The 70081-nt window shown below is 51.5% G+C and overlaps 1 protein-coding gene, 1 long non-coding RNA gene and 3 pseudogenes across 5 annotated transcripts in view; 2 read left to right on the top strand and 3 right to left on the bottom strand.

Moving 5' to 3' along the window:
* Window positions 1–11276: 11276 nt before the first annotated feature.
* LOC306798324 (interferon-induced very large GTPase 1 pseudogene) lies at window positions 11277–23077 on the top strand (annotated as a pseudogene). The gene is made up of 2 exons (XR_013777907.1): window positions 11277–12041; window positions 15134–23077. The product of XR_013777907.1 is annotated as an interferon-induced very large GTPase 1 pseudogene (transcript).
* LOC306798356 lies at window positions 22696–24736 on the bottom strand. Its single transcript, XR_013773323.1, has 2 exons — window positions 23768–24736; window positions 22696–22806 (listed from the first exon to the last, which is right to left on the bottom strand). It is a non-coding gene; the product is annotated as an uncharacterized lncRNA (long non-coding RNA).
* A 2719-nt stretch (window positions 24737–27455) lies between these two features.
* On the top strand, window positions 27456–55006 carry SELENOI (selenoprotein I). The gene is made up of 10 exons (XM_079298329.1): window positions 27456–27623; window positions 41107–41175; window positions 41442–41550; window positions 43432–43506; window positions 44311–44573; window positions 46335–46443; window positions 47870–47918; window positions 48300–48480; window positions 49237–49419; window positions 51052–55006. Exons 1-10 carry the CDS (start codon window positions 27576–27578, stop codon window positions 51166–51168), a joined length of 1203 nt encoding a protein of 400 aa, XP_079154455.1. The 5' UTR covers window positions 27456–27575; the 3' UTR covers window positions 51169–55006.
* Window positions 55007–60790: 5784 nt separating this feature from the next.
* Window positions 60791–70081, bottom strand: part of LOC306813484 (interferon-induced very large GTPase 1-like) — a 21617-nt pseudogene continuing 12326 nt past the window's right edge. The window contains exon 3 of the transcript XR_013777905.1: window positions 60791–60941. The product of XR_013777905.1 is annotated as an interferon-induced very large GTPase 1-like (transcript). The remainder of the gene's footprint in view (window positions 60942–70081) is intronic.
* LOC306812143 (interferon-induced very large GTPase 1 pseudogene) overlaps window positions 62773–70081 on the bottom strand; it is an 8916-nt pseudogene continuing 1607 nt past the window's right edge. The window contains exon 3 of the transcript XR_013777906.1: window positions 62773–68371. The product of XR_013777906.1 is annotated as an interferon-induced very large GTPase 1 pseudogene (transcript). The remainder of the gene's footprint in view (window positions 68372–70081) is intronic.

Below are 70081 nucleotides of genomic sequence, written 5' to 3'. Positions count from 1 at the left end.
AAAATTTGAGAGATCCCAGGAGAATGCCCCATGGCCTCTCCCTTTACTCGAATAAAGCAAAAAAAAACTCCTCTGTCTCCTGTTTGGACATAAACCTCTGGTGCTTGTGGTTCAATTTTCCTGATAACTCTGGGGGCTCGTCTGTGATGTTTCTACCATTCAGGGCAGTGGGAAGCAGGTGGAGCTGAAGGTGCCTCACCCAGTTTTGGTGATCTGCTCCCCTTGGTTCAGCTGGCACCAAGTGATTGATTGGGTTCCCAAGACTGTCCAGGTGACAGACGAGTGGCAGACCACAGGTCTGTGAAGAGTCGACAGGGAAAGACCACTGAAAATCACACTGGTGAGTAAAATGGGATCTTCAGGGAGCAAACCTGGGAGGGCACGCATGGAGGGCAGTGCAGGAATACTTGGGAGTGCACACATGGAGGATAGCACAGGTCAACCAGGGCACCCAGGGAGGGTTAGAAGGGTGAAGCTGGGCAGAGGCCCTGGCAAAAAGATGACTTTCACATAATACCCCTGGAGAGTTCCTTGAGGAGAATGCTGAGGTCTCGGGACAGATTGTTTATTCATGCAGTGGTAATTATGGAAATTATGGTAAAATATTGCTATTTTGTGTGGCAGGAATGTAAGTTGGAAAAAGGGTTATATGGCCACATTGTGGAACAGATAAAATTCCTTAGTGTCAAATTCAGTGGAGGTATTTAGAAGAGAACTGAAAAGGATGGATCGAAAGGGGATGTGGATAAATATGGGTTAGACAAGCAAGAGTAGAAATCTATGCATTAAGAAAAAAGGGAGAAGAGGAAAAAGGAGAGGAAGAAGAAAAGGGTGAAGATTGGGATGTTTTTCAGCATCTTCCCCCGTCTTGTCCTCCAGTGTTGCCAGCTGACCCAGGGCCAGCTGCAGGTCCCCTGGATCCTCCACATCCAGAGCAAAGGGGTCAGGAAAATAGTATTCCTGAGGCTCTGCCTGAGAATAATGATGGTGCAGGGGGAGGAGAGCAGCATGTTGTATCACCTCCTAGAACTAGAAGAGGAACTCTGCAAGAGTCTTTGGTCAGGGTGGATGGTCATCAGGGACAAATCAGGCATTCTCTATATGCTGGTCTTAAAGTTGCAGTTTATTGTAAGGGCATGGGTATACAGAGTTGTTGGGTGTTAAGTGTTTTTTTCTATTACTGTGTCAATTTAAATATTTTTTCCCATTATCATGCCAATGGAGCTGGCCAGATTATACCCAGGATTTTTGATGACTCCAGACAAAAGGGGTAGGTGGCAGCTGGGCTTCCAGAGGGGACTCGTGTTTCCAGGGAGCTCAGAGGAGGACGCCCTGTGTGCTGCCACATGGCTGAACGCAGGAGAGCCAGACCCTCTGTGATCACCTGCCCTGCATCTGCCCCGTTCCAGCCTCCTGTCTCTGCAGACACAGCTGATCACCCGGACACACACGGTGAGCGAGGAGCCGCCGCTCCAGCCTGTTCCCACCCGAGACCGGCGTGGCCGCTGCCGCCTCTCCCGCCTGCGCTCCTGCCTGCCCTCGGCAGCTCCGGGCTGGGACTAAGCACAGAGACAGTGTGCTTGCATCTAAAGGGACTGACACCGAGTTATCTATTCTGTTCTGTTAGCAATTTTAACAATTGCTGTTGTTTTCTGCTTGTATGGTTAGATATATTAGTAAAAGAGCTGTTATTCCTACCCCCTTATCTCTGCCTCAGAGTCCTTGATTCAAACACTTATAATACTTGGGGGGAGTGGAATTAAAGTCTTTATTTCAAAGGAAAACTTCTGCTTTTATCGGCAAACACCTGTCCTTCAAACCAGGACAAGAGTCCTGCTGAGAGCTGCCAGACACAGGCTGATTTTTGACGGGGTGGGGATGATTGTTTTTAAACAAGAATGGGAGGACAATTGTGTAAAGCAGCTAGCCTTAGTAACAGGGGCAGACCATCCACTGCACGGCTCCAGCATACAGAGGCTAATGGGCACAGACCCAACTATGATCAACCCACAAGCACAGGCACAAGTCCTGCGGGCCCATGAGGTCATGACAACAACCCGTGCTGCCCAAGAAGCCATCCGTGCTGCTTCTAAAGTAACAGCCAAACCTTTGCCATGGTCCACCATAAAGCAAAATGAGAGTGAGAGATTCACTCAGTTTGTGGACCGTCTTCAGGCAGCATTAGATTCCTCTGCATTACCTTCAGAGGTGAAGGGTCCTGTGCTGGCAGACTGCCTATGCCAGCAATGCAATTCAGCCACCAAGGACATTTTAAGATCACTGCCACCTGGGTCCAATCTCGCAACTATGATCAGGCATGTTGCAAAGGAAGAACACCTAACTCCCATGCAAGCAGCAGTTTGCACTGCAATAACCAGTGTAATGGCATGCTTCAGGTGTGGCCAAGCAGGCCACGTAGCAGGTAAACTGCCCCCAGTCAGGACGCCCACCAGCAGCTGCTCCGCCACGCCAGGGGAAGCTTAGGGGACCATGCTGAGCATGCGGAAAGAAGGGGCATTTAGCTAAGGAATGCACATCCAAGCCTCAGGGAAACGGGAAGGGGAGGGGGCAGTCGGGCTGTACCCAGCCCCCTCCCTCCTGGAACATGCAACGGCCCAGCTACAGCAACCCTCAATGGGGCATGGGACTTCCACACCCATTACCCCCTCAAGATATGACCAACTTTCTTGCCCAACCAGTAGCTCAATCAAACCTATCTGCACCTCAGAAATACCCAGAAGAGCTCCCTGGGAATGAAGCGTCTGGGTGGCTTTGGTCATGAAAGCAAAGGAACAAGACCCATGGGTGGCCTTTGCTGTGAAGGTGGGTAAGCACCCACTGATTGTGTGGGCAGAGTGTCGTCTCCACAACAGCTCTGACAACTCGGCCATCTGCCTTTCCTTTTGGGTGGACACAGGATCAGAAGTCACCGTCATTCCAGACATACAATGGCTTCTACCATGGAACCTAGAAGCCCCCATGGTTAGCAGAGTTGGAGGGGTGACCCAAGCCTGGAAAAGCACCCAACCGATAGCAATAACACTCTGCACCAAGAGTGGACCAGGTAGGACTATCACCCTTGCGACATATGTCGGATTACCCACCCTTGTTGGGGAGACATGCCCTAGCCATGCTAGACGTAAGGGTGATAAATTTATTCTAAGGGCCACTGTCATATACCAGCCATTGCCCATCAAACTAACTTGAAAATCAGTCGATCCAGTTTGGGTCACACAGTGGCCCTTGTCCAAGCCTCAAATGACTGCTCTCCTTGAGCTAGTTGGCCGTGAGTTGCACAAGAATCATATAGAACCCTCCACGAGCCCATGGAACATGCCAATCTTTGTAATACCTAAACTTGTCTGGTGAAGGCTTTTGTCTCCTGCATGACCTGCGGGAAGCAAACAAGAGAATCCAGCCAATGGGCCCGATACAAACTTCTCTGCTCATGAACTCGATGATACCGACAAGGCAACCCTGCGCAGTGCTTGACATCAAAGACTGCTTCTTTTCTATTCCCCTTCATGAAGATGACAAGGAGTGGTTCGCCTTTTCCATCGTCTTTCCAAACAGTCAGTGGCCCAACCTACGCTTTCATTTGAATATGTTACCCCAAGGAATGATCAACTCTCCTACCATCTGCCAGATCGCTGTAGACCGAGCGCTAGCACCAATCCGGCAGAGCAATCCGACTGTGACCATCATCCAGTACATGGATGATGTCCTGATCGCCGCACCATCAACAAGCCAAGTGGACCAGCTGGTGTCAACCATCTCCAAGACCTTAAAGACAAATGGCTTTGAAACAGCGAGCGCAAAAATAAAAAAGGGACCATGTGTAACCTTCCTAGGAGTGGGAATCACAAGCTCCTATGTAACCCCTCCCCAGATAAAAATCCACTGAGACATCAAGATGCTCCATTATGTGCAGCAGCTGGTAGGGTCCTTGCAGTGGCTCTGCAACATTGTCGTGATTCCTCCTGAGGTCATGGACCCTCTAAATGACCTCTTGAGAGGAAAGAACACATGGGAACAGAAAACCCTGACACCAGAAGCGATGAGCTCGCTCAACTTTATCGAACACCAGATGTCAATGAGCGTGCTCACCAGATGGGATTCAAGTGCACTGATTGATCTGTATGTTCACTTTACAAAAAAGGGGGGAGTGGGAGCCTTAGCCCAAGGACCCTCTGACAAAGCCCAATCGATACAATGGGTGGTCTTGGGGAAACCGTCACGCGCTTTTTCCCCAGGAGTCGAGTGCCTCAGCAGCCTCATCATGAAAGGCAGGAAACTTGCCCTAGGACATCTGGGCATCGAACCTGCCACGATATACTTGCTCTTCGGCAAACAGCTCTCTGCACAGTTGACAACAGTATCTGAATACCTAGCCATGGCCCTTGCAGGCTTCAGAGGAGAGATTTGCTTTCAGTCCAACAACTTGAAGCAGCTGCCGTAGGGCTAGCGTGCAGACTGTTCCCAGAAGAACACCTTAACATTGTGACTGACTCCATATTTGTGGCCAAGCTCTGCCTAGCCATGTCCGGACCAGGTGTGTCAGTGTCTGTGGTGGCAACAATGCTAGAAGAAGCACTCTATTCTTGGAAAGGCATCATATCTGTCATCCATGTCAACAGCCATAACCCAATCAAAGGATTCTACCAGATTGGCAATGACAAGGCTGACACTGCCACAAAAGGTGTATGGACGCTGAAGGAAGCCTGTCAGTTGCACGAATCACTTCACATCAAAGCAAAAGCACTTGCAAAGAAGTGCAGAATTTCTGCCGCGGATGCAAAGCACGTCATCGCCACATGCCCTCATTGTCAGAAATCACCACTGTGGTCAAGTGGCGTGAACCCCAGGGGCCTCAAAGCCTCATAAATATGGCAGACAGACTTTACACAATGTCAGCTGTTAAGACCCCAAGCATGGCTCGCAGTTACCGTGGATATATACAGCGGCATGCTTGTGGCCACACAGCACCTCAAGACCGATTCCAAAGTGACCATCCAACATTGGCTGACAGCCATGGCATGGCTTGGAGTTCCAAAACAAATCAAAACAGACAACAGCACAAACTTCACCTCAAAGACAGTCCAAGTGTTGGTCTCAAAATGAAACATCGCCTTGGTACATGGCATCCCATACACCAGCACCGGACAAGCCATCATTAAAAGAGCAAATCAGACTCTGAGAACCAAACTGGAATTGCTAGCAAAGACAGAAGGTTTCACCAATGCCATTCCCCCGGGTGACCAGGCTCGCATACTAGAACCGCACTGCTAGCGTTAAATCAATTCCCTAGGGGGGATGAAACAAACAGTCCTGCCCAGACACACTGGGCCACTTGAGCACTAGAGAAAGGCCCATGGGTTGTGATCAAAAAATGAACTTGGGGAGTGGGAACAAGGTTGGAGACCAGTGCTTACAGGGTGGGGGTATGTGGCCGTTACAAGAGATGTGGACATCAAATGGTGTCCACTCAAATCGATCAAACCAGACCTTCAGAGTGGAGCTAATGAGAATTGTGAGACTTTGTTTGCAGGACTGGATCATCAGACGCCCCCACAACCCGTATGCACCACTACCAGGACAGAGAAAGAGACCACCGAGCAACCCGGCATCACCTGAGAAACTCGTACCATCAAAATCAAAGCAGCAACGGTATCTCTGTGTTATCCTGTTTCTAGGGTTAGTAGGCAGAGGACAGGCAGACACAAAGCATTACCCTCACCAGCCCTTCAGGTGGGTCCTATGCCATCTCTCATGTGAGAGGGTCATCAAAGAAATTGTTACAGCTGACACCCCATCCTTTGAGTTCAGGCTAAAAGACATTTTTCTCTGGCATACGGGGTTCCCCAAATTTTAAGAGACGACATTATTTCAGACCTATTGGTGCCCTGCTTCCAACCCAGGAAAAAGTTACTGCAATAACCCAGGGTATGGATATTGTGGATATTGGGGGTGTGAAACTATTGTAACAGGCAATAGATGGAAACCACAACAGCCTGATAAGTTCCTGCAAATTAAGTATATTCCCTATGGCTGTCTCGAACCAAAATTTGATATGGATGGGTACGTGATCTTGCCCAAGGCAGGAGACAGCATACCTGCACAGCTCTATCATAACAATCCTACAGCCGACCCATGATAGCTGGGCCACGGGCAAAGCATGGACAGCATTTGTTCACCTTTCTCGCTGCATTTGGGCGAACATGCAAATTATCAGATTCCCACCTCCAATATACCAATCAGTCGGACCCAACCCGGTTCTTACAATGAGTAGACCCAGGAAGGAGATCACAGCTAACCATAGCTCTAGCCACAAAACACAGATGTTAAAATCTACCTCCTCCCCATCCAATCTCTTAGCCAAACCAACCCTCTCCAATCCATTCTTAAGTGTGTTAAATGATACCTTTTTATCACTAAACCAATCCAACCTGAACCTCACAGAATCATGCTGGTTATGCTATGATGCACAACCCCCTTTTTACAAAGGTGTTGCCCTTGATCTTCCATTCATCTTTTCAAAGTCAAACAATCCATGCCAATGCAGATGGGACCCCCCCCGGAGAGGCATTACCCTAAGCCAGGTTACGGGCCAAGGCAAATGCTTTGGCAATGCAACCTTGGCAAAGCGGATGGGCAACGTCCGCCAGGAATTTGTCAGACTTAAAGGGGGGAAGTTCCAGTGAGTGATCCCAGCTGCATCAGGGATGTGGGTCTGTCAACGATCTGGGGTAAGCCCATGTGTACCCCTTAACGAATTCGATCATTCTACCGACTTTTGTGTCCAAGTTTTAATAGTCCCCAGAGTCCTGTGTCACCAGGAAGAAGGGTACCGCTTGTTCGAGGAACCCAACCGGCTCCACAAGTGAGAAGTGATAACGGGCATCACCATCGTGATGCTCCTTGGTTTAGGTGCTATCGGCGCTGCCACAGGCGTCTCAGCCCTGGCAACACAACATCAAGGACTGGCCCAACTGCAGATGACTGTCGATGAGGACTTGCAGAAAATCGAGAAATCCATTTCTTCCCTAGAAAAATCCCTTTCCTCACTCTCAGAGGTCGTCCTCTTGATTCCCATCCCATCCCTTGACTGATGACGGGATCATGTGACAGTGACCCCAGATGTCTCACCTCAGTGCCATCCAGGATGGTAGCCTCGCCTGCTGCATCCCAAAGCTGAACCAGCCAACTAATTATGAACTCATCAGGTCATCTTGTATAATCCTTCCTTAGATCCCGAAGATCCTTCAAGGAAAAGGACTCAAGATTAGTATCTGATTTTGCACCTGCTGCTTTTACTCCAGGTTTCATTTCAAAAGGAGTTGAGGATCCTTCTCCTGCATCACCATCATCATCATCCTCCTCCACTGGGTGGTCAGTCTTAGTCGTGCGCTTCCCACTTCTTGGTACTGTTGGCAACAGTCACCTGTCACACCAGCAATAGAAATAGATTCTGCCCCACGTTGGGCGCCAATAAATATTTGTCCTGGTTTGGGACAAAATTAGGGGAAAATCTCACAAAGGAGCCCCCCAGGAAACAAAACCCCGGAACTCCTCCCCCCTCCCACTACCGGGTTGGGGAAGAACTTCCTCTGAGGGAAAAGTGGAAAAAACTTGTCTATTTAGCAAACACACACACAAAAACAAATACTCCCCAACACAAGGAAAAAACAGCCACGGATGCCAAAGGAATTTGTCACCCCTCTGAGTAGGTGTACAGCCTCAGAGCATCTCCAATGTCGAGGAGGGCAGAAACGCCTATGTCTTGTCACAAACAGAGTCCGGGATCTTCTTGATGTTTCAGACCTGGTGGAGTCCAAATCAGGTTCAGGAGGAATTCCTAGCTAATAAGGGAAAAAGATGCAAAAAAGCAGCAAGAAGTAGCTAAGCCAAGCAAAGGGGGGGAAGGGGGGGGCAGACAAGCGAGCGAGCAGCAGCTACCAAGCCAGCCAAGCAGCGAGAGCGAGCAGGTCGGGGGGAGGGCGAGTGGGCAGGAGCACAGCAGCCCCCAGCTAGTGGCAACGGCTGATGGGGGAGGGCACTGTCAAGTAACTAGTCAAAACAAACCTTCCAAGCATGAACAGCACATGATTTGGGGATACAAAGCGTTGCAACATCAACCCAGGTCAATTACCAAGCAGGAAGCACTGTCTGAGCTGGACGGGCTCCAGGCCACATCCAAGAACCACAATGACCTTGCAGGTTAGGAGAACTTTGTACCAGGTTCTCCATGAAATCCAGTTACAACGATGATGCTCTCAAGCCCAGTGAAGGCAATGGTATTGATATCCAATTGTTCACAAATTTGGTGAAACAAGGCGCATTATTGTGGCCATCACTCACCAATCTCCTCATTTCATGAGAAAGCCAGAATCCTCCTGCCTTCTTGCCAGAAACATTTCCCTCTGTTTTTACCTGGAGCCAAATCAAACCCCCTCCTTGGGGAATTGAGCCTCATGGCCGAGCCTGAGCCCAAGTGCCAGGGCAAGGGCAAAGACAGCACTCAAAGCATCCCTTGGCTCAGCTGCTGTGAGACAAGAAGGGACTGTTGGAGTGTGAAACAGGGGCCTCTCTGTGTCCCTCAGAGAGAACAGTATGTTGGAATTGAATTAAAGTTTTTAGAGAAATTAAAGTATATTGAGCCACACAGACATGAAGTAAAGGTATAAGCTTTAGTTTTAAGTAAATAGAAGTATTATGAAGTTGCATAGATATGAAGTGAAAGTATAAATCTTGGTTTAAAGTAATTAATAGTATGATTTAAGTGCCTTAAAAAGCAAAAGCCTTAGAATGTGGTGCAAAAAACAAAAGCTTGAAAAAGAAGCTTCAGTGAGAGCTCATGAACAAAAACAAGCATCAAAACCAAGTTTCAGTAAGAGCTCAAAACCACAGTTTTAGGCATAATAAAAAAAAGGAAGAATATTGCTTACATTTACAGATAGAACAGATAGGCCACATGTGCAAATTATATATAAACGTTCGTATTGTAGAAACAGAATTCTAATAGGTTTAGAAGAAATGTTTCTGAAATGCTTCATGTTTTTAGCTCAATGGCTAATTTGTAAATAAAAATATGTGCACTGGGGAGAGGCTCACTCTCTTGCTGTCTCTCTTCCTCCACCATCATCATCATCATCACTACCACCACATGAAAGAAGAAGTGGAAGAATAAGAGAATAGAAGAAGAAAGACCAGGGTGCCTTTGCCTCTACTCAGGATTCTGTACCAGTCTCTCTGTACCAGGCCACAGCTTCTATCTCCACCCAGGATTCTGTACCAGAGAGCTGCTGCTCCTGCCTCTGCCCAGGACTTTGCACCAGAGAGTTGCTTCTGTTTTAATGGAGAGTTTATGGTGAAAGCTTTAACAGGGACTTCATAGCTTTAGACTCTTGTGTTTGAGACTGATGTGCTCCTGTAATGAACAACTTTACTGAAACCCAGGCCATGTATTCTTTTGCCTTATTATTTGTGCCTTACTGTTTTTTATTAAACCTTTTTAAATGTACCAGGAAAGTGAACCTTGTTTTTTACAATCTCTTTCCTGCAGACAGGAAGAGGAAAAGGGGGACAGGGCGAGTTGGTGGGTGGCAGTGGGGGAGGGGGTGTGGCAGCAGAGGCTCTGCCCCATTCAGGGTCTCTGCTCCAGGAGTGACTTCACCATCTGCAGGGACAGCTGCCCTTAGTCGTTCGTGCACTGGATTGCAGCAGAATTGAAACATTCTTTTTCTTGACAATCTAAATGCTTAGAGCAGACATTGAACAACAACATTTAATAATTTTCTTCTTATTGTCCTTCTCTAAAGCCAAACCCAAAGGGTCCGAAGGTGCAGAATTAACTCTAGAATCCTTTGGCCATTCAGGATTATTTCTTAAAAGGGAAAAGCATTTCAGCAAACATCACTTCATTTCATTGTTGCTCTCAATGCCAGAATAACAACAGCTGTAACAGGGTGTTATGGTCTAAGGTAGTATTTTGTGGGCACTTTTCTCACTGAAGAGCTGAGGTTTCTTTTCAAAGGATTGTTCCACCACTCAAAGCCTCAGGCTCTGCCCAGCTCCTGCTGCCTTTCATGGAATCATAGATTCATTAAAGTTAGAAAAGATCTTCAGTATCCTCAAGTCCACCTCTCACCAAAATATTTCTCACCCCAAACCAGGTAGCAGCAGTTTGGCTTGCACACTGTTGCAGGAAAACATATAATCTCCAGGAAAATTTAGGATTTACAGGAATGCAGTAGTTGCTCTCTCGCAGCTCCGATAAAAGGTGAAACAGCTCCCTCCGAAGGAGCCGGGGCTGGTTGGGCTGTACTGGACTTCTCCCAGCTTGGGATCTGTGGGACATGGAAGGAAAAGGCAGCTGGTTGTTCTGCCTTTCAAGGAATCATGTTGATATTGATAAAGACTGCCACTACCAATCCATATCTCACCAAAATACTTTCACCCCAAACCAGGCAACAGCAGTTTCACTTTCACACTGCTGCAGGAAAACATGTAGTCTGAAGGAAAACATAGCAGGGAAACAGGATTTACAGGACTGAAGTAGTTGCTCTCCAACTGCCCCGATAAAAGGGGAAATAGCTTCCTCCAAAAAAGGCGGGGGTGTGCGGGCTGGGCTGGAATTCTCCCGTCCTGGGAGCAGCAGGGAGCGGGATCTCGTTGCTCTCCTGCCTCCTGTTGCGGGTGTTTGCCACGGCTGCGGAGATGGGCGGGCAGGAGAAGAGGGCTCTGAGGGCAGCGGGCGGGCGGTGTCTGCTCCGAGCGGGGGCTGCAGGAAGCCGCCTGTGCTGGAGCCGCTTTGGGGCAGCTCGGGGGAGCCGTGTGCGCTGCGGGGGCTGAGCTGGGAGGGGGCCGGGCTCAGAGCTGGGGCCGGATGGCTGCGCTCCCCGCATGGCAGGAGCCATGGCACTGATGCCGGGGGGCTCCTGGCCCCCGAGCCGCTCCTTCGGGAGCGGGGCAGCTCCGTGGGCATGAGGGGCACGCACGGCACATCCTGCCCTGTGCCCAGCCCGGAGTCACTTCTTCCTTTTCCTCCCCGTGCAGGGAGGGTGGGATTCTCCTCTCTCACAGTCTGAGCGTCACCACCCAGAGCGCTCTGGTCCCTGGCACAGCCCCACAAAGGTGTCCGTGTTCCCAGAGCCCCTTTCCCTGGGGCAGGGCTGGGGAAAACACTCTCGGGGGGCTGTTCCCATGAAACGGGGTGCGGACATTCCCATGGCAGGCCCTGCTGCCAGCCTTGCTGCTTCCCTCGTTTGCTTCCAAGGAGGAACTGCATCCCGAGTTATGCCCTGAATGTGCTTAGTGCCTCTCTGCGGGCACTGACACAGTCGCTGGGGCTTTTTCCCTGTTCCTGCAGCAATGGGAAGCTGTGCAGGGACTGCCAAGGGTGCCTGGGGGCAGGTTCAGGCTGTGGCTGGGCTGGAGTTAATGTTGTCCAGGGCAGCCTCTGGCTCCAGAGCCTGAATCAGCCCTGGCAGTGCTCCAGTGGGAGATAATCTGGGAGGGGACAGGACTGGGACAAGTGTCTCAATTAGACAAGCTCCAGCAGTGACTCTGAGCCAGCAGTTCCCTTCCTGAGCAGCTGTCCCACTCTGGGGCTCTGCTGTCCAGGGAGCAGCTGGACATGTGCCCACCGAGGGCACTTGGTGCCCAAAGTCCCTGCTGTGCTCTGCCAGCACGCCCAGCTTTCCTCTGCTGCTGAACTGCCCTTCTCTCCAGCCAGTGGCTTTTGCTGTCCTGCTGTCCCCAGTGGAGGAGAAGGGTTGGCCTCCAGTGCTCCCTGGGATGGATCTGCCGTGCTCATGGGTTGCCTTCTCCTGACTGGCTGCTCTTCTCCTTTAGGATTTTGGGCCTTTCCTTCGTGGTGTTCTTCCTCCTGAGCTCTCACCTGGTTCCCATCTTCTTCTCCACACCCTGCCGTGTGCCCCAGGCCTGCCACTGCTGCTGTGCTGTGTCCCCTGAGCTGGGGCCCTCGGCTGCTGGTGTCTGCTGGAAGCCAAGGCTGGGAGAACAGGAGCATCTGCTGTGAGGTGAGTGAGGGGAATCAGAGCACACAGCCCTTGCTCAGATTGCCCAAATCTGCAGGGATTCCCTAAGAAAAACTGCCCTTAAAGGGGCAAGAAGTCTTGTATCTATACCTGAGCTCAAGCCCTGGGATGAATACCTATGGTGATAAGAGCATTGGTGGGATGGAGGCTGAATGCTCAGAAGGATTTTTTTAAGGAATTAATATCTCCAGTGTCCAAGTGAAATGAGATCGAGATAATTTTCAGGGTTGTGTGACAGTGTTAATAACCCCAAAGGTTTCAAGACAGGTGTGCAGTGAAAGAGTCAGGTTTGTTAGGGTGAGAATTGTGGAAGGTTGGAACTGCATGAGTTTGAAGGGACACACCATGGCTGTGTGACAGGCAGGTCTGAAAGCTTTACTTAAATCCAAAAAGCTCAGAGAAACTGGCTGTCCTTGATCTACTCCGCGGGTTAATGTGTTGTGCAAGGAAATTTAGGGTGATGAGCAGGACTTTCCCTCTTGAGTCTGTATTGGCTGTGACCCATGACTGCCTTGTCCTTGAGGGGTTTTTCTATCAAAAGCAACCAGCAGTGATGGACCTGTACTTGTTTAAAAAACAGATGTTTTCCAAGGAAGGAGGGAACCTTCCTGGAATGGAGAATATGATAGCTTCTCAGCATATTATTATAACTTTGAAATTATTTCAGGCAAGGACTCGGGAAAAGGAATAGCAGGTATTTACTGGAATATAAGTATCTATAAATACCAGTAAAAATAAACAAAAATAGCAGTAACAACAAATAAAACTAGAAACCACATCCTATTATCATCACTTTAATGAAGGGATGGGACTCCAATCATGCTTAAAACAATTTATTGCTCAGATACATATCAGCCTCAAAGGCAGTGAGATTTTAGACTGGCAAGAATTTGCCGATAGCTGAAAGTACTCTCATGTCTCTTTGTTACAGGGCAATAGATAACATCCTAATCCAGTGGAAAGCTGCTAAAATGGTAATTTTGTTTTTCTAACTTATCATCTTTACTTAATTCTGCTGTACTACGTGTACTTTTATGCAAGGGGCTACTATTACATGTACATACATACACTTCCAACATCTAAACTCTTGCCTTACCCTATACAATTACATTACCACACTACAAAACCCTTCACCATCTTATCCAAAACATTTTCTTATTTACTTAAGCCATATTCTTACTTACAACTACAAAAACCTAAATTTATAATTTTTTTACTTAATGTTGGTGTACTTTTATTTTTACATTAATCCCAGTTTCTTCCAAGGCGGCAAATCAAACCCTCCAGTGTCTGTGAAAGTTTCTATCTTTCCATTTCCTACACCATCCCAGCCTTGTCTCACCTGTCAAGCAGCTGCCCCTTGGTGCAGTCCCAGGCACAGCCAGCAGGGGCGCTGGTGGCTCCTGGCCGGGCAGGGTGGGTGCCATGATTCCTCCTCTCCTGCAGGGGGCGCTGTGGCGCCTCTCTGCTGGCAATGGCGGCTCTGGCACAGGGCAGAGGAGAGTTGGCTTCCCCTGCACAGCCCACAGGGAGCACCGCTCTCAGCACCACTGCAGACCTGGGATGGTGAATTGGGGTGTAGCAAAACACCCCGAAGGAGTGGGGACTGGCCAGGGAATCACCCTTTGTGCAGACCAGCAGTGATGGCTGGTCCTGAAGTCAGTCCTGGTAGGGCTGGGGGGTGCTCTTGGCCCTGGGCTCCCAAGCAGCAGAGGAGCAGATTAGCAAGTTGGCAAGACCTGGTCACAGTGCTGAAGCAAGGAAAAAACCATAGGGCAAGATGATGTCTGCTCAGACCCACCGTGCTGCATGGTCCCTGTGTTGGTCAGCCCTGCTGGAGGGAAGAGCAGCCCCTGGCCCCAACCCCAGACAGAATCCTGGCACACTGTTTATCCATTGTGATGTTCCTCAGTTAGTGGGACAGAGGGAACTGTGAGAACTCCAGAAATAAACCCAAACCAACCTGGCTATGGGCTTAGAACCATCCCCAAGACAGGACCCCAGCAGCTTCCAGAGCCATTTCACAGGGTCCTCTGCAATTCAACCCTGAGCAGAATGAAGTCTGCTCCCCTCAAGGCCAAGGCTGAAGGTTTGGAGGCACATTTCCTCCTGTCATCAGAGATTTTAAGCTCAGTGGCTCAGTGGTTGCTGTGGCCGAGATGGCCACCAATGGTCACTGGGCTCATGAGACCCTCTGTGCTAATGAGCAGCAAATCATCGAGGGCACCTCTGCAAGTTGGCTCACAAAGTCTCCAATCTCCCCTAAAGGGCCACCAGGATGTCCCAAGCAAAGCAGTGGGCAGGGACAAGGAGGATTTCCCCCCCTCAGTTTGCCAGGAAGCAGCTCCTGGGAAGAGGCGTGAGTGGGGTGAGGGAGGGGCTGCGCTGGCAGCTGGAGCAGGAGCACAGGTCAGAGCCCCTGTGGCCGTGCTGGGCGTGGGGGGAGTGTGTCTGGGGAGTGTGGGGTGCCATGGGGGGAGTGGAGTGTGTGAGCACTGCCTGTGGGTGCTGGGAGCAGCAGGCTGGGCCAGGCAGAGAGCAGGGCAGGCGTGGGGCTGGGCAGAGGGTGCAGGATGCAGGCAGGGCTGTTGGGTGGGCAGAGGGGCTGTGCCAGTGCTGCAGAGAGCCAGGAATGTCCCAGGTGTGTGCACTTGTGGATGGAGGAGTTCAGCTGGGAGGATGTGGGTGATGGTGAAGGCAGGACATTGTCCAGGGCAGGTTGTGTGGCTGAGTGAGAGTGTGTATGTGTGTGCCTGTGTGTGACAGGTGTGTTCCTGTGTCTGTCTCTGTGTGTGTGGCGCTGCTTGTCTCTATTACTGTGTGTCTGTGTTTCTGTCTGTGTATTTGTGTTGTCTCTGGGATCCACACTCAGCTTCAGGCTTGATCCTGCACACAGGAAAGCAGCAGGCACATCCAGGCTGCTGGGAAGGACACCCTGGCTCTTGTGCCATCCCAGGCCGGGCTCCAGCAGCTGGGTGGGAGCAACCCCAGGGCTGCAGCTGCTGCAGAGCCTCTGCCAGGAGGCCGGGGCCTCTGACAACACCTTAGGGAAAGTTTCTTTGCTTCCTCCACAGCCATGGCCTCGCAGGAGGACACACAAGAGGGGGATGCAAAGGCCCAGCTCCTGGCAGAGGCATTTCAGAAGGAAGGACTGGATCCTGGATACTGGCTGCTCAAAGTGTCACAGATCTTGGGAATCAAGTGCAGAGAAGCCTTGCAACATCTGGAATATAAAGACTACCTCAAGTTGGAGTGTAAAACAAGGCACCCCTGGGAGAAAAAGGCACTCCAGAAACTCCTGAAAATAACAGATGACAAAAAAGCCTTTAAAGAGCTGCAGAAGGAGCACTTGGAGAAGACAAAGCAAAGGCAAGAAGTGGCCAAACAAGCCCTGAAAGATCTGACAGAAATGCTCAACAGCCGCAGCCACAGCCAGGGTGTGCTCAGGGAGCAAGCAGAGACTCTGTGGCGAGCCATGGAGATTCCCAAAGAGTTCTGGCCATCACCAGAGGAACCCTTGGCAGAAATGCTGGAGAGCATCCATAAGCAGCTGGAGCAGCAGCAGGAGCTGTCAGCAGGCAGGAGGGAGAACATCCCTGACACCGAGGTGCTGAGGCAGGCGTCGGGGGGACTGGCCCTGCAGGGCATCTACAGAACCAGCAGGGCTGGAGATGTGCTGGCAACACGAGAGCAGCTCCTCAGGGTTCCTGAGGGATTCCAGCTCGCTGGTCCAGAGCAAGGATCACTGCTTGAGAGCGGGGAGTTCTCCTCTCCTGCAGCAGAATCCACTTTCACCAAGTCCATGGAGCAGCTGGGGTTCAGCCTGAGCATTTCTGCCAAATTTGTTTTCTGGGGGATGAATCTGGGAGTGGGTGTAGATCACAGCAGCTGCTTGCAGTCCCAGGTCACCCACCAGTCTCACTCTGAGCAGAGCTACTTTTGCACCACCAAGTTCCAGTACATCCCCCTGGCCTCGTGCTACTTCCAAAGGCATCAGCTTCGCCTCTCGGATGCGGCTCTGCGGGAGCTGCAAGACATGGAGCAGAAAGAAGATAATCCCACCTTCCTGGATATGTGTGAGAACTTCTTCAGCAGGTTTGGGTCCCACATAAACCAGGGTCCCCTTCACTTTGGGGGGATATTCTGGTGGAAGGCGTCCACAGAAGGATTCCGAGCTGAGCAGTGGGAAGATGTAAAGCGAGAAACATCAGATGAACTGGACAACTTTGTCAGGAAGAGCTATGGTGACTTCCTGGTACGTTCTGCAGGGGCCCTGGATGTTTCTACATCCAGCTCACAGGCTTCTGTCATGGGAAAAGCTGGAGACAGTTCCCATACAGCCATTCAGCCCCATGTGGTCTCCATAGGGGGCCCAGCAGGCACCACTTCTCTTCCTCAGTGGAAAACGGGGCTCGTGTCTGATAACACAACGTGGCGCGTTATCGACCGTGGCTTTGAGCTGATCCCAGTGTGGGACATCCTCCAGTGCAATCATAGTGGGGATTTTAAGTCTGCTGGTCAGATGAGCAGAGCCCTCAGGGATGCGTACAAAGCACTGACAAATGAGAGCATTGGCACCATTTTTGGAGAGGAACTGGGCAGTGCAGTGCAAGAAGCCAGAGATTTCATGGACACTGTGAAGGCCTGGGAGGTGATGGTGGTTGAAATGAAGCTGGTCATGCTGATGGAGCTCAAAGAGGATCTGTATGCAAAAAGCAGGAACTACAGTGTATGGATCAACGTCTGCCTGTCAGACAAAGCCCTGCAGAACTTCCTGGTGAACACTGTGCAGAGCTACCAGGAGTCACCCCTAGAAAACACCACCTTTATCAAGGCAATGTTGAGAAGCCTCCTGGATCCTCATATTTACTCTGTCGAGGACTTCCCTGAGACTTCCTTCATTATGCAATGGATCTTCCAGAATGAGCACCCACTTCCCAGATCTCCCAAACTCTCTGTGCTTGAAGAACTCATCAAAACACTGCAGCAAATGAAGGAGCACATATATGCTGTCACCTACACACCAGGAACCTGTGCTTCTGCTGTTCATGAAGCAAAGATAAAAGCCACCCTGACCAGCAGTCTTGCCATTTATTCCTTACTCCACTCCCTCCAGGAACGGGCTGAGAAGGACATGGAACTCTTGGTGCTCTTGATTGCAACCAGCACAGGGTACCAGGTGGAAAGCAGCACTTTTCAGCACCTCCTTGGACACCCAGAAATTCAGTACATGGCCAAAGAAATGGAAGAGGCACATGAGGAGTATGTGAACCTGAAGGAGCAGGATGCTGATAGAGCTGAGGCCTCCCTTCTGCTGGTGGGTCTGACTGTGACACCAGAAAGTCAAAAGCTGTCCCCTGAGCAGAAGAGAGAGCGTTTAGTTTTCATGGAAGATCACATGAAAGGTTTGTGGTCCCCACAGATAAAGAACCTCCTCCAAAAGCACAGTGTGGGGGAAGACTGGGAGAGGCTGGAACAGGACTTGCATTCCTTGATCAGTGGGAGCATGGATGACAAATGGGATGAACAGAAAATGCAGAACATACTCAGAGACCTGGAAGATACTTTTACAACACCTGAGCCACCAAGTCAGTCCCAATCCAAGTCAGACAGCAGCCAATCCAAAGCAAGTGAACCAATTCCAAACCAGGAATTCCTTCAGTTGCTCAAGCGCCTTGGACTGGAAAATCACTATCCAAGAAAAATGGGAATGGGAGATTTCTGCATCATCAGCAAGATATCTCTACAGGACATCCAGCCCAGCAAGGACAAGGAACTGCCATTATACTTCTTGCAAAAGCTGTTAACTGTGGATTACCAGGTCAGGTACCTGACTGTCTGGGAAGAGAACAATCCAGGCCTTGCACTCCTGCCACAAAGCAGAGAGCAAAAGGACCAACAATGTAATTCCTTTGAAAACTTCCTTGATAATCTGATGGGAGCAGCCCCTAAATGTGCAAGCAGGGACGGCCATGTGCACCCCATGGACCTGCAGATGGCCATTTTCCATTGTGCTGATGACTTCCTGAGACAGACCCTTGCAACCAAGCTGGCCTTCTGCCAACTGGCGCTGCCTCTGCTGCTGCCCAACCCGGGCACTGCACACATCGAGTTCCTGCTCTACGCCCTCATCCAAATCCAAAGGAGCTGGAAAGAGACAGAGAAGTCAGGAAAGCAGGCCCAAACAAAGAGTTACAATAACAAACTCATCTTCCAGGCACAGACTCCCATCGTGTCCTTCATCCGCATTGGCAGCTCGGCCTCCTCTTCCAAGTCTCAGCTCCTGAACGCTCTGCTGAGCAAACGCAAACACGACACTTTCTTCCACCGCCACTGCAGAGGCAGCACCAGAGAGCGTTTGCTGGTGGAAGGGGTGGTGGAGATCGCCTGGTACTGCCCCCGTGGAAGCCCTGATGACACCTTTGAGAGCTGTGTGGCTTTCTGTAACCTGCATGGAGATGCCAGGGATCACAGAGCACAGCTGCAGTTCCTGCAGGACATATCTGCTGTCAACGTGGCTCTGGTGTCTGAGTTGGAGCACATGGACAACAGGGGGAAAGAGATTCTGCAGGACCTGTGGCAGTCACAAAGGCCTTTGATTTGTCTTCTTACAGAAAAAGAGAACATTGCAGCTGCACAGTCTAGCAAGAACATAAAAATAGGGATCAGGAACAGAAATGAAGCAGAACTGATGGACCAGCTGAGCAAAATTATCAGAGATCTCCTGGAAGGGTCAAATCCATGTTTCAGCCTGGACGCCTGTGCGGACAAAGCTCGCCAGCACGGATTCCTGGTGGATGCAGATCAACCTGCATGTGTGACAGCCAAAGCAAAGGCAAAGGAGCTGATGGACCTTCTGAAGAAAGAGAAGCTGTCTGAGATCAAATCCCAGCTGCTGCCACTTCAAGGAAAACTGTGGTACCAGTGGTGCAAAAAGGACAAAGAACTCACTCGCCTGAAGGAGAAGGGGAACAAGAGCATTGAGCATCATCGCAGCCAAATTGAAAATGAGAAGAAAACACTAAGAAGAAAGCAACTTGACCAAGCTTTTCCTCTCAACTTGCTGATGAAATCCTTCCTTGGCTTTCTCCATTCTCAGCCAATAGACACCAAGAAATATTTCCTGCAGTGGATGAAGGTCTTTATGGACGAGCTATCCTGTGGTCGCATTGAAGAACTGAGGAGAAACCATCACGAGTTATGGACTGAAATCCTGATGGAAAAGAAAAGCCGGGAAAAACCCACGGTGATTGCTTTGTTGCTGAGTCTTTTGGATGCCATCTCTGGTGAAATCAATGATTCATCCATTGGCCTGGAGCACCTTCTGAGGGAAATAGGGCAGATTTATGAAGCTCTGGAATTAATGAACTCCAAGAAAGAAAGTTTTGCCAAACTGCCAGAAATTGCAGCAGAGCTGATGGTTTTGGGTTATCCTGTGGAGCTGATGGATGGGGACGCTTCTTACCTGCCCCTGCGCTGGGTGGGAGCAATCTTTGACAGCTTAATTGAGAGGCTGGGGGACAAACGAGTGTTTGTGCTCTCCGTGCTCGGCATCCAGAGCACAGGCAAGTCCACCCTGCTGAATGCCATGTTTGGTCTGCAGTTCAACGTCAGCGCAGGGAGGTGCACCCGTGGAGCCTTCATGCAGCTCATCCCAGTGGATGAGGAGCTGCAGCAAGACTTGGGCTTTGATTTTGTGCTGGTGGTTGACACAGAGGGGCTTCGTGCCATTGAGATGACCAACAAACAGTCGCTGAACCATGATAACGAGCTGGCCACCTTTGTCATTGGTGTTGGCAACTTGACTGTGATCAATATCTTTGGAGAAAACCCATCAGAAATGCAAGATGTTCTCCAGATTGCTGTGCAGGCTTTCCTGAGGATGAAGAGAGTCAATCTTTCCCCAAGCTGCCTCTTTGTGCACCAAAATGTGGGAGAAGCAACTGCCAAGGAGCAGAACATGGAAGGACAAAGGCGTTTGCAGGAAAAGCTGGATGAAATGACCATGTTAGCTGCCCAGCAGGAATGCTGTGACATCTCGTCCTTCAGTGATGTCATTGGCTTTGATGTGAAGACCCACATTCACTACTTTGCTCACCTGTGGGAAGGAAACCCCCCGATGGCACCACCCAACCCCACCTACAGCCAGAACATCCAGCAACTCAAGAGAAAAATCCTCCAGGCTGCCAAACAGCAGTCCCAGGGCAGGATTTTGAAGCTCTCAAGCCTGAAAGATCGTATTGGTGACCTCTGGAATGCTTTGCTGAATGAAAACTTTGTTTTCAGCTTCAGGAATTCCCTGGAGATTGCTGCGTACAGGAAACTGGAAAGTGCCTTTAGTGAGTGGACCTGGAGGCTGAGGAGTCACTTCTTGGATGTCCAGATGAGACTGAGAAACAGAATTCAGAATGGGGACTTGCAGTATGTCACCAGAAAACACCTTGAAGGGCTGGTGCAAGAGACAAGTGATGCCATTGAGAAAGAAATGGAAAAGTATTTCAGGGAAGACAAAGATTGTGAGACACTGGTCCAGTGGAAATCAAGCACAGAGCTGAAGCTGGCAGAACTGAAAGAGACTCTTTTTCATGAAACAAAAAAAGAAATGTGAGAATCTTATTGAGCTACAGAAGGAGCAGAGGAAACTGGATGAAAAGAAACTGGAATATGAAGCCCAGCTCCTGAAAAGGAGTAGGGAGATGGCTGTGACTCTGGAAGGGAAGAGCCTCGATGAGGGAGAACTGGAGGACAACTTCGCTTTTGTCTGGGACAGTTGGATTGCTGAAGTCTCCCGTTCTGCTCATCCTCCAGAACGGGTGGATATCGATGCAGAAATTGAAGATGTCCTTCTAGAGCACTTTAAGGAGCCAGGTTTCCATGCACGGATCAGGTCATTTCCCAAAGATGGGGGATTTTCTTTTGACATGGAGAAACACATAACAAAGAAAGAGTTACTAGGCTTTATCCCAGATCCCAGGAGCATTCCCAATGCTGATGTGATCAACTTTCTGCACATCACAGACAACATTGTAACATGCGTGAAGGCAAATATTGATAAGAAGGAGGAGGAGAAACGGGATTACAGTCGAAATTTTATTCATGAAATACTCAATGAAGTGCAGAGAGGTATGGATTCTGTCCCCAGCAATGCAAAATGGACTCTTAACAGAGAGTACAGCATGGATTTGTCCCTGTATCTGTGCAGAATGGCAGCAGAAAGGTTCAAAGCCATGCACGAGGCATTCCAAAAGGCAAATGACCCAGTTGTGTACCTGAGCAGCAAGAGAGAAGATTTCTTCCAATGTTTCCTAATTTCCTGCCAAGGAGCCACTTCAATCACAACTTTTGCAGTTTTCCTTTGTCACAAGATTGAACCAGCTCTTCATCAGGCAATCTTTGAGAGGACGGCTAAAGACATTGCTGAGGACATGAAGAGCAATTTCCCAGACTTCAAGGGCAACAGAGCCAATCTGGAAGTTTGCATCCTGAGATACCTGGCAGAACAGGAAAATTTTGAGTATTTCAAGCAGTACCTTAGGTCTCCAAAACAGTTTTTTCAGAGTTACATTGAGAGACGAGTTAAAAGTCATTGCTTAGATGGGACTAGGAGGCTGGGGATGTTTTTACATTCTACTCTTGAATCTCTCTATATAAACATCCAGTCAGCTGTTTCTTTATCAACCCAAATTGTCAAAGACAGAAAAGACAGACAAGACAAAATCTCTCTTTGGTTGGATGAATTTTGCAGGGAACTGACAGAGGTGATAAACCTGCCCAGAAGTGAACTGAAGGGCATCGAGCACCAGGAGGTCACAGACATTGAGTTCCTGAGCAGTGCCATGGAAACAGCTCTTATTGACATGAGGGACAGGCTCATGAAAGAATTGGTTAATGCTGACATGAGCTCATTTTCAAGGCAGCCTCACACCATCCTGGCAGAGCATTTTTCAGGATGCTGGAAGCAGTGTCCCTTTTGTGGGGCTGTCTGCACAAACACCATACAAAACCATGATGGAGACCATCAGCTGGTCTTCCATCGCCCTGAAGCTCTGACGGGATTCACACGGTGGAAGCGTCTCTTATTCTGGGGGTATGACACACACGAATTGGTCCTTGCTATTTGTTCCAGCCGTGTTGCAAGTGACTATAGATTCAGAGTTGGTGATGGCCCATGGATTCCTTACAAAAAATACCGTAAGGCTGGACCTCCTTTTTCCACGTGGAGGATTCTTCCAGATTCATCCATGCAGGCATACTGGAAATGGTTTGTGTCTCGTTTCAGGACACAGCTGGAAGTGTTCTGCAATGGGAAATTTCAGGGAAGTGGAGAAATCCCTGAGGCGTGGCGGAGAATTACCAAGCAGGAAGCACTGTCTGAGCTGGACAGGCTTTAGGCCACATCCTTGGGAACGAAGAACCACAGTGGCTTTGCAGTTTAGGAGAACTCTGTACCAACTGCACAAAATACAGTCACAATGACAACATTCTCAAGCCCAGTGAAGACAATGGTATCCAATTGTTCCCAAATTTGGTGAAACAACATGCAATGCTGCAGCCGTCACTCATCAATCTCCTCACTTCATGAGAAAGCCAGAATCCTCCTGCCTTTCTGCCATAAACATTTCCCTCTGTTTTTACCTGGAGCCAAATCAAACCCCCTCCTTGGGGAGTTGAGCCTCATGGCCGAGCCTGAGCCCAAGTGCCAGGGCAAGGGCAAAGACAGCACTCAAAGCATCCCTTGGCTCAGCTGCTGTGAGACAAGAAGGGACTGTTGGAGTGTGAAACAGGGGCCTCTCTGTGTCCTTCAGAGAGAACAGTATGTTGGAATTGAATTAAAGTTTCTAGAGAAATTAAAGTATATTGAGCCACACAGACATGAAGTAAAGGTATAAGCTTTAGTTTTAAGTAAGTAGAAGTATTATGAAGTTGCATAGATATGAAGTAAAAGTATAAATCTTGGTTTAAAGTAATTAATAGTATGATTTAAGTGCCTTAAAAAGCAAAAGCCTTAGAATGTGGTGCAAAAAAACAAAAGCTTGAAAAAGAAGCTTCAGTGAGAGCTCATGAACAAAAACAAGCATCAAAACCAAGTTTCAGTAAGAGCTCCAAACTACAGTTTTAGGGATAATAGAAAAAAGGAAGAATATTGCTTACATTTATAGATAGAACAGATAGGCCACATGGGCAAATTATATGTAAATGTTCGTATTGTAGAAACAGAATTCTAATAGGTTTAGAAGAAATGTTTCTGAAATGCTTCATGTTTTTAGCTCAATGGCTAATTTGTAAATAAAAATATGTGCACTGGGGAGAGGCTCACTCTCTTGCTGTCTCTCTTCCTCCACCATCATCATCATCATCACTACCACCACATGAAAGAAGAAGTGGAAGAATAAGAGAATAGAAGAAGAAAGACCAGGGTGCCTTTGCCTCTACTCAGGATTCTGTACCAGTCTCTGCTTTAGACTCTGTACCAGGCCACAGCTTCTATCTCCACCCAGGATTCTGTACCAGAGAGCTGCTGCTCCTGCCTCTGCCCAGGACTTTGCACCAGAGAGCTGCTTCTGTTTTGATGGAGAGTTTATGGTGAAAGCTTTAACAGGGACTTCATAGCTTTAGACTCTTGTGTTTGAGACTGATGTGCTCCTGTAATGAACAACTTTACAGCAAGGAAAAACTGCTCTGCTCTTTTGAGGATTCAAACCCATAACAATCCCAACAAGGGACAGTGCCCCAGAGGCACTTTTCCTGCAGCAAGGAGCTGTCCTGCTCAGAGAAAGGGCTGTGGGACATGAGGCCAGCTCCATGCTGGCTGCAAGCTGGGCTGCTTGGCTTTTGGGTGTCATCCTTCCCTCCCTCATTGCAGCCTCCTGGATCAACTGAGGCTGTTCTCCAGCAGGAGCTGTTGTGTCTCTGGGCTCAGGAAAGCAGTGACATGACTGCCCCAGGGCTCAGGCAGTGCTTTCACTCCCTGTCTCCGAGGTGCTGTGTCTGTGCCCAGGGCAGCCACTCCTGCTCAGGTGCCTGGGGCTGCTGCCCTTCCCTCCAGCCCTCAGCCCCAGCAGGAGCTGCTCCTGCCCTTGGCCTCACTGCTGAGCAAAAGCCCTTGGAATGCCCCATGTGCAGAATTCTGTGTGCCAGCACCTTCCTCAGCAGCTCTCAGGGCAGTGCTGGTGCTGTCCAGGCAGGCTGGTGGCACCTGAGCTGTGCTCTGGAGAAGGTGGCACCAGCTGGCTCTGCCCCAGGGAGGTGTGAGGAGCTTTTGCTGTGCAGGTGCTGCAACCCTGCTGGCAATGCCAGGGCCAAGCCCTCCTGGAGAGCTGGCTGAAGGGCTGCTTCAGCCTCATGCCCTGCAGCCTCTGCTAATAAAGGAGTTAATTTGGACCGTGCTGCTTTGTGTCTCCTTTGTGTTCAGGGCAGCCACAGCTGGGGCTGACACAAGTTCTGTGCTGCAGACAGGCAGGGGCAGGGGGGTGGCACTGGGGGAAGGGGTGTGGCAGCAGAGGCTCTGCTCCATTTGGTGTCTCTGCTCCAGGAGTGGCTTCACTGTCTGCAGGGACAGCAGAGAGGGCAGGAAGCCCCAAACCACAACATCCAGGGAAACCAGTAGCAGTGGGAGGTACCAAAGGAGGCAGCACGGAGAACTAAACCTGGCCTGCCACACACAAGGAGGGCTGAGAAGGTTGCTTTGGAGCAGCTCAGATGGGAACCTGCAGGACAAAAGGGGAACGGGTCCAAATTCTGCCAAGCCCAGCCCTGGCCAAGCAGACCCAGAGCCAGTGACAGGAGCCAGAGCTGGGCTGTGTGAGCATGTGCTGCAAGGGCTGAGTGCCAGGGACTGGGGACACCTGGGTTGGGAGGGGATTTGGATCCCCCAGCCAGAACTGGGAGTGAAGGTGTCCCTGGCCATGGTGTCACCTCCTGGCTGAGTGGGGAATGTCCCAGTGCAGCTACTGGAGTGAGTGAAGGGACCCAGAGCCACAACTGGGTGCAGGGGAGAGGACCCAGTGCAGCAAGGGGCTGGGATATCATGAGGCTGCAGGGTCCCTCACCTGCAGCAACTGAAATTAATGGGCAAGGAGACCCACTCGTTTATAAAGCCTTCATTAGAGATAGCTGTTTTTAGTGTATCTGGTGGTTGCTCCCACGTCCACTACTCCCAAAAGGCAACATAAAACACAAAAATCAACATACCCTTGTCCTCACAAGCGCAGCTGAGTACTTTATTCTTATGGATATATACCTGGTGATGGTAGGGTGCTAGTCAGGTCATGGCAAAAAAAATGAGCAGCTCTGGGTAGTGATTTTGCCTTCTTCCCTATTTTCCCAGCTGTTGAACCCTGTTTTCAGTCTTGCATATTATTTGGGCTCGTTATTTTAGTGGTTTCTGGTCTGAGTGTTGTCCCAGCATTCTCTGTGTCTCTCATTTGCATGTACCTTACGTCACTCCTCCTCTGTCACAGGCGCTATTTTTAGGGAAACAGCGAGGGCATTAACCCGACGAGAGGGGAAAGGGATATGGGATAAGACAACTGGGGCGGAAAACAGGGTGAGGCCAAGAACTTAACAATGAACACTACAGACAACCAGGAACATTTATTAAAGCATACAACTCTAACCGCTGTACAACTTTCTCCGGGGGATGTCCCCTGGAATTCTTTTAATTCCTGTGAAACCACTTGCCCTGCTCGGGATGCCAGTGCGCGGCTGAAGCCACAGGCAGCATTCCCCTCCCTCCCGCGGGAGCGGGAATGGGGTTGGGATCGGCATCAGGAACACGATCGGGATCGGCCGCAATCCCGCAGGGACAGGAGCGGGGAGCGGGGACGGGGCAGGAGCGAGAACGGGACCAGAGGCAGCAGCTGTCCCACGGGGACAGGAGCGGGGAGCGGGATCGGGATCGGGATCGGGATCGGGATCGGGATCGGGATCGGGATCGGGATCGGCTGCAGTCCCGCGGGGACAGGAGCGGGGAGCGGGACCGGGATCGGGATCGGGATCAGGGATCGGGATCGGCTGCAGTCCCGCGGGGACAGGAGGCGGGATGGCTGAGGACCGTGATCACAGGATCGGGAATCAGATCGGGATCGGCTGCAGTCCCACGGGGACAGGAGCGGGGATCGGGATCGGGATCGGGATCGGGATCAGGATCGGGATCGGCTGCAGTCCCGCGGGGACAGGAGCGGGGAGCGGGACCGGGATCGGGATCGGGATCAGGATCGGGATCGGCTGCAGTCCCACGGGGACAGGAGCGGGGATCGGGATCGGGATCGGGATCGGGATCAGGATCGGGATCGGCCGCAGTCCCGCGGGGACAGCAGCGGGGAGCGGGATCGGGTTCGGGATCGGGATCGGGATCGGCCGCAGTCCCGCGGGGACAGGAGCGGGGAGCGGGATCGGGATCGGGATCGGGATCGGGATCGGGATCGGGATCGGGATCGGGATCGGGATCGGCCGCAGTCCCGCGGGGACAGCAGCGGGGAGCGGGATCGGGAGCAGAGACAGGAGCAGGAACGGGGGCAGGGTAAAACTCGCTCTGAAGGATTTATTCATCACACCCGCTGTCCCAGCTCCCTCTCCAGCTCAGCCAGGTTATTCTCTGCACCTTTCCTTGTCTCTGCCAAGGCTCCTTGGCAAAAGTCTCCCTCAGTGGGATTGCTGGCATCTCCTTCCTTGCAGGCCTTGCTGTGGGGAGGAGCACAACCAGCTTAAAGGTCTTTTCCAGCCTTAACAATTTTTGGATGTGGTGCTTTCCAGTGACACTGGGATGCAGCAGCTCTGCCAGGCTGCACCAGTTGGGATTGGGGTGCGGTGACCCTGTGTAACACCCCATAACATTTAAATGTAAAGGGCTAAACTAAAGTTCCTTTAGTCTTGGCTGGCACACAGGATAAATACTGAGCAGATATTCCCCAGAGGTCAAAATTACACAGAACATTTCCAGCAAACAGATAAAAATTCAAGGAATTTAAACTACCTTTTCCAGTCTCTGCCTGCCGGGGAGCTGCTGTTGCTGCTCTATCCCTGGCAGTGCTCAAGGCCAGGTTTGATGGGGCTTGGAGCACATTGGGATAGTGGAAAGAGACCCTGCCCACGGCAGGGGGTGGAACTGGATGGGCTTTAGGGTCTCTTCCCACACGGAATCCATGAGGACTTAGGAAGAGGAGAATGGTACAGGGATACCTTTGAACCCTTTCTGGTACCTAAAGGAGATCCCAGCGAGACGGAGAGAGACTTCTTAGCAGCGCTGCCGTGCCAGGACACGGGCAATCGCTGCACGCTGGCCCAGGGCAGGGCTAAAATGGGGTTTTTTGGATTTTTTTTCCCGCTTTTCTTGGTCCCCTCACGAGCGCGGCCCTCCCGGCCGCCAGGCGGCGCCGTCGCGGCTGGGCGGGGCGGGGCGCGGTGACGTCACGGCCACGCCGGGTGGGCCGATGCGGCGGCGGCGGCGCCGGGAACAGCGGGAACGGCCCCGAGAACACCGGGAATAGCGGCACCGGGAACAGCGGGAACGGCACCATGGAGTACGTGAGCCCCGAGCAGCTCGCCGGCTTCAGCAAGTACAAGGTAGCGGCGCTGCGGGGGCCGCGCTCGGGGCCTGGCGCCGTGAGGGGAGCGCTGAGGGGCGGCCGGGCCTGCGAGGGGCGGCTGGGGGAGGTTGGTGCAGGGAGCGGGGGAGGCTCCAACAGCGCCTGGGAGCCGGGGTGGGATCTTCGGAGGGGCTGTAGGGAGAGCCCGAGTGTGGAGACGGGGTGTGGAGGGAGTCCCGGGGTTTGGGGTGTAGGGAGGGACCGCGGCGAAAGCCGAGATTTAAAGGGAGCGAGGGCGAACTGTAGGGCGGGCCGGGTTCTGGGAGGCTCTGCGGTGAGGTCTGGGGCTTTGGGGTTTGCGGGGTTTGGGGTCTGCAGTGAGATTGGAAACCCGGGTTTGGAGGGGGTGGGAGGCGCAGTGAGCCCCAGGGTTTGGTGGGTTTGCAGTGACACACAGAAGGATTTGGGGACGGGGCTTGGTGCTGCAGGGGGACCTGGAGTTTGGGGAGGGAGTTGCAGGGAAATCTGAGTTTTGGGGTGAGGCTCCAGTGAGACATTGCGGTTTCAGGGTAGGGGGAGCTCTGCAGTAAGAGCCCAGTTTGGGGGTGGTTGCAACGAAACACAGGATTTGGGGGGGGGGTGGCTGCAGTGAAACCCGCAGTTTGTGGGCTGGGGGCTGCAGGGAGAGCCGGGGTTTGTGGGCTGGGGGCTGCAGAGGGACCCGGGGTTTGTGGGTTGGGGGCTGCAGTGAAACCCGCAGTTTGTGGGCTGGGGGCTGCAGGGAGAGCCGGGGTTTGTGGGCTGGGGGCTGCAGGGAGAGCCGGGGTTTGTGGGTTGGGGGCTGCAGAGGGACCCGGGGTTTGTGGCAGAGGGATTGCAGGGAGTGAGAGCCGGGATTTGGGGTGCAGTGAGTGTGGTAAAGGTGGCACTGTGTGTGTGACATGGGACCCTCCTTGCTGGGATGATCAGGGTGTGACTGGCAGCTTCCTCTCCAGGGAGGCAGTGGTGACCTGTCCCCACACCCAGAGAGCTCTGGGGCTGTCCCCCCCCCCATGAAGGGACCACTGAGGGGGCTGTGGGTTATTTGGGAGCAGGGCTGGTCCAGGAATTGCCCCTGTGGAGCTGAGGAACGCTGTGCTCCTGCCCTGTGGCTGCTCCATGCAGTCACACCCATGGGACCCATGCTGTTCCCATCTCCTCGTGCCAAGCTGTGCCTTGTTCAAAGCACTGGGAACCTTGGAAGGAAGCACTGTAAGTGCCAAATGTCTCTGCTGTGGCATTTAAATCCCCAGGGGCTGATTTTGGGCCAAAGTGGATGACATCCTTGACACCAGGGAATGGTTATGTGGAGAGGAGGGCATTTTCCATATTTGCTTATCCCACACCAGCAGTGAAGTAAAATGGCTTCACCTCACCTTTGCTTTGCTCTTGTTGTGGGCTCACATTCCAGCCGTCCTTCCAGGGTGGCTTGTAGGGTGTCACTTAAGAGTGTGGGACAGTCAGGACAAGTCTGAGGCCTTCAGGGAGCAAAGCTCCTCCTGGTGAGGTGGAGAGAAATGGACTTGGGAGGACGTGTCAGGGTGCAGGAGATTCCCTGTGGAAGGCTGGCTGTGTGGGGATTCATCAGGAAAATTTCCACGTGTTTAGAAAGGCAGTGAACGACTGTGGGTTTGTGTGGGTGCTGGAGAAAGTTAATCCAAGCACTCAGCTGTGAGCCAGGCCTCCCAAAGCTCCTACAGAGACAATTCTTTTTGCTCCAAGAGGGAGACTGTTGGATGTTCAGCCTCTTTCCTGTCATGCTGGAGGGAGTGGTGGGCTTGCTGCTGTCCCTCTCAGCACCTTTGCAGGCACAAGAGGGTCTCCAACCCTTCTAGATCGTGTGACAGGAGCCAAAATTGCTTCCAGGTAATTTCCTGAAGATGCCTCTGACAGAAATGCTGCTGCAGTTAAATCTGGGAGCAGAACCCTGAAAGGCACCTGGGGTGAAGAGTCCCACACAGCACAAAAAGCATCAGCTGCTCCCTGTCCCAGTTGGGCACTGGTGGGGTGCTCCTGGCCTTGCTTTGGGGGCACAGGGCTGGAATGTGGGAGCAGGACTCTGATGGAGCTGTGGCCTGAGGACAGGAGGAGCTTTGCCCCACAGCCTGTGGTGTCACTGAGTCAATAGACACTGTGACAGGAATGGGTGGGTTCACTCCAGGAGCACCATCTGTGCTCCACTCCTGTCTCTGCCCTGCTGCCTTCTGTGCTTCCTCCATGTCTTCTTTCCTTGGGGAGCTTTGTTCTTGGCTATTTTAGCCTTGAGGAAAGTGGCTGATCCAGCACAAATCTCAGTACTGGGTCACGTATTCCTGCCTTGATTTAAGCATTGAGGCTTGGTGTGCTCTGCCCTTTGCAGCTTCCAAAGCTGGGTTATCTTGTCAGAATCACAGATGGGGTTGGGAGGGACCTAAAACCCCATCCAGTGTCACCTCCTGCCATTTGCACACCTTCCACTGTCCCAGGGTGCTCCAAGCCCTGTCCAGCCTGGACTGGAATTCTTCTAGGGATGTGGCAGCTCAGCTTCTGTGAGCACCCTGTGCCAGGGCCTGGCTGTGCCTGGCAGAAGCTCTCCAGCCACACACCATCGATTTAAAGAAGAGAAAGTGGATTTGGGGGATGTGGAGGAGGCAGCATATCCCAGGGAAGAGCCTGTTCTTGGAAAGGAGCTGGTGTCCCTGGAGCTGAGGAGCTTCATGCAGGATGATCCACAGCTTTTCCAGGCCTGGCTGGGTCACTCCTGCCATGGAGTCAGGAGTCCAGATGGTTTCAGTTTGCAGTGTGCAAATTCCTGCTGGCTGGGGGTGAGGCAGGAGTGTGCTCCTGCTGTCCCAGACTGCCAGGGACAGAAAGGGAACAGTGCTTGGGCTGCCCAGGAAGGGACACTGAGGAGTCCTGAGCCCGAGGGAGTGAGCAGCACAAGGTGCAGCACTGGCACAGAGGGTGTCAGGGTTTGATGGTGCCAGAGAAGATTTCCTGGGGGTGTTGGTGCCAGCAGCTGGACATGAGCACAGGTGGGCAAGAGGCCAGTGGCCTCTGGGCTGTGCCAGCTCTGGGGTGGCAGCAGGGCCAGGGCAGTGCCTGTCCCCTGTGCTGGCACTGCTGGGGCACCTCCAGTGCTGGGGCAGCTCTGGGCCCCTCCTGACAGGAGAGCCCTGGAGGGGCTGCAGCGTGTCCAGGGAAGGGAACGGAGCTGGGGAAGGGGCTGAGCCCCAGCAGAGGCTGAGGGAGCTGAAAAGGGGCTCAGCCTGGAGAAAAGGAGCCTCAGGGGCACCTTGTGGCTCTGCACAACTCCCTGCCAGGAGGGGACAGCCAGGGGGGGTCGGGCTGTGCTGCCAGGGAACAGGGACAGGACAAGGGAAATGGGCTCAGGCTGGGCCAGGGCAGGCTCAGCTTGGACAGCAGCAGGAATTTCTCCATGGAAAGGGTGCTCAGGCCTTGGCAGGGGCTGCCCAGGGAGCTTTGGGGTGCCCATCCCTGGGGCTGGATGTGGCACTCAGGGCTCTGGGCTGGGGACAAGGAGGAGATCAGGCACAGCTTGGACTCCATGGTCTGGGAGGGCTTTTCCAGCCTCAGTGATCCTGGGATTCTGTGCCTGGAACACTCCTGCAGCAGGGAATTCTCTGGCACTAGGAAATATCCCTCTGGAGCCAGGCTAAGCTAACCTGGGCAGGGAGGGACCAAATCCATGCTCTGCAGCTGATGTGTCCCAGCCCTGCCTGGCAGGGGCTGAGGCTCCCCCTGAGGCTGGACAAATGCCAGCTCTGTCTGCTGCAGCTCTTGTGACTTGTCACCCTGGGGCAGTGGTGGCTGCTCCTGGCAGGCTGGAGGTCCCCATATCCAAACGCCAGAGCTTGTTTGGAGTTCGTGGAGCAGGATTATTGTGTCCACATCCCATGGGAAAAGCAATCCAGGCACTCTGCTCTGGTTGGGTGTTGAATGTCCTCTGCCAAACCCCAGTGCTCTGTTACTGTCAGGGGTGGGATGTCCCCTGCCAAGAAAGCTGCAGCCAGGCACTGCTATTTCTGAGTGGAAACTTGCAGTTGGATGCCAGAGGTCAGGTTCTTAACTGTCTGCAGATGCTCTTGTGGCCATCTTCTGGGCAATCTGCTTGTGTGAATGTATGGGAGAGGGGGAAATGGGGCCCTTGGCAATGTTCAGAGGTGTCTTTTCTGCTTTGCTTCCTCTGCTGGAGAGGGACTGGGGACAAGGGATGGAGGGACAGGACACAGGGAATGGCTTCCCACTCGCAGAGGGCAGGGCTGGATGGGATTCTGGGCAGGAATGTTCCTTGGCAAGGTGGGCAAGATCCCCTGGATCCCTGGCAGTGCCCAAGGCCAGGCTGGTCATTGGGGCTGGGAGCACCTGGGACAGTGGGAGGTGTCCCTGCCATGGCAGATATAGCACTGGTTGAGCTTTCAGCTCCCCTCCCACCAAACCAGTCTGGGCTTTGATGATTCTAAGTGAGGACACAGCTCTGCAGCTTGACGTGTCCTTGGCAGTTGCAGCCAGCTCTGATGGTTTGTCCCTGTCTTTGCCTATTCCACTCACGTGCTCTGCCTTCTCTGTAGCCTTTTCTCACCCAGCCTTGTCTGAGCTGCTCATGATTCTGTGTTGTCCAGCTCTGTCCTGAGGGATCCTGTCCTCTACTGGTGTCTCTGGTGTGATGGCACCACTGATGTTAATTTCCACTATTCCTGGGGCTCTGATCTGTGTGTGGCTCTTTGATCCAGGTCCCACAGAAGAGCAGGGAAGGTGCTTGAGTGACACGTGTTGTTCAGGAGTCTCTGAGTGTTTGCTGCCCTGGTTCTCTCTGCAAGTACAAGGTTTTGTCATGATGCCACATGGGCCTCAGGCATTCCTGGGATCTTATCCTCAGGGATCTTGGGACAAATGCCAGTGAAGGAGGAGGTGGGAATGCCACTCCTTACCTGAGGCACAGGAGGAATGGAGAGGGAAGGTGGTGACATGTGTCGTGTTTGAGTCCAAAGGTGGACCAGGCTGGTGGCTCACCCCAGCAACTTCTGGAACCAGCGTGAGTTCAGCAAGAAGAAAACTCAAATGAGGCTTGGGAAGGACTTTCTGTAGCAAAGCTGCTGCTCCAAAAACCCTCAAACACTTCCATTCTGTGTCCTTGGTTCTGAGCAGGAGCTGGTGGTGGCTTTAAGGGGCCTAAAGGTGCTCTCTGAGATGCTGTTTATTAGAGCTGACACTCTGAGGAGGGAAAAGTAAAATACTGCATCCATTTGGATGGTGGGGATCCTGGCTGGTGGAACAGCAAATGGGCCTCTGATTCATGTAACTGGCAGGCCCCATCTGTAGAAAATCTTTCCCACATTTGATTATTTAAGTTCTTAAAGGGTTTCCTTACAGAAACACAACTCTATTCCTCATTTCCAGTGTTAGATGTAAAGGGAGAGCTCAGAGACCCAGGACAAGGATCAGGCTTCAGGGATTTCCATGTAGTGTGGAGAGCATTTTCCTTCTGGATGCTCTCTTCCCTTTTCTGCACCCTTCTTCCATCACTCCAGGTGGGAACCTTGGTTCCAGGTGGGAGCCCAGCTGCTGGTTCCATCTGTGCCCTGAAGAAGAAGGTGCTCTGCCCTCAACCAGAAATCCCATTGCCTCCAGACTGGGAGTGCCATGGGGAGCAGGGCTGCAGATGCTGGGAAGCAGATGGCTGGAAGCTGTTCCTGGCAGGATTCTCTAGGCTGCTCTGGAAACAGGAGCCCTGAAGAGATCTCTACAGGGTGTTCAGAAACACTGATGGCAGCTCACACTGATGGAACAACAACACTGGGAGCAAGGGAAGTGTTTTGCTGCTGGGCTGTGGCTGTAAGCTCAAGGCCACAGTGATTCATTAAAGGCCAGTGCCTCCCCCCAGCCTGCCAGCTCAGCTTCTCCTTAGCAGGAAGGGTGAGAAGGAGGGGAAGCCTTTGAGCCCAGCTCTGGAATCACTTAACTCCTTCCCCAAGGGCTCTTTTAATTATTCTGAGACAGCTGGGTGTGTGGCTGCCTTGCAGCTTCCCAAGGTGCTGCCTGGCACCTGCTGAGCACCTCCTAGACTCTGTGATTTCCAAGTTAGAGGCATTTTTTCCTTTTTTCTCCTCCTTTTCTGTGGTTAAATCATGGCTTTGAACCACTGCCCAGCTCAGCTTGTCCCTTGCAGCTCTCATGGTCTGAAAGGTGCTGTGGTTGGAGGAGGCAGCAGCAGTGCTTATGGATTAACTGGGAGCAACTCAGCTCACGAGCCTTGGCTGAGCTCTTCCCCTGTGCTAAGCAATGGCAGGAGGGGAAGGAAGGGATTTGTGCAGCTTTCTAGAGACACTTCTGACGTGCTGGAAGGTTTTGATGAGTGATGAGCTGATGCCACTCCCAGCACTTGCTCTGGCTGTGTTTACATCTCTTCGTCCAGAACAACCCTGAAATTCCTGCTGGAGTGCTGCTGGTTTCTGAGCAGTGGCCTTTGCTCTACAGGGTCTCAAAGGTATTGAACCATGTTTTGGAAGGGGGTTCCCAACTTCTCTTGTTTTAGCCACACAGTGGTGGTGATGAAGCTCATTGTGCAGCTTCAGGCCCCAGTGGGTCCTGCAGGGTTTCCAGAGGAGTTTCAGACCTCTGTGGGTTTTTGTGTGAGACAATGGCTGGCTCAGGGACAGGCAGCTTGTGGCTGTGTTGGCTGCCACACCTCCCCTGGGGACTTCCAGAGATGGAACAGCCACACTGCTCTGGGCACCCTCTGCCAGGGCCTGGCCATCCTCTCAAGGAACAATTCCTTCCCAAAGTCCCACCCAGCCCTGCCCCCTGGCACTGGGAGCCATTCCCTGGGTCCTGTCCCTCCCTGCCTTGTCCCCAGTCCCTCTGAGCTCTCCTGCAGCCCCTTCAGGCCCTGCCAGGGGCTCTGAGCTCTCCCTGGACCCTTCTCCTCTCCCCTGAGCCCCCCCAGCTCTCCCAGGCTGGCTCCAGAGCAGAGGGGCTCCAGCCCTGCAGCAGCTCTGCTGCCTCCTCTGGGCTCTGCAGCAGCTCCAGCTCCTTGTGCTGTTGGAATCCCCAGGGCTGGGGCAGCTCTGCAGGTGGGGCTCACCTGGGCACAGGGGCACAATCCCCCCTTTCCTGCTGCCCACACTGGGGGATCAGCCCAGAACTGGGGGATTTAAGGTCCTGTCCATCTTCCTGGACTCCTTGTCCTGTCCCACAGCAGGAACTCTCTGAGCTTTTCCCTTGTGCTGCAGGTGAGGCACACAACTCCTGCTGTACCCATCCTGTGCCATGCTGTTGTGCCTGCTGCACACATCCTGCATCCTCCTGAGCAGGAGGCTGCTGCTGAGGACATCAGCTAAAAGCAGGGGCCTTTCTCATGGATGTGAGCACAGTGGAGCAGCAGGAAGCTGCATTCCCAATCCCAGCTCTTCATTTGGGCCATGAGGTGCCCTGATGAGCAGCCACAGGCCTGTGGAGGGGAAGGAGTGGTTGAAGTGGTGACAGTGCTAAGCCTGCTGGTGCCTTTGGCTTTGTGGCTTTTGCATGTGTTGGAAAAGCTTCTGTCCTTGGCTGGGTCCCAGCTCATGCCTTGAGTGTTGCAAGGTGTGCAGAGCTATCACTTAAACAGAGTGTGGGCTGCTTGTCAGCCCATCTTGGGGCTCTTTAATTGCACTGAAAGTTTGCTGCAATGTTTATTGGTGTCTACTGAGTCTTGGCTACAGGGAATTCCACCAGAAGAGTTACTCATTGCTAATGAGCAGCAAGTATTTGGCTGTGCAGAGGGTTTGGAAGAGAACTGGGAGTGCATTGTGGAAATTCAAGGATCACTTCCCGTGGCTGGCTCCAAAAGTAGCCACATTACAAGGGTTTGTGTCAGTGACCTCCTTCACATCTTGCAGAAAGCTGCATGTCAAGTGTGGGGTTTTTCCTGTTAATTGTGAATTTCTTCTTTGTGGAGAGGCAGAAATGTGCTTTGGACAAAAAGGTTTTGTTTATGCTCTTCACAAAGGCTCTGATGAAACTTAGGGGTAGCATTGCTCCTCCTTCCCTGTAGTGCCTTGCTTTACCTGGAACCATCTCCTGATGTGTCTGGGTTTGTGGCTTCCTTGAAAGGAAAAGTTCAGTTTAATTTCTTTTCTCAGGGATTGTAAGAAATTATCTTTTCTTCTACTGACTTGTGCATTATCACAGAATCCCATTCTGGTTTGGATGGGGAGTGACTTAAAGATCTTTTAATTCCAGTCCTCTGCCAGGGGCAGGGACACCTTCCCGTGTCCCACAGTGATCCAAGCTCCATCCAGCCTGGTCTTGGGCACTTCCAGGGATCCAGGGACAGCCACAGCTGCTCTGGGCACCCTGTGCCAGCCCTGCCCACCCTCAAAGGGAATAATTCCTTCCTCCTATTTTTTGAAGCCCAAACCAGCTCTGGCAACACAATTCTCCTGGCAGTCCCAGTGTTACTGTAACAAGTTTCCTGTTCCTGCATTTTTGACTCTGCCTTTTCTCCTCCCCCAAATGAGTGCTCTCATCCCTCCCTCTGAATTGCCACTTCAGAGGTTCACTGCTGACTGCATCCCTGAAGGTTCATCATTCCCAGCCCTGTGCAGCTGATCACCCTGCACTCATGACCCACATTCATGGATGTTTGATACTCCCAAACAGAGAGAGCTCCTGGATGCAGCTGGAATTGCAGGCTGCTTCCCAAAGCCTGCCATCAGCATCAAGTGTTGCTCCACATGATGTGTCCCTGGTGAAATGACTTCAGTGGGATGGGGTCAGGACTTGGCACCAGGGCAGTGGGGAAAATCCCAGCTCTGTCCCACCCTGGGGTGATTCCAGTGCTGGGATAGAGCCACAGCCTGCTCAGTGTCCCATCTGGAGCTGCTCTGCTGCACTGGACTCCACCTTGGGAGGCTGGGCAGGCCCTGGCACAGGGTGCCCAGAGAAGCTGTGGCTGTTCCATCCCTGGAGTGTTCCAGGCCAGGTTGGACAGGGCTTGGAGTGAGCTGGGACAGTGGGAGGTGTCCCTGCCCATGGCAGGGGGTGGCACTGAATGAGCTTTGAGGTCTGGAAAGGGCTGTCTAGTCCTGGCTGCCCAGGGGAGTGGTGGAGTGCCCATCCCTGGAGGGATTTCAGAGCCCTGTGGATGTGGCACTTGAGGACATGGGACAGTGGTGGCCTTGGGAATGGCTGGACTCAATGTTTGGAGAGGACTTTTCCACCCTCAGTGATTCTGTGACTTTTTGCTGTGGTTTGGAGCATCATTCATTGCTGGATGTCTAAAACCAGCCCAGTGAAACCCAGATAGGAGGAGGGGACACACTGAAGCTGCAGCTGGGGCACACAGCCAGGACATCCACATCCTTCCTGCAGCTTCCTGGTGAGAACCAAACCCCTGGGCTCATGTGGTGGCTGCAGCTCTCCACTGCCAACATGCTCCCTTCTGGTGCCAGCTGAGAAATGACCTTGGAAAAGACAAACAGGGCTCCAGTTAATCAGTACCATTAAAGGGTGAGGTGACTCTTCACATGCTGGCCAAGGGTGGGCATAGGGCAAACGTGCCTTGTTTTTCCTGGCACAGCTCTGCTCACTTCCATTTGCTGGGATTGGCTGAGTTTTCTGCCTCCTGCCTTATCTTGAGCCAGAGAGGAGAAGGTTTTTAGCCTTGTGCCCTCTTTGTTGTTTAGGGAGATTTGTAGGGAACAGCCTCGTGGACCTGCTTGGGCTGCCCTGTGGAGTGCCCTGATCTGCCTGGAGCACCTGTGAGCATGATGGGATGTACAAACCCACCTTTGTTTGCTGTCCTCAGCACAGGTGCCAGCAGTGCTGTGTCCAGCTGGGTGTCACAGCCCAACACCAGACACTGGTGATGGTGTGAATCACACCAGGCACATGGTGGGATTCTTGGCATGTTCTCTGCAGGGCCAGGAGCTGCACCTGTGGGTCCCTCCTAACTCAGGATACTCCAGGCTTCTATGGTAGTGCTTAGTCTGCTGCAGGCTCTGTGTAACCTGATTGCTTCAAAGCAGAATTGTTTTTTTCCTGGACAGGAAGACCATTAGTAGAATCTGGGCTATAAATCTGTATTTTTTTCCTCTTTGGACACATAATTGGATCTCCCAGAGGCACCCTGGTTGCATGATTAATGCTGGGTTGAAGCCATACAAGCCATTTGTGTCTGTAAATCCCATAAAGACACCAGCCAGCTCGTCTGCAATGACACCACAGCCACTGGGCCTGTCCCCAGCTTTTGGGGTGCCTGTGACTCCCTGAAGCCATCCTGGCATGGCCAGGAGGCACCTCTGTAGTGACTGACAGTGGTAAGGTTGTTGCTGCTGGTTTTGCTCTTTCCCTAAGGAATTCTGACCTAAATCCCCAGGGAGCTGTCTGGGCTGGATTGGCTCCTCCCTGCAGCCCTGAGGAGAAGCTGTATCTGTGAACATGGAGCTATTTTATAGCAGGGCCCTTTACAAATGCCTGCCTGCTTTGGGAAGGAGACTCAGGTGTATGAAATTCCTTCTGGGCACTTCTGCTTTTCCTTTAACCTTCTTTCCCTGAAAAAAAAGGCAGAAATCCAGAGTCCAGGCTGATGGGAATCATTGATTGTGATAGAAGAATGACTTACAGAGGGATGTGAGACCAGTGTATGGAGATCCAAAATGCAGAAGATTACACTAATTTCCAGTGAGGATGAGGTGAGGGAATGATGAACTGTAGAAGTGAAGGGACAACTTCAGTAATGTTTGTAAGGAAGAACCTGACAAGGAAAAGCAGCTGGAGGAGGCTGGGCATGGCCAAGATACTCTTGGGATCTGTCCCTGAATATGCCTGGCAGCTCATTGATATTCTGGGAGCAGCTGTGTCCTGGCAGTCCAGAGTGCTGTCCCCAAGAGTGGCAGCCAACCTGGCACCAGAGCCAGCCCTGGGTCTGTCCCTGTGCCCCAGGGTGTCCCCAAAGTGGGCACAGCACAGAGAAGTGTCCTGGCTGGAGCCTGGCAAGAGCTGGGGGGCATAGGAAGGATCTAAAGCTGTGGGAGAGCATCCAGAGTGGCACAGACATGGGGAAAGGTCTGGAGGGGTCACATAAGGAGCAGCTAAGGGCACTTGGCTTGTTCAGCTGGAGAAGAAACTCCAGAGGAGGAGAGCTCATGGATGTCAGCAACTTCCTCCTGAGGGGCAGCTCTGATCTCTGCTCTCTGTGACAGGGACAGAACCCAAGGGAACCACCAGAGCTGTGTCAGGGAGGCTCAGGCTGGAGATCAGGGAAAGGTTCTTCCCCCTGGCACTGCCCAGGCTCCAGGAGAGTTTGGGCACCACTCCCAGGGATGATGCACAGGGTGGGATTGTTGGGCTATCTGTGCAGGTCCAGCAGTTGGACTCCATGATCCCTGTGGGTCCCATCCAACCCAGAATATTCCAGGATTCATTCCATGGTTGTATCAGCAAACCCCTGCAGAGCAGCTGCCCTTTCTCCAAGAAATGGCTCTTCCCAGGTCTTTGAGTTCTGCAAGCAAAGTGGGAACATGTGTGGCTGTGAAGAACATTATTGAATATTATCCCCAGTCCTTGCAGGGAGAGAGGAAAACTTCCCAAGCAATGAAACTTTCCTGAGATATCTTCCAAGCATGGCCATGGAGGCTCTGGAGCTCTTCCCTTGCCTCATCTCCAAACCTTGCATCTGTTCTCTTGTTCCAGGCTGTTTTAGGGATAATGAGATTAAATCAGTCTCTCCTCCTCTCCTGACTGGTGCTTCAAATCCTATTATCTTGTAAAGCATTTGGAATTCTGCCCCCCAAAATTGCATTAAGCTGAGATGGAAATTCCTTGTGGCTTAGAGTTGCCTCCATACAGCTTTGGGGTTTGTTGCTTCTTGCTCTGCAGCTCCTGTGGCTTTGCTGGTATGGGGACACAACCTCTCCCAGGGAGATGGACTGACTCTGCACAGGGTACAGAAATCCTTGCCAGGGATGGGATTCACCCAGGTGGGAGCAAATGCTGTGAGATGGGACCCCAGAGAGACCTGGTGCCCCTTCTTGGTCCTGCTGCTTGTTTTGGGAGGTGTTGCTTTGCCCTTTCCCACCACTTCTCTGCTTCCAGGGAAACATGGGCTATGCAGACAAGGAGAGGAACAGGTTGGAGCAATCTATGGGTGCAGTGACAGGGGTTGGTTCAAGACCTTGGGCTGAGGGGGAACATCTGGAGCTGCTCTTTGCTGAGGGGCTTCCTTTTGCCAGCCAAACCAAATTTGGTACCTGTTGGAATGTTCAGATGAGGACATGGAGCTGCTGCAGGGCTGGAGCCCCTCTGCTCTGGAGCCAGCCTGGGAGAGCTGGGGGGGCTCAGGGGAGAGGAGAAGGGTCCAGGGAGAGCTCAGAGCCCCTGGCAGGGCCTGAAGGGGCTGCAGGAGAGCTCAGAGGGACTGGGGACAAGGCAGGGAGGGACAGGACCCAGGGAATGGCTTCAAACTGGAAAAGGGGATTTGGATGGGACATTGGGAAGGAATTATTCCCTGGCAGGGTGGAGAGGGGAGCTGCCCTGGATCCCTGGCAGTGTCCAAGGCCAGGTTGGACATTGGGACTTGGAGCAGCCCTAGGACAGTGGAAGGTGTCCCTGCCCATAGCAGGAGGTGGCTCTGGAGTTTCTGGAAGGTTCCTTCCCACCCAGACCACTCTGGGTTTCTGTGGCTGGGGTTGGACTGGGGCAGATGCCTGTGCTGGAGCTGGAGGTGTTGTCCCAAGCAGGTGGGTGAGCAGCAGGTTCTGCCCAACCCAGCACTGAGCATATGTACCCAGGAGTTTGATAGCCTGTGGAATTGTTCATGGGATTCTTATCAAAGTTCCTGGGAGAAGAGGACTTTAGCCAGGGCAATCTGTGTTTGGAAGGGGCTGTGAGAGCAGATAACAGCTCACGCTGCTCTCGAGCCAAATGATGTCAAATTTTAACTTTCTCACTGGAAGTTGTTTCATACCTTCTCTAGATTTTTGATTTTTATTTCTATTTTTATTTCCCCCCACCACAAACACACCCTGAACACCTCAAATATTGTAAAAGTTAATGGGATGAGGGGTAAGAGCTCTCCCTCCCCATTCCCTGAGCTACCTCTGGTGAAATCTCAGCTCCTCAGTGGAGAGGGGCCCTCTGAGACCCATTGTGCTCAATGGGGTGAAATGGGGATGGAGACTGGGACCAGCAAGGGAGCAGAGGGGTCACACAGAGCAGGTGACACTGTTGGGGGGTGGGACCCAGAGCATTTCTCCTCATCCAGTTGGGGCAGAGCAGTTGGAAGCAGTTGAAAGCATCAGCATCTTACTCCTTGCCTGTGTCCACTCAGAGAGCTGGATTGGCATTTCCAAAGGGTGCAGGATTGGTGTGGGGGGGGTAACATCAGGACTCTGTGGGGGTTCCACACAGGATGGGGCTCAGAAGCTTCCAGATCTCTGGCTTTTTCTGTGAGTTGCTGGAGCCCTCCCTAACTGTTGGGTTTTGTTTCCCTTTCCCAGTACAGCGCCGTGGACAGCAACCCCCTGTCCCTGTATGTCATGCATCCCTTCTGGAATGCTGTTGTGAAGGTGAGTCCCTGTCCCCCACCCCAGCTCACCTCTGTAACACCATCAGCTGCTTCATTTGTGGTGCCACTAATGAGTGAGGGGCTGCCTACAGCCTGCTCCACATCCCTGAATGCCTGCATTCCAACCCCACTCTTCCTGCTGCCCCAGGATGTTCCTGGCAGTGTTGTCTAACACCCAGACTGTGCATGGAGCAGTCTGCTGCTGCTGCACTGCTCCTCAGTCCATGTTTTAATGAGTTCATCTGTTCTTTTGCTGCTTTCCCATAGATCTTCCCTACCTGGCTGGCCCCAAATTTGATAACGTTTTCTGGCTTCCTGCTGCTTGTCTTCAACTTCTTCCTCATGGCATACTTCGACCCTGACTTTTATGCTTCTGGTAAGGCTGCATGTTCCTGGTCAGGTGGGAAATCTGTCACCTCCTCTTCTGGGAATTCCAGTGCTTCTTGGTGAGGCCTCTGGGTTTGGGCCTTCCCAAAGTGACTGGGACAGAGGAGGGGATTGAACTTGCTGTTTTTTTTGACAAGGACTTGTCTGGGTGTGACAGCCAGGGAAAGGCAGGCAGCAGGCTGGAGGGGGAGGAGGAAGCAGCTGGAATCCTGGACTGGAATTGGCTCTGCCTGCAGAGCAAACAACTCAGTGCCCTTGTTTGAAAATCTATCAGGAAAATGTTAGGAAGTGCTGCTTCCCTGAAATCAGCAGGTAGAGCCTTGTTTTTTACATCCCAGCTCATTCCCCTCTTGGCAAAACTGCCACCACATCAGACTAACAAGGCCCAATCTGCTTTCTGAGCTTTACTATCACAGCTTTAAACTTTCTAACAGTCCCCATGTTCATCTGTCTGTGAATCCAGTGGTTCACTTGTGTCCCTTTGTGCATGGAGGAGTCCTAGGGAAAGGATTCATGCACTGTGATAATTCTCAGGAGCTTCTCTGTGTTTTTCTCTCACTTAGACCCTGCCAGGTCTGGTTTAGGTTGCTCAGGAGAGTTTGTGTAATTCTTCTAAACTAGACTCATCATCAAAACACAGTTACATGGCAAAAAATCCTGGTTTCTTGGGATTGCCTTTATTGGTAGTCAAGTCAAGGCTGTTGAAGGCTTGGGTGGCATCTGTTAGCCAGGATTTGGCTGGTCCATGAGCCATGAGAAGAAAAGCTGTCAGTAGCTCAAGGTGAAAACCCCCAGGACATCAGACATCCACAATTATGGAATCCCAGAATAGTTTGGGTTGAAGGAACATTAAAGCCCATCCAGTCTTACCCTCTGCCAGGAGCAGAGACACCTTCCACAGTCCCAGGGTGCTTCCAACCCCAAGATCCCACCCAGCCAGCCCTGCCCTCTGACAGTGGGAGCCATTCCCTGTGTTCTGTCCCTCCATCCCTTGTCCCCAGTCCCTCTCCAGCTCTCCTGGAGGCCCTTTAGGCCCTGCAAGGGGCTTTAAGAGCACCCTGGAGCCTTCTCTTCTCCAGGCTGGACATCCCCAACTCTCCCAGCCTCTCAAAAACTGGCTTTGGAAGGATGGAGAAGCTCATAACCCTTTCACATACACGTTTTGCATGTCCTGCTTGAAGAGAGAATTTCTCCTGGTGCTGGTGAATTTTGTGCCTTCCTTCCTCCTTGGATGGCTTTGCAGTGATGCCCTCCCTCCTCTTGCTGCTGGAAAGGCACCATCCTGCTGCCCTGAGGAAACAGGAGGTGGCATTTCACGGGATCATTGTTCCCCCAGGGAGATCCTGCTGCACAAGGATGATCTGTGCCTCTCCCTGCCCTTCTCAGTGCCCATTTGGGCTCCCTGATTGCAGCCAGCTCTGCTGGCTGCCTGCCTGAGCCATGCTGGAGGAGGTGGAGGTGCTGTTAGGGAAGAGCTGGGTTTCCATTGGCAGGATGGGACTGGAGACTGGGCGGGGAATGCTGGCATGTTCCTGCGGGGGCAGGGAGTTGCCACATCAAAGAGACTCCACTTGATGCTCTATGAGTGGCTGAGGAGTGTCCTCTGCACACACTTCCATGGCCTTTGGTGGCACTACAGAGCTGTCCCAGTTCTCAGATCCCGTGATTTTAGAGAGCTGGGAACAAAGGACAAATATGTCCTGGAAGGCAAAGTCCTCACTGACATGGCTGTTGTGGGGCAGCTCTGCCATCACATCCTGCAAAGCTCACATCCCAGATTCACTGGTTGTAGGAATAAAATCAAAACAAAATAAACCCTCTGCAAGCACCTGCTGAGCTGTCCTGACTTGGGTCTGTCTGATCCCTGCAGCTCCTGATCACCAGCATGTTCCAAGTGGCGTGTGGATTGTGGTGGGGATCCTCAACTTCATGGCCTACACGTTAGGTAAGAGTTTTCAGGGTCACCCCCTCATGCTGGGGTTGTAGTTTTTAGGGTCACCCCCTCTCTGAGCCCATGGGGAGTGTTGGATTCCATGCTCTTGCCAGGAGCAGTTTCTGGGAGCTTTACAATCCACATGCACATCCAATCTCCACATCTGCTTTGCAATGTGGAGACAAGGAAGTTGTCCCAGAGCATCTGATGGGAAGGGAGGATACTGGAACTGAATTTTAGATGAACTGTGAAACTCTGCTTTGGGTCTGCTTTAAATAATCAGAGAATCCCAGAATGGTTTGGGGTGGAAAGGACCTGCAAAATCCTCTAGTTCTACCCCCTGCTATGGGCAAGGACACCTCCCACTATCCCAGATTGCTCCAATCTCCATCCAGCCTGGCCTTGGGCACTGCCAGGGATCCAGGGGCAGCCACAGCTGCTCTGGGCACCCTGTTCCAGGGCCTGCCCACCCTCACAGCCAAGAATTTCTTCCCAATATCCCACCCAAATTTCCCCTTTCCCAGTGGGAAGCCATTCCCTATGTCCTGCCCCTCCAGACCCTCATCCCAATTCCCTCTCCAGCTGTCTTGGACCTTCTTTAGGCACAGGAAGATGATGCTTTAAGAAATAGAAAGGAAGCACAAGGAAATAAATACAACCTCATCAGACTGTTGCATTTTTCAGCCTCCCATGGAGCAGGGGGTAGGAAGCCCACTCCTTGATCGAGGACGGAGGTGGGGAAATCTGCCATTCCCTGGCCCGTCGCTTTGTGTGGAATGCCCAGGAAAGCTCCCATGTTTCTCCCCCTTTTCCCAGATGGTGTTGATGGGAAACAGGCACGCAGGACCAACTCCAGCACCCCCCTGGGAGAGCTCTTTGACCATGGCCTGGACAGCTGGGCCTGTGTGTACTTCGTGGTGACCGTGTACTCCACCTTCGGCCGGGGTTCCACCGGCGTCAGCGTCTTCGTCCTCTACCTCCTGCTCTGGGTGGTCTTGTTTTCCTTCATCCTCTCCCACTGGGAGAAGTATAACACAGGGATTCTCTTCCTGCCCTGGGGATATGACGTCAGCCAGGTGGTGAGTACATGCCCTGAGAAGCTGCTGAGGGGTGTAGTGTGGATCCAAAGCCTTGGCAATCATGGAGTCAGTCCATGGAGATGGACTCTGCATGACAAACAAGGTTTGAAGGATGGGCATTGCCTTGGCTCTCCTCTCCCTGGTTCTACTGGAGTTGTTGCTTTAAGTAGTTCCCTACATGGTACCAGTGTGGGTAAAACGAAGCCTGAAAGTTTGGGATATCTTTTGGCACTACCAGGATCTGGGTCAAAAATTCAGCAGAGGTAATTGGCTTGTTAATTGCTGTTCCTGGAGCAAAGATTTCCTGGGGAGTTGCCCCTCTAGACCATGGTCACTGAGCAGTGGGTTTTGAGAGTGATGGGGATGAATCCCTTAAGGAATTCCCTGCAGGAAGCTCTTCCTGAAGGGAGCTGGGACCTGGGGATGAGGCAGCTCACCTGGATTTGCTGGAAGTGCCTTCCTCCAGCCCAGGTTGCTTCAAGCTTTGTCCAGCCTGGCCTCAGACACTTCCAGGGACAGGGGAGCCACAGCTTCTCTGGGCAACCCCCTCATTGTACAAAAGCTTCTTCCTTAGAACTCATTATCTTATGTCCATTTATTTATCCTCTGGCTTGTCAGATGCTGGGTGGGAAGTGGAACAAGTTGGAAGGAGAGTTCAATTAATGCAGCTGCATTAATTGGAATAATCATCTCTCCTACTAAAAGGACACCAGAGCTGGTCCCTGACTGTACTCTGATCCTTTCTCCCAAAATGTTGCTTAACCCAGGTCTTTGAGCTGCCTGCTGGAGAAAGGCAGGGGTGGAGGGCAGAGCAGCGTGTTCCACCCAGCTTCAGGGGACTATTAAAGCTGAAATAGCCCTGGTGAGCTTCTCCCTGTAATCCAGCAGCAGATGGATAAGGAAGAGTCCCTGAGTGACCCCTCCAGGGTCACTGCAGCTTGTGTAAAACCTGTGCTTTGGTCACCTCGAGAGTTCAAGGCTGTGCCAGGGCAGCTCCTGCAGCTCCTGCTCATATCTCATGGAATTTCATGGATTCTCATGGAATCATTGAGGTTGGAAAAACCCTCTGCGGCCATCCAGTCCAGCCATGTCCTCAGCACTGCCAAGGCCACCACTGTCCCCAAGTGCCACTTCCATGTGGTTTTTATATTCCTCCAAGGATGTGACTTCACCACCTCCTTGGACAGCCCTTTCCATGGAGAAATTCCTGCTGCTGTCCAAGCTGAGCCTGCCCTGGCCCAGCCTGAGCCCATTTCCCTTGTCCTGTCCCTGTTCCCTGGCAGCACAGCCCGACCCCCCCTGGCTGTCCCCTCCTGGCAGGGAGTTGTGCAGAGCCACAAGGTGCCCCTGAGGCTCCTTTTCTCCAGGCTGAGCCCCTTTCCAGCTCCCTCAGCCTCTGCTGGGGCTCAGCCCCTTCCCCAGCTCCGTTCCCTTCCCTGGACACGCTGCAGCCCCTCCAGGGCTCTCCTGTCAGGAGGGGCCCAGAGCTGCCCCAGCACTGGAGGTGCCCCAGCAGTGCCAGCACAGGGCACAGGCACCTCCCAATCCAAGTCACTCACACTTCCTACACCTGGTAACGTGGGGTATTTGTGGATTTGTTTTATTTTTCTCCTTTCCTGCTGGTGGGTAGGACTGAACAAGTCATAGCTTAGAGCTGCCTTTCCCTGGAGCTGTGTGGCACACACACAGTGCTGCCAACCAGGTGCTGCCAGCCTTGCCCTTCACATTTCTCACCCCTGCTTGTCCTGTGCTTTCTTTCAGACCATTTCAATTGTCTACATAGTGACAGCCTTTGTGGGAGTTGAGGCCTGGTATGCACCTTTCCTGTTTAATTTCTTATATAGAGACCTATTCACTGCAATGATTATTGGTAAGAAACTCCATGTTGAAGCCTGTCTTTTAAACTACACCTTTTTCCCAAACCCCTTGCTAATGACCTGCTAACACTGCTCTGTTTGCTGCCCCGGGCTGTTGTTGAAATGACTAATTGAGGGTGTTCTCACAGCCTGTCCTTTCCCAGCATTTCAAAACAAGGTTGTCTCCTGCAGAGTTATTCTGGAGAACTGTGCTGAGTTCACTCCTGAGCAGCTTAGTTTGTCTTCAGTGAGAGCCTGGGAATAAAACCAGTGTGATAAACTCAGAATTTCCAGGGGATAATGCCCACAGTGTGCAGGGGGTGGTGGAACCTGGCTCTCAGTGGAGCTTCCCCAGCCTTGGGCTGCTTTAGGGGGGTCAGGACACTTTTGTTTTGCTGCTCTGGGGCTCCCTCTCACCCCAGAACCCAAACACTGTGTGGGAGGGAGGTTGCAGCCACAGAGGTGGGTGGGAGCTCTGCTGTTTGCAGATCCTGCCCTCCATCCACCCACCTGAACATTACATCATCATCATCATCATCATAATAAAATTGAAATAAAGGTCCAGCCTTGCTCTCCTATGGTCAGTCAAAATAACTGCAAAATGTAGAGCTAAGCTGATGTTGCTCAATTCCATTAACTCACAAGTTCTGCTCAGTTTATTTTCTGTGTCCCTTCAGGTGTTCTTTGTAATTGCTTAATTTTGAGTTAATTGGTGTGTTAAATGTACTTCTTGCACTTTTATCTGGTGGATGTTGCCAGCTTTCCTTTGACAGCTGTGTGCCTTGACATGAATAATGGATGTGCTTTTCCTAAATGAGAAACTGAGCCCAATTCCCACACTGGGGAGAGGAGCTGGGTTATTAAAGCAGGAATATTTCCAGCTCTGCTCACACACCTTCTGCTGGATAAACAGGGAAGGAGTTGTGCTGGAACATCATGGGTGCTGTTGATGGTTCTGATTGAGGTCAGGATTTTTCAGTTATTTGGGTGTTTTGTATCATTTTATCCAGTTAAATGTCAACTTCTTGGCAGTGTGGCCACTGGAAATGTTTGCACACAACCAGAGAAACAGCAAATGGCCTTTGTTGTGAAAATTCTTGTCCCCAGCCATGTCATTTGAGGAGTGTGCACTCATGTCTCATTAGAGTTGTGTTATAATTAAGCTTTGTCACTGTTGAAAGCACCAAACTGAGCTCCTTAATGCAGCCCTTTCAAATGGAAATGTCTTCAACTTACAGCAGACTTAAACCTTTAATTACAGCTCTTGGGCCAGACTTGGGAGCAGCTACTTCCAAATGTGCTGAGCTATTCCTGGGGCACCCTTGGAGCTATTTTTGGTGCAGGGAACTTGATTTAGAGCCCAGCCAGAGCCTCCTGATTGGGGATGCATGGGTTGTCCCCTCTGCCCAGGGGCACTAACACAGCACTTTTCTCTTCCAGTCTGTGCCCTCACTGTGACCCTGCCCATGAGCCTGTACAACTTCTACAAGTGAGTTTGTAGAATCCCAGGAGGATTTGGGTGGGAAGGGACCTGAAAGTTCATCCAGTGCCACCCCTGCCATGGGGACACCTCCCCCTGTCCCAGCTGCTCCCAATGTCCAGCCTGGCCTTGGGCACTGCCAGGGATCCAGGGGCAGCCACAGCTGCTCTGGGCACCCTGTGCCAGCCCTGCCCACCCTGCCAGGGAACAATTCCTGCCCAAATCCCACCCAGCCCTGCCCCCTGGCACTGGGAGCCATTCCCTGGGTCCTGTCCCTCCCTGCCTTGTCCCCAGTCCCTCTGAGCTCTCCTGGAGCTCCTTCAGGTTCTTACTGCAGGCAGCACCAGAGATTTCTCAGTGATTCCATGTATTTTCATTTCTTTGTTTCAGGGCCTATAAAAATAACACCTTGAAGCACCACTCTGTGTATGAAATCCTGCTGCCCCTCGTGTCCCCAGTGTTGCTGTTCCTGCTCTGCACCACCTGGATCTTCCTGTCCCCCACTGACATCCTGGAGGTCCAGCCCAGGCTCTTCTATTTCATGGTTGGAACAGCCTTTGCCAACATCTCTGTAAGAGCTTCTGCTTTATGCTTGAAAACCTGGAGAATAGGTTACATTGAGTTTTCACATGTGCTGTCAGCAGCAAAGTGCTGATGGGAAAGGAGTTCCTGCCTCCTTTTGGGGATAAATTTAAAATGGGAGGACTAAATTTTTTGTCAAAATTTCATTTAGCTGCATAGTGGTAGAATAATGGACCATTGAGTCCAACTGGCCCCCAGCACTGTCAAGGTAACCCTGGGTGCCACATCCAGAGGGTTTTAAAATGTATCCAGGGATGGGACTCCACCACTGCCCTGGGCCTTTTCCAATGTTTAACAACCTTTCCATGGAGAAATTCCTGCTGCTTTCCAAGCTGAGCCTGCCCTGGCCCAGCCTGAGCCCATTTCCCTTGTCCTGTCCCTGTTCCCTGGCAGCACAGCCCGACCCCCCCTGGCTGTCCCCTCCTGGCAGGGAGTTGTGCAGAGCCACAAGGTGCCCCTGAGGCTCCTTTTCTCCAGGCTGAGCCCCTTTCCAGCTCCCTCAGCCTCTGCTGGGGCTCAGCCCCTTCCCCAGCTCCGTTCCCTTCCCTGGACACGCTGCAGCCCCTCCAGGGCTCTCCTGTCAGGAGGGGCCCAGAGCTGCCCCAGCACTGGAGGTGCCCCAGCAGTGCCAGCACAGAGGACAGTGTGACAGATCACACCAGTGACCATCCCCTCTACTCTGGGGACAATCAGCTGTGGTTCCCAGAGCCCACAGCAGGCTCAGGCTGCTTCCCTGTCCCCTCAGTGCCAGCTGATTGTGTGCCAGATGAGCAGCACACGGTGCCAGCCCCTCAACTGGATGCTGCTCCCCATCGCGGCCGTGCTGCTGCTGGTGCTGTCTGGGCTGGCTCCTGGCAGTGAAACGCTCCTGCTGTACCTGCTGACTGCCTTCCTCACCCTGGCACACATCCACTATGGAGTGGTCGTGGTAGGTGGCACCTCCTGGGCTGGGCTGTGGCTGGGAGTGCTGCTGGCTGGGGTAGGGAATGGTTCTGGGAGCCTGTGGAGTTTGGGCTGGATTCCTTGTGAGAGGATTGGGAAGGTTGCACGGGGTTGAAAGGGACGTGTGTCAGAGTTGGAAACCAAGCAGAAAATCCTGGAATAGTTTGGGTTGGGAGGGACTTGAAAGCTCATCCATGCCAATGCCATGGGGACACCTCCCACTGTCCCAGGTGCTCCAGCCCCAGTGTCCAGCCTGGCCTTGGGCACTGCCAGGGATCCAGGGGCAGCCGCAGCTGCTCTGGGCACCCTGTGCCAGCCCTGCCCACCCTGCCAGGGAACAATTCCTGCCCAGGATCCCACCCAGCCCTGCCCCCTGGCACTGGGAGCCATTCCCTGAGTCCTTTCCCTCCCTGCCTTGTCTCCTGGAGCCCCTTTAGGCCCTGAATCTCCCACTGAGGTCTCCAAGTGCTGGGAGAACTAGGCTGGAGTGGGGAACATTTTCCTGCTGGGGAAAGTGGGAGCAGAGCAGCTCCAGGGCCTCCCCTGCTGCAAGAGCTGTGCACAGATCAGAGATTGGTTTCCTGCTCGTGCTCTGCCTGTCTCCCTGAGTTTTGCTTAACCTGGAGCAGCCCAGTGTCCTGCTGGGAATGCCCTGGGAAACTGCTGAGGAAGGGGAGGATAAGGGACCACAGGTCCCACCTGAAGTGGGGCCACCCTCCTTGGGAAGCCCCTTCCCCTGGGAGCCCCAGTTCTACCCCAGAGCCTGTGGAGTCGAGTCCCAGCTGTAATTACAGCCCAGGAGTAATAGCCAGGTTGTCTTGTCTTTCCAATTAGCTAATGAGGCTTCTGTGCAAGACGGATTTGAATTACTAAGAAGCTTAAATAAATTTGGTCTTGGAATCACAGCTGGAGATGGGGCTGAGCGGGTGGTGTAATCCTCCCAGGAGATTCCCAGTGCTCTGCTCCTCTCTGCTCCCTCTTTCCCTCCCTCTGGCTTTCCAAGGGCCCATCTGTGCCAGCTCCTCTTCCAGGATGAAAGTCACTTTGAGCTGAAGAGCCTTTAAAGGCTTTGGGATTGGGCCATAATCCCAAACTGTTCTGAATATGGGAAGAATGATTAGGAATAAAGTCTCTGTCCTGACTGTATCAAGCTCAGCCTCCTTTTGCAGGCAGTAAATTATCAACCTCCCACTTTGAATGGATTCAGGAATATTTTATACAGATCTCTGCTATGACCAATTTAATTTAAATAGAATAATAAAGGAGAAGGGTAAAATCCTGCAGGCCTGGGCTCAGCATTCTGCAGAGGGGAAGAATGGAGGGTGAGCCTGCTCTCAGAGAGAGCAGGCTGTTGTTTGGGAAGGTTGGGAAAGCAGCAGGGCTGCTGCCTGTGGAGCCTTTGCCTGGGGACAGGGACAGGGACACGGGTTGGGGTGGCGTGAGGAGAGTGAGTGGCAGGGGCTTGGTGGGAACAGGGAGCAGGTTTGGGGCTCTGCCTGCTCTGCTCTCCATGTCTGGGATCTGGGATAACCTCTTGGGATCCAGGGTGACCTCTTGGGATCCAGGGTGACCTCTTGGGATCCAGGGTAACCCACTCCCATGTCTGCCTCACCCCCAGGTGAGCCAGCTGAGCAGGCACTTCAACATCCGACCCTTCTCCCTACGGAAACCCACTCCGGACTGACTGGGAGCAGAGGAGGAGAAAATCGGCCTGCGGGCTGCAGAAGGACTGTAAATACCTGCTGCAAATACCTGTAAATACTTCAGCCATCACCACAGATCAAATATCCTCTGGACAGGGCCAAGGACACGCGGGATCCCCTGCAGCCAGGGCGGGGCTGGGCCGGGGCGGCTCCTGCTGCTCTTCCATCCCTGCAAGCTTCGGGTTTAGGGTGGAGCCGGAGGAGGAGGAGCCTTTCAGGTCGCTGTTACTGTATCTTAGACCAGCTGAATGTTCCCAGAGAAGCCTCTGACTCCGGCCCTTGCTCAGGGAAAGCTGCTTGGGGATGCAAATGCTTTACCTGAGCAAAGCACCTTGGCCTGACACCAAAACCAACACAGCTGATTGCTGCAAGGGCAGGGGGACATCCTGGGGTGGTTCCTGGCTGTCCCCAGTCCTGCTGTCTGGACAGCCCCTGAGCTGGGCTGGTACTTTGGGAGCAGATGGTGACAGTTCTCCCACATTCTGTCCTGCCTTCCTGCTTTTGGGCAAATACTCACTAGCACCTTTGTTGTCCTTTTTTTAATTTTTTTAATTTTTTTTTTTTTTTCCCCTAAAGGCGGGGAAAAAAATGCAAGACACTCAAAGCTTGTAGTTCAGTCCTAATTGGGGGGGCTTGGAAAATCAGGGCTCAATTTCCTGAAGTAATGGGAATGTGGCTTCTGCACATTGTGTGGTACCTGGGGCCACATCTCAACATGTTCCTGTGTGTCCATGTGTGTTCCCAGTATGGGAATGGGGTCTAGGCTATGGCTGAGACTACAGAGCCAAGCTCTTCCCATTCCTACCAGCATGGATTTGCTGTTGTGGCTCCATGGGTCCCTTTCTGCTGCCTGAGCCCCTTTTCTACAGCCAGGAACAGCCTGGCCCTTCCCAACTGCAATTGCACTGCTGGGAGAAGCACCTGAAGCCCTGTGTTGGTCCTGTGTGCACCTTCAGGATGCTCCCAGGAGTGGGAACATTTCCACATCTCCCTCTCTTTGTCCCCAGCACCCGCGTGTCTCATCTCTTTGTTTACTGTCCACTTGTCAGAGATGTGTTTGCGTTGATTTGGTTTTTTAATTTGTTTTTCTAATTTGAGTTCGAGTGGGGTGGTGAAGACTGAATGCTGATTTTCTTTCCTGTTGGCTTGATTCAATGAAGATCTGTGCTTGAATGAAGAGTGTAGCTTAAAGCCAGGCTCTGGAAAGGCTGCATCCGGAAGTGAACAAGCACAGCTGATTATGCAGGTGGAACTACCATGGGAACAAAGTCCTCCAGACACTGATTTTGTTGTGCAACGTGGAGCTTCACAAGCTGGTCAGAGCAATCTCCTGCTCTGGGAAACCTTTGATGTGGAACTGATATTGAATGCTTTTTTCTTTTGGAAATCAGAATCACTGTCACGCCGATGAGGAGACTGGAAACCCCTGAGGTCGAGCTCGTGAGTTCAGGGGTTGCTTGATCAGCCCCTGGGCAGCTCATGGGCAGCCCCTGGTCATGGTACAGCCTGTGAGGAGCAAACTGGGCCCTTGCCAGGGCTGCCATCCATCGTGGGAGGCTCCAGTTCTCCATGTGCTCACGTGTCCCTGGGGCTGGGAGAGGGGAAGGATGGTTTTCAGAATTTATTTAATAAAGTAGCTTCCTCCAATCCATTTTACTGATGTTGTACAGAAAAAAAAAAAAAAACCAAACAAAAAACCTCCATGGACAAATGACTTCAGCTGCACCTGAGTTTTTGACTCCTGCTATTTCGTGAAATAGAATTATGGAGATAAATTTAAGTTCTGCTCGCACAGGAATCAGAGGGAATCTTCAACTGGGACACAGCTTCCTGTGGGACTTGGTCAGATAGCAGAGCTGGGCTGGTAACACTGAACAATGTGGATGTTGGATGATTTTCTGTCTAGTTTTGTGTTTCCCCAATCAGGGAAGAACTGAGCTGTTCCCTCAGGCTTCCAGCTGAACTCTGGGCTCCCAAACTTGGCACTTCCCATGGGCATTGCTGGCCCCTGAGGATTGGGATGCTGCTGAGACTGGGAGGAATTGTCTTGACTTGGTGTGTGGGAAAAAACATCCCTCTCCAAAACTGGAACTGCTTCCTCTGTACAGGCTTTATTTTGGGGGAGTTCTGACTCTTTGGTGCCTTAAATTTATTGCACCTTGAAAGTAGAAAAAAATTATCCTTAAATCAGCACTGGGTTTTGGGCTGGCTTGTATTTGGTGGGACAGAGATGGAGCACAGCCCACCCCAGGCTCAGGCAGCTGCTGGGGAGGGGGCTTCTCCTTGGGCTCTTAAAAATTCAGTGATTTCTGCTCCTGGATTCTGAGGGTGATAGAAACAGAGACCAAACCCTGTGTGGCAGCTGAGAAAAAACCCTTAAATTGTCCACCATGGATTTAGGTTGTAAGAGTTAAAGTGTTGCTGGGCCACAGCCCCTGAGATGATGCTCTGTGCTGGTGGTCACTGGCTGGGCTCTGTCCTTCCCATGGGATGTGCTCCTGGGGATGGAGAGGGCAGGTCCTGGCTCCTCAACTCCTGCCTGGTGCCTAAGAGCTGATCTGTGTTGTCTCTTCTTCCAGAGATAGTGTTAAATCCAAACCTGGGACCCTTCCAGGGATCCAGGGGCAGCCACAGCTGCTCTGGGCACCCTGCTCACCCTGCCAGAGAACAATTCCTTCCCAATATCCCATCCATCTCTGCTCTTTGGCAGTGGGAACCCATTCCCTGTGTCCTGTCCTTCCAGGCTCCCTCCAGCTCTCCTGGAGCCCCTGGTTAGTCACAGTGGAGTTTGGCAGCTGCATTTCCTCATAACCATCATCACCTGCCCCAAGGCTTTTCCAGACCTGGGAGCAGCTTCCCACTGGAAGTGGGAGCTCCTGAGGCTCTGGGAACATTTTTAAGCTCCTTAAATAGAGTTGGCCTAGTGTCACCTCCTGGCCCATCGAGGATCTGCAGCTGGGACTCAGAGCTGCTTTGATCTCCAGTGAGACCCCTGAGCTCTTGTCCTCCCAGAGCATCCATGCCTACTTCAGATAGAGCTGGAAAGTCCCTAGGGGAGGCATGCTTTCAGAAACCAGCCTTGGCTCCTGATTTTGCCCATCTCTACCTCTGAACTGTGTCAAAGCAGTGGCTGAGGAGACACAGAGGCTGCTCTTGGTGGGACAAGGACAGGACAGAGGAAATGGGCTCAGGATGGATATTGGAACAATTCCTGCCTGGAAAGGGCTGTCCATCCCTGGCACAGCTGCCCAGGGCAGGGGTGGAGTGCCCATCCCTGGAGGGATTTCAAAGCTCTGTAGATGTGGCACTTGAGGACATGGGGCAGTGGTGGCCTTGGCAGTGCTGGGGGTGGTTTCACTTGATAGGCTCAGAGGCTTTTCCAACCCCAATGGTTCCATGGTGACAATGGGAACTGTGCTGACCTCTTTGCTTGTGTAAAAGACCCTCTGGCCCATCCAGGTGTTCTCAGACCTGGCTGGAGAAGGTCTCCAGGGAAGTGGCTGGGCCATCCCTGCCCCAGGAGCAGAAATTCTCGGGGTGATTCGTCCAGCCCACAGCACCTCCAGAGCCTGTTTGGTCAGAGCTGCTTGGAGACCTCAAAATCTGCCCCCATCCCTCCCTGCCAGCAGGGACAGGACTCTGGTCCTGTCCCTTGGGCTGAAGGGGACACTGATGCTGGCAGTGGCCCACATGGAAGTGCTGTGGTCCCATGGCCCCGATGGCTTTCCCAGAGTCCAGAGTCTGGGGGTTCAGGTACTGCAGTGGGTGTGAATTCCAGTCTGTTCAATGCTACTGCTGAAATATTTATTGTGTTTAAGCCAAACAGAAAACAAATAAAGTTCAGAAAATAATAAAATTTTCCACACCTTTTACTGGTGTTTGTCTTTTCTTTCTGTTGAACTTGGTGAAGAGGAAAAGGTAGAGCAGGGAATGAGCTGGAGGGCAGTGGGCAGAGATGGATTCAGCCAGAGTGATTTGGATGAGAAGGAATGTTCAAGACCATCCATTCCATGGGCAGGAACACCTCCTAGCCTCAATATCCAGCCTGGCCTTGGGCACTGCAGGGATCCAGGGGCAGCCACAGCTGCTCTGGGCACCCTGTGCCAGCCCTGCCCACCCTGCCAGGGAACAATTCCTGCCCAAATCCCACCCATGGGAGCCATTCCCTGGGTCCTGTCCCTCCCTGCCTTGTCCCCAGTCCCTCTGCAGCTCCCCCGGAGCCCCTTTAGGCCCTGCAAGGAGCTCTGCAGATCCTCCTCCCCAGGCTGCACATCCTCAGCTCTCCCAGCCTGCCTCCAGAGCAGAGGGACTCCAGCCCTTGGGACGCCTTTGCACGATGTGGGAGAGCAGCTGGGCTGGGGACTCTTAGAGAAGCAGGAGGGACACAGGTGACAGCAGTGACAGCAGTGGCAGAGTACGGCTGGAGCTGTCCCAAGAGCAGCAGGGGAGGCTGAAGGCCGGTGGCCAACCTGAGCCCAAGAGCCCTGCGGCCTCTCCCGTGCCCTGGGCCGTTCGCTTCCCCCCAGGATAAAGCCTAGGTGTATTTAAGCGATGCTTCCTCCTCCTTCAGCCTCTCCACAGCTTCCCCTAAGCGGATTGCAGCGGTAGGTGTAATGGAATTAAAGGATTGATAATGACAATAGGTTTCGGCAGCACACCGGCTGCCGGCGGCACGGGCTGCTCTCACCTTCCTGGAGCTGCTCCCACCTTCCCGGGGCTGCTCCCACCTTCCCGGGGCTGCTCTCACCTTCCTGGAGCTGCTCCCACCTTCCCGGGGCTGCTCCCACCTTCCCGGGGCTGCTCCCACCTTCCTGGGGCTGCTCTCACCTTCCCGGGGCTGCTCTCACCTTCCCGGGGCTGCTCCCACCTTCCCGGGGCTGCTCCCACCTTCCCGGGGCTGCTCCCACCTTCCCGGGGCTGCTCTCACCTTCCTGGAGCTGCTCCCACCTTCCCGGGGCTGCTCCCACCTTCCCGGGGCTGCTCCCACCTTCCTGGGGCTGCTCTCACCTTCCCGGGGCTGCTCCCACCTTCCCGGGGCTGCTCCCACCTTCCTGGAGCTGCTCCCACTTTCCCGGAGCTGCTCCCACCTTCCCGGGGCTGCTCCCACCTTCCCGGAGCTGCTCCCACCTTCCCGGAGCTGCTCCCACCTTCCCGGAGCTGCTCTCACCTTCCCGGAGCTGCTCTCACCTTCCCGGTGCTGCTCTCACCATCCCGGAGCTGCTCCCACCTTCCCGGAGCTGCTCCCACCTTCCCGGTGCTGCTCCCACCTTCCCGGTGCTGCTCCCACCTTCCCGGGGCTGCTCCCACCTTCCCGGGGCTGCTCTCACCTTCCTGGTGCTGCTCCCACCTTCCCGGTGCTGCTCTCACCATCCCGGAGCTGCTCCCACCCTCTCGGGGCTGCTCCCACCCTCTCAGAATCTAAGAATCTAATCTAAATCAGGAATCCTAAGGAAGTTCCCTTTTAGCTGTATGTTCAAACACTGGGGAAACGGCGTGAGTCTTTTCTTTGACAACAAAACAATTGGTTGAATATTGGTTGAATACTGGAGGCCAATCCATGTGTTAAATGATGAAAAATAGCCAAATAATGGTATTTTGACGCATAACACCTTATTATAATTAATTTTGTTTTGTCACTGGGAAGGAAAATGAGAATAAGTATCGTATGTCAATTTATTTCTCATTGTGCCATCATCTGGTACAGCAGAAGGATGGTGGTGTGGTGCCTAAAGATGCCCTGGTGTTAGCAGGAGAAAAGGAGCAAGTGCAGAAACCTGAAAGATTTTGTTCTGCCTGAACTACAGGAGAGCGTTGCCTTGAAACTGGAAAGAGAGAATGTCCTGGTTTAACACAGGTGTCTGCCAAGGAGGTGGGAACCTTTCTGGAATGAAAAGATGACCCCCTCCCTCCAAATTATTATAACTGAAATTACTGGGCTTCTTGCAAAGATATGGGAAAAGAAATACATGTTCTTCACTAAGACATGTACAGATATAGATGTAGATACAGATGCAGATATAGACGTAGATATAGACAAATATATAGATATAGATGACAGATACAGATATGATAAATACAGATATGATAGAGATATATAGATAATACAGATACAGAGATAGATATAGAGCTATAGATAATATATAGATGTAGATGTAGATGATATAGAGATATAGGTAGTATAAATAAGACAAACAAAGAATAACAACAGCAGCAACAAAAAACCAACCACTCAATCAAAACAACCCCAGACTACCCACTACCAGCCTTTCCTCACCTGTCAGCAATTTCCCCTGTGGTGCAGTTCCAAGCACAACCAGCAGGGAGCGCCATTGGCTAATGTGGGAGCAAAGAGGCTGCAGTGCCGCCCCTGTGGCTCCAGGGGGCGCTGCTGCCTCCCAGCGAGGCAGAGGGGCCACAATGGATCCCCAAGGGCTCCCCAAGGGTTCCCCTGTGGCTTCAGAGGAACTCCAACTGAGCTTGGAAACCTCCAGAGGTGGCAGTGGGAGCTCGGGCAAGGGGAAAAGACGAGGCATGGTCACACGTGGTGTAGGCATAAGTGCCTGTCTTTCCTGAGATGGGGCAGAGGGGCTAAACTGTATCCCTGGAGCAGCAGGCTGGAACAGTGGAGGTGAGCAGACCCAAGGTGGTGAGCTAAACTGGAGTGATGTCCCCACAGGAGCATGTCTTGGTTTGAGAGACAGGTGTTGGTTAAGAAATGCAGAAGCCTCTCTTAAAACAGACAGTGTAAACCCCCTCCCTCTAAATTATTATCATTTTGAAATTAAGGAGCTCTCAGGCAAAGATATGGAATAGGAATAACAGTTCTTTACTAGGAAAATTAAAATATAAATGCAGTAATACAAAAAAACCTAAACCCAAAACACTGCCAGAGTCAGTCAGTCAAGGTGTTGGTAGCAGTCCCATTAAATGGTGGCTGCATCCTCCTGCAGTGGCAGATGTGGTTCAGCTGGAGCAGTGCTCCTGGAGAAGGTGCAGTTTTCCTCTGAAGGTCCAGAGATGATGTAGAAGGGTCTGGTTTTCCTCTGTAATCCAGTGGAAAAGGCTTCTCTGATGTTTCAGATCTCAGATTCTATCTAGATAGGAAATGCTTGGCTCCTCCCCCTGGGTGGAGCATCTCCCAATGGGATGATAATTTTATCAGTAATTTTGTCAGTCATGCAGTAGGACTCAATGGCCCATTAACAGGAGATATCTCCTGGAGGGAGGATGGGTTGTGGAAAAGATAAAGAGCACTGCCCCACTTGGTTTTAACAGATGGGGATAAATACACACCTCTCATCACATCCTTCTTTGCAAGCCAGACAGAGCCAAATGCTGTCTGTAACACACACGACTGCTATCCTCAACTGCTGTGCCAAAAAAGTGGCCATAAACCAGCTCCCCACCCCCCCAGACAAGAGTCCTGGAGTCCACTCCAATGCATCTCACAATATTGTGCCACAACTCTTGAAGAACCTGCCTTCCCCAGCACAACTCCCAAACCCTTGCTCCCCTGGCCCAGCCACTACGGTGGTGAGAGCTCTTGGTCATTTTATTTTCTTTCTTAATTGCCTCCAATTTGTCTCCTGAATAACCCACTCCCCTCACAGCATCCTTCCTCCAGGTAAGAGATGGCAGAAAATTTCCTGAAAAAACCCAAACCTACAACAGAGAGGAACAGGATTTAAAAATGCTGGTAGCTCCCCAGCCCTACAGATGAAGATGAAGGAAGGCAGACGTGGATTTACAGGAATTTAGGCCAGTGGCAAGGAGAACATGCCAAGGAGGAGAGAGAAGAAATGAGGAAAGGAGGGTGATTAAAGCTCCTCTCAGGTGAACAGTAGGTGCAGATGGACTGGTCATGGTAATGATACCTTTCTCAGTAACTGAGTTGAGGTCTTGGAAGGACTTGGCAGGGACTTAAAGGGAAAATCTTGAGAAGGTAAACAAGGCCCTTGAGACCACTCTGAGGACCCAGGATCCTGACTGGAATGATACTGAGGTGGTTTTAGATACACTGCTGAATGTAGCCATAGCAGTGGTAGCTAAATCAAGGGAAGAGGCAAGTTCATGCCCAAAATGTGTGGCAAGGAAAAGCAGATCAATGTTTTCCACCTGCTGATCCAAGACTGGATCCCGTCAGGAAATTAATCCACAAACACTGGAGGTTTAGGTCCAAAAAGGAGACAGAGATGTCCTGTTACTTTATTTGAATAAAGGGAATTTCCCATGGGGGGTCTTGAGTTGTTGGAGGAAGCAGCCTCCTTTCTATCCTAATTTCTGGGCCGCATTTTCCTCTCTCTTTCTCCATCAGCTGAGGTACTTGGCAGTTACAGACTTCCCAAATTACCTAATACCCTTCTAATGTGTAACTGACCCCCCTTTTCTTCTTCCTGGTGTCTCTGTCCTTTTTCTTTAAGTCCAGGGATTTAGTATAGCCTGGAGTAACAATCTGTGTCAATTAGTGGAATTCCTGTAGAATTTGTGGTTCCTCCATTGCTCCTTTCAGTTCTCAGTATCTGGCTTTATTACCAGCAGGCCCACAGTTTGTTTGTAAATTCACCTCCTTCTCATTCCTTTCACAACCAACTGGGACACAGCCATTTTTGACCAGATATTTTTTGTATGAAACATGCAATTCCAAAGGCTATAATTATGTTGGAATTGTATCAAGCAATCCAAGGAAAGAACAAGTCTCCTTCCAAGTTCCAACAATTGGAAATTAATGGATACATTAATGGATACAGGTGGGAAATTTACTACCATGATCCTGACAGAGAAGATGTGTTACAAATGGCAGCCATAATTATGGGATAATTGGCTCCAGACATTACAAGGAAGTTACAGAGACTGGGGACAGAGGACTCCACAAACATAAAAATAATTGTTAGAAACTGCATGGAAATTATGTAGTAATCCAGGGTTGGCTTGGGGAGGTAAAGATGGAAAACTCATGGCTGCTCTAAATGGGTCCCAGAGGAGAGAGAGGAGTTATTGAGGAAGAGGCAGAGCAGGTTGAATATGTTTTCAATGATGGCCACTAGGAAAAGATAAGTGACAGCATGTAGGGAGGACTTTATAATGATACTCTATTATCTTATTTTCTCCTTTCTGCCCAAAAATGGTTCCTGTAGCTTTAAGGTGAGTCTGGAGAAGGGACTGGTCATGGTATTTAGTTTTTACCTTTTTTCAGTCCTGTAATGATTTTGGATAAAATTCTAAAACTCTATGGCCTGTCAGTTCCCATTCTCCTGTTTTATTCAGACAAAACAATTCCTCTAGGCCTGAAACTCAAGGATACCTCATTATCTCAGGTTCCAAAAGTATAAACAAAAGTGAGCTGGGGAGGAGAAAACTTGGAGTAAATGCCATTTCTCTGAGCAGGACAGCTCTTTCCTGCAGAAAACTGCCTCTGGGGCACTGTCCGTTCTTGTCTCACAGCAGCTGAGCCAAGGGGTGCTTTGAGGACTGCCTTTGCCCTTGCCCCAGTCCTTGGGCTCAGACTTGGCCATGATGCTGATCACCCCAAGTAGGGGGTTTGGTTTGGCTCTAGGAAAATGCAGAGGGAAATGTATAAGGCAAGAAGGCAGGAGGATTCTGGCTTTCTCATGAATTAGGGAATTGCAGAGAGATGCCAGCAGTAATGTGCTTATTTCACCAAATTTGGGAACAACTGAATATCATTGTCTTCATTGGGCTTGAGAGTGCTGTCATTGTAGCTGCATTTTGTGCAGAGCCTGGTACAAAGTTCTCCTAAACTGCAAAGCCACTGTGGTTCTTCCTTTCCATGGATGTGGCCTAAAGCCTGTCCAGCTCAGACAGTGCTTCCTGCTTGGTAATTCTCCGCCACGCCTCAGGGATTTCTCCACTTCCCTGAAATTTCCCATTGCAGAACACTTCCAGCTGTGTCCTGAAACGAGACACAAACCATTTCCAGTATGCCTGCATGGATGAATCTGGAAGAATCCTCCACGTGGAAAAAGGAGGTCCAGCCTTACGGTATTTTTTGTAAGGAATCCATGGGCCATCACCAACACTGAATCTATAGTCACTTGCAACACGGCTGGAACAAATAGCAAGGACCAATTCGTGTGTGTCATACCCCCAGAATAAGAGACGCTTCCACCGTGTGAATCCCGTCAGAGCTTCAGGGCGATGGAAGACCAGCTGATGGTCTCCATCATGGTTTTGTATGGTGTTTGTGCAGACAGCCCCACAAAAGGGACACTTCTCCCAGCACCCTGAAAAATGCTCTGCCAGGATGGTGTGAGGCTGCCTTGAAAATGAGCTCATGTCAGCATTAACCAATTCTTTCATGAGCCTGTCCCTCATGTCAATAAGAGCTGTTTCCATGGCACTGCTCAGGAACTCAATGTCTGTGACCTCCTGGTGCTCGATGCCCTTCAGCTCACTTCTGGGCAGGTTTATCACCTCTGCCAGTTCCCTGAAAAATTCATCCAGCTAGAGAGAGATTTTGTCTTGTCTGTCTTTTCTGTCTTTGACAATTTGGGTTGAAAAAGAAACAGCTGACTGGATGTTTCGACAGAGAATTATAAATTTTGGATCCTTTCCCATATTCTTACTTCTGTTCTTTAAATATATATTTTCCCCCCATCTCTACGGATATACATCAACACTTAGCTTATCTTAAATATATAATAATAACTTCCAGATTTTTTCTCATTTCCGCTCTTTTGGCATAATATTTCCTGTGCTCCTAGATTACTCTACAGTTGCTCACCTCAATATAAGATAGGCGATGAGAAGTCCCAGTCTCTTCTCCAGTTGTGCTTGCTTCTCCCAGCAGTCAGCAGGGGCTTTCTTCTGGCTTTCTCATTACCACACTTATTTGAGGCCTTTGAGGAGGCCCGACAGTATTTTAAAGTTATCAGTAAAGCAAGCAAAGCAACGTCCTCACACGGGGCACCAGAATGAGGTTCTTGACCTCCAGTGCTCTAAGGCACCAACTCTGGAGCTCTTAGGCTCCTACTCTGAGCTCTTGGCTCCTACTTCGTCAGGTTATCTTAAATAAACAAAGCAGCTAATAGTTGGTAAAATCGTTATTTATTACAAAGCACATCAGTCTCAAAAGGCGCGCAGAAAAGCAACGGCAGAGCAGTAGCAAAGCAATGGCAAATGCAGAGGCAATAAGCAAATGGCTAAAAGCCCTCATGAAAGCCAAAGGCTAAAAGCACTAACTCTCCCCAATGCATACTCTTATATAGGATTTTTCCAACAAGCTAAGACACAAACTCAGACCACCACTCCTTAACCTATTAGAATTCTAGTTTCTTAGCACGCTAGGTTACGTATAAGACTACGCATACAACCTATCTTGTTCTATCTGAAAAATGTATGCAATAATTTTACTACAGCTCTATTACCGCTAGGTCCTGTCTACCACTGTGGGCCTGGAATCTCTTGCTGAAAATGTCAGTATGTTTTCAACCTTCATGAGAACTTGTACCACTACTGTGGAATCCAAACTTTGTACTTACTAAAAGCATCAGAGCTCACCCTAAAACTCACTAACTTACATGTACTTCAGTGTCTACTTTATATATGAGTGCCTTAATATACTTCAACCCATCCAAAGGTTTATTCAATCCCTGCATTTTGATTTCTCTCTGAAGAATTCAGAGAGAGACCTCTGAGTCATTGACTCTAACACTCTGCTCCTTCTGTAGCTCAGTAAGATTCTCATATTTCTTTTCTGTGTCATGAAGAAGATACTCTTTTAGTCCTTTTGGCTTCAGCTCTGTGCTTGATTTCCACTGGACCAGTGTCTCATGATCTTTGTCTTCTCTGAAATACTTTTCCACTTCTTTCTCAATGGCATCACTTGTATCTTGCACCGACCCTTCAAAGTGTTTTCTGGTGAAATTCTGCAAGCCCCATTCTAAATATTATTGTTCACTCTCATCTGTACATCTAAGAAGTGACTCCTCAGCCTCCAGGTCCACTCACTAAAGGCACTTTCCAGTTTCCTGGATGCAGCAATCTACAGGGAATTCTTGAAGCTAGAAACAAAGTTTTCATTCAGCAAAGCATTCCACAGGTCACCAATACGATCTTTCAGGCTTGAAAGCTTCAAAATGCTGCCCTGGGACTGCTGCTTGGCAGCCTGGAGGATTTTTCTCTTGAGTTGCTGGATGTTGTGGCTGTAGGTGGGGTTGGGTGGTGCCATCGGGGGGTTTCCTTCCCACAGGTGAGCAAAGTAGTGAATGTGGGTCTTCACATCAAAGTCAATGACATCGCTGAAGGACGAGATGTCACAGCATTCCTGCTGGGCAGCTAACACAGTCATTTCATCCAGCTTTTCCTGCAGACGCCTTTGTCTTTCCATGTTCTGCTCCTTGGCAGTTGCTTCTCCCACATTTTGGTGCACAAAGAGGCAGCTTGGGGAAAGATGGATTTTCTTCATCCTCAGGAAAGCCTGCACAGCAATCTGGAGAACATCTTGCATTTCTGAAGGGTTTTCTCCAAAGATATTGATCACAGTCAAATTGCTGACACCAATGACAAAGGTGGCCAACTCCTTGTCATGGTTCAGGGACTGTTTATTGGCCATCTCAATGGCACGAAGCCCCTCTGTGTCAACCACCAGCACAAAATCAAAGCCCAAGTCTTGCTGCAGCTCCTCACCCACTGGGATGAGCTGCATGAAGGCCCCACGGGTGCATCTCCCTGCGCTGACGTTGAACTGCAGACCAAACATGGCATTCAGCAGGGTGGACTTGCCTGTGCTCTGGAGGCCAAGCACGGAGAGCACAAACACTCGTTTGTCCCCCAGCCTCTCAATTAAGCTGTCAAAGATTGCTCTCACCCAGTGCAGGGGCAGGTAAGAAGCGTCCATCAGCTCCACAGGATACCCCAAAACCATCATGTCTGCTGCAATTTCCGGCAGATGGGCAAAGTCGTCTTGCTTGTCTTCCAGAATTTCATAAAACTGCCCTACTTCCCTCAGAAGGTGTTCCAGGCCAACGGATGAATCATTGATTTCTTCAGAGATGGCATTCAAGCGACTCAGCAACACAGCATTCTCCTTGGGGTTTTTCTTCTTTTTCTTTCCTGACAATATTTCAGCCTGTAAGCTGTGATAGTCTCTCCTCAAGTCTTCAAGGCGATCACAGGACAGCTCGTCTATGAAGACCTTCATCCACTGCAGGAAATACTTTTTGGTATCTGCTGGCTGAGCCTGGAGAAAGCCAAGGAATGATTGTATCATCGGTTTGAGACACAGAGTTAGAACAAGTTGCGACGTTCTTATTTTTAACTTTTGGTTTTCAATATGGCAGCGATGAAGCTCACTGATCTTTTTCCCCTTCTTCTGCAGGCGAGTGAGTTCTCTGTACATATCACACCACTGGTTCCGCAGGTGTCTTTGAAGTGATGGCCACGGGGACTTGATCTCAGACAGCTTCGCTTTCTTCAGAAAATTTACCAGCTCTTCTGCCTTTGCTTTGGCTGTCACACATGCAGGTTGATCTGCATCCACCAGGAAGCCGTGCTGGCGAGCTTTGTCCGCGCAGGCATCCAGGCTGAAACATGGATTTGACCGTTCCAGGAGATCCCTGATAATTTTGCTCAGCTGGTCCATCAGTTCTGCTTCCTTTGTGTTCTTGATCCCTATTGTTATGGTTTTGCTGGATTGTCCAGTTGCAATGTTCTCTTTTTCTGTGCGAAGACAAATCAAAGGCCTTTGTGACTCCCACAGGTCCTGCAGAATCTCTTTCCCCCTGTTGTCCATGTGCTCCAACTCAGACACAAGAGCCACGTTGACAGCAGATATGTCCTGCAGGAACTGCAGCTGTGCTCTGTGATCCCTGGCGTCTCCATGCAGGTTACAGAAAGCCACACAGCTCTCAAAGGTGTCATCAGGGCTTCCACGGGGGCAGTACCAGGCGATCTCCACCACCCCTTCCACCAGCAAACGCTCTCTGGTGCTGCCTCTGCAGTGGCGGTGGAAGAAAGTGTCGTGTTTGCGTTTGCTCAGCAGAGCGTTCAGGAGCTGAGACTTGGAAGAGGAGGCCGAGCTGCCAATGCGGATGAAGGACACGATGGGAGTCTGTGCCTGGAAGATGAGTTTGTTGTTGTAACTCTTTGTTTGGGCCTGCTTTCCTGACTTCTCTGTCTCTTTCCAGCTCCTTTGGATTTGGCTGAGGGCGTAGAGCAGGAACTCGATGTGTGCAGTGCCCGGGTTGGGCAGCAGCAGAGGCAGCGCCAGTTGGCAGAAGGCCAGCTTGGTTGCAAGTGTCTGTCTCAGGAAGTCATCAGCACAATGGAAAATGGCCATCTGCAGGTCCATGGGGTGCACACGGCAGTCCCTGCTTGCACGTTCACCGGCTGCTGCCTCCAAATCATCAAAAAACTGTTCAAAAGAGTCTGAGTGTTTGTGATCTTTTGCTGTTGTTTGCGGTATGGGTCCAAATTTTGGGTTGCTGTCATCCCAGCAAGTCAGGTACCTCACCTGGTAATCCATAGTTAACAGCTTTTGCAAGAAGTAGAATGGCAGTTCCTTGCCTTTGCTGGGCTGGCTGTCCTGCAGAGATGTCTTGAAAATGGTGTGGAAATCTCCCATCCCCATTTTTCTTGGATAGTGACTATCAAGTCCAAGGCGCTTGAGCAACTGGAAGAACTCCTGCTTTGCACTGGCTTCATTTGCTTTGGATTGGCTGCTGTCTGACTTGGATTGGGACTGACTGGGTTGCTCCCGTGTCGGAAAAGTTTCTTCCAGGTCACCGAGTATGTTCTGCATCCTCTGTTCATCGCATTTGTACTCCAGGCTCCCACTGATCAAGGAATGCAAGTCCTGTTCCAGCCTCTCCCAGTCTTGCCCCACACTGTGCTTTTGGAGGAGATTCTTTATCCTTGGGGACCACAAGCCTTTCATGTGATCTTCCATGAAAACTAAACGCTCCCTCTTCTGCTCAGGGGACAGCTTTTGACTTCCTGGTGTCACACTCAGACCCCTCAGCAGAAGGGAGGCCTCAGCTCTCTCAGCATCCTGCTCCTTCAGGTTCACATATTCCTCATGTGCCGCTTCCATTTCCTTGGCCATGTACTGAATTTCTGGGTGTCCAAGGAGGTGCTGAAAAGTGCTGCTTTCCACCTGGTACCCTGTGCTGGTCACAATCAAGAGCACCAACAGTTCCATGTCCTTCTCATCCCGTTTCTGGAGAGACTGTAGTAAGGAATAAATGACAAGGCTGCAGGTCTGGGTGGCTTTTATCTTTGCTTCATGAATGGCAGAAACAGAGCTTCCTGTTGCATAGGTGGCAGCACAGATGTGCTCCTTCATTTGCTGCAGTGTTTTGATGAGCTTTTGAAGCTCAGAGATTTTGGGAGATCTGGGAAGCGGCTGCTCATTCTGGAAGATCCACTTCATTATGAAGGAGGCCTCAGGGAAGTCCTTGACAAAGTAGATATGAGGATCTAGGAGGCTTCTCAAAATTACCTTGACAGAACTGGTGTTTTCTGGAGGTGACTCCTGGAATTTCCACACGGTGTTCACCAGGAAATCCTGCAGGGATTTGTCTGACAGGCACACATTGATCCACACACTGTGGTTCCTGGTTTTTGCATTCAGATCATCTTTGAGCTCCATCAGCATGAGCAGCTTCCTTTCATCCACCGTCACCCCCCAGGCTTTCACAGTGTCCATGAAATCTCTGGCCTCTTGCACTGCACTGCCCAGTTCCTCTCCAAAAATGGTGCCAATGCTCTCATTCATCAGCGCTTTGTACGCATCCCTGAGGGCTCTGCTCATCTGACCAACAGACTTAAAATCCCCACAGTGATTGCACAGGAGAATGTCCCACAGTGGGATCAGCTCCAAGCCACGGTCGATAACGCGCCACGTTGTGTTATCAGACATGAGCCCCGTTTTCCACTGAGGAAGAGAAGTTGTGTCTGCTGGGCCCCCTGTGTTGAATACAAAGAGCTGAATGGCTGTATGGGAACACCCTTCGGCTCTCGTCAGGACAGAAGACTGTGAGATGGATGTAGAAACATCCAGGGCCCCTGCAGCACTTTCCATGAAGTCAGCATAGCTCTTCCTGACCAAGTTGTTCAATTCTTCAGATGTTTCTCGTTTCACCTCTTCCTGCTGTTCGGCTCGGAATCCTTCTGTGGACGCCTTCCACCAGAATATCCCCCCAAAGTGGAGGGGACCCTGGTTTATGTGGGACCCAAACCTGGTGAAAAAGCTCTCACACATCTTCACAAAGGTGGGGTTGTCTTCTTTCTGAGTGACCCCCACAATCGGTTCCATGTCTTGCAGCTCCCGCAGAGCCGCATCCGAGAGGCGAAGCTGATGCCTTTGGAAGTAGCACGAGGCCAGGGGGATGTACTGGAACTTGGTGGTGCAAAAGTAGCTCTGCTCAGAGTGGGACTCATGGGTGTCCTGTGACTGCAAGGAGATGCTGTGATCTACACCCTCTCCCACATTAATCCCCCAGAATGCAGATTTGGCAGAAACGGTCATGCTGAACCCCAGCTGCTCCATGGACTTGGTGAAAGTGGATTCTGCTGCAGAGGAAGAGAACTCCCTGCTCTCAAGCAGTGATCCTTGCTCTGGACCAGCGAGCTGGAATCCCTCAGGAACCCTGAGGAGCTGCTCTCGTGTTGCCAGCACATCTCCAGCCCTGCTGGTTCTGTAGATGCCCTGCAGGGCCAGTCCCCCCGACGCCCACCTCAGCACCTCGGTGTCAGGGATGTTCTCCCTCCTGCCTGCTGACAGCTCCTGCTGCTGCTCCAGCTGCTTATGGATGCTCTCCAGCATTTCTGCCAAGGGTTCCTCTGGTGATGGCCAGAACTCTTTGGGAATCTCCATGGCTCGCCACAGAGTCTCTGTTTGCTCCCTGAGCTCATTCTGGCTGTGGCTGCTGCTGTTGATCATTTCTGTCAGATCTTTCAGGGCTTGCTTGCCCACTTCTTGCCTTTGCTTTGATTTCTCCATCTGATCCTTCTGCAGCTCTTTAGAGGCTATTTTTTCATCTTTTATTTTCAGGAGTTTCTGGAGTGCCTTTTTCTCCCAGGGGTGCTGTACCTCACACTCCAGCTTGAGGTAGTCTTCATATTCCAGATGTTGAAGGGCTTCTCTGCACTGGATTCCCAGGATCTGTGACACTTTGGGCAGCCAGTATCCAGGATCCAGTCCTTCCTTCTGAAATGCCTCTGCCAGGAGCTGGGCCTTTGCATCCCCCTCTTGTGTGTCCTCCTGCGAGGCCATGGCTGTGGAGGAAGCAAAGAGACTTTCCCTAAGGTGTTGTCAGAGGCCCCGGCCTCCTGGCAGAGGCTCTGCAGCAGCTGCAGCCCTGGGGTTGCTCCCACCCAGCTGCTGGAGCCCGGCCTGGGATGGCACAAGAGCCAGGGTGTCCTTCCCAGCAGCCTGGATGTGCCTGCTGCTTTCCTGTGTGCAGGATCAAGCCTGAAGCTGAGTGTGTATCCCAGAGACAACAGAGACAGAGACAGACATAAGAGGGAGATACAGAGACACAGACAGACACACACACACACACATACAAACACACGCACTAAGACAGACACAGACACTGAAACACACACAGAAAAACCAACACAGAAATAGAGACACAGAGAGACACAGAGACAGACAGTAAAAGACAGTCAGACACACACACACACACAGAGAAACACAAACAGATACAAGGACTGAGACAGGCACACAGATACACAGACAAAAAGTAAGAAACAGACACACAGAGAGACAGGCAGACACAGACACAAAGACAGAAACAGACACACACACAGACATGCACACCACACAGATACACAGATACACACAGAGAACACATGCAGACACACAAATACACAGATGCAGACACCCATATCATCACACACACAGACAGACACACAGACCACACTCACCACACACACATAGGCACACACACATAAAGACAGACACACAGACACACATGGACACACGCAGACAGACACACAAAGTCTCAGACACACAGACAGACACCCACAGACACAACACAGGGAGACACACACACATATACACACAGAGACTATGTATAGAGTAATACACAGAGACACATGCAAACACACACAGAACAGAGAGAATGCACACAGAGACACAGACAGACACAGAGACACAGAAACACACCCCAGTCACAAACAAACACAAAAACATAGATACAGACACAGAACACACAGACATGGACACCACACACATACACAGACACACAGACATACACACAGAGAGACAGAAACACGACACACACAGACACAGACACGCACACCACACTCAAACATACTGAGGCACACACACAGAAACACACAAGGAACACACTGAGACACACAGACACAAACTGCTTTCCTGTTTGCAGGATCAACCCTGAAGCTGAGTGTGGATCCCAGAGACAACACAGACAGAAACACATAGAGACACAAAGATACACACACACACTCACTGAGCCTCTCAACCTGCTTTGGAAAAGGTGCTGCCTTCACCATCATCCTGGTGGCCCTTCAGGAGAGACTGGAGACTTTGGGAGCCGACTCAGAGAGGTGCCCTCCTTCAGGTGCTGTTCGTTACCACAGATCTCATCAGCTGAGTGACCTTTGGTGGCCACCTGAGCCACAGCCACTGTGGAGCCACTGAGCTTAAAATGTCTGGTGACAGGAGGAAAAGTGCCTGCAAACCTTCAACTGGGCACCTACTATGAAATATGTGGGGTTTTTCACACTATCACACAACACCAAGAATTGTCCCAGTCTCAATACACTAGGATACTGGAGACATTGATTCCTTGCAAAAAAATCTTCCTGAGCAAAAAGTGCCCATCCCACCAAGGCCATGACTCTTTTAGCAGCACAGGTATCAATCCCAGGGGCTTGGACTCAGCTAGAGATCTGGATCTCCTTCCCCTTCCAGAGCCTTCAGGATCAGCTTTCACTAGGGAATTTGCAGATTTGGGC

This window comes from Erithacus rubecula (genome assembly GCF_903797595.1).
Source record: "Erithacus rubecula genome assembly, chromosome: 2".
Lineage (NCBI taxonomy): Eukaryota > Metazoa > Chordata > Aves > Passeriformes > Muscicapidae > Erithacus > Erithacus rubecula.
Note: the sequence above shows the minus strand (reverse complement) of the source record. Positions and strands in the feature narration are given on the sequence as shown.